A 72089-nucleotide genomic window follows, 5' to 3' on the forward strand; every position below is an offset into this window, starting at 1 on the left:
TCGAATATTCTGCCCCCAATCCCATGCATATAAATTCTAGAATAGAGCCGAATATTAAAATCGGAACGTAATTGATCGATCGTTCGTCTCTTTCTAATTTCAAATGACGCTACAATCTTTTACAGATGGAATGACCCAGCATGAGAGTGACATAATGTGTAACAAAAGAAAGGTTACCAGAATTTGTGCAATGGAAACAATTTAGTATAAGTAAATATTTAACTTTCAGGACGTTCGGTCGTGATCAAAATTCCAGGAAACGGGGAAATTCTGACAACGTGAAGCGATAACAACGGTGAAAAATTTCTACCAAGAAAGAAAACAGGTCCGCACCCCAGAAGGAAATTGGCACAACTGACGCCAAAGTCCCTAACAGGGAGAATCCTTCCGCACACAGCCGAAAGCATTCCGATTGGCTGGGCAGTACACGTGATTAAAAACTTTAAATATATTGGCCCTTGACAGCTCGTTACACGACAAATCTGGCGGGAAATTGTAGACCCAATCACACCTCTCATAAATGTCCATACCCGAGCGTAAATCGTTTTACAGTATTTCCAATATTTACATACATCACCACCAGGGGTCCTTCTCTACGTTCAACAGAACATTATTTTTTTTGCACACTCTCTTATATCAGCCCCGTTGAGTGCAAAATAGCAAAATGTGGTGACATGGTGGGAAGGTCTATATGAATTTTCAATTATCTGTTTAATTTAGAGCATTGGGTGGAACCCCAATATATGTGTCACAAATTATATAAGGTCACTAATGCTTGGAAATCCAGAAACAACACAACTAATGCGCGTGGCTTATTTTTATGCTTTTCTCTCTTTTTCAAAACTATTATTCCTGAGAAAGTTGGAACGGCAAGAAACCTGATAAAGTCAGAAAAACAATGATAATGTTTTAAAAAACAACACAAAACTAATTCATTTATAAGTGGAAGTAGCTATAGAAAACACAAGTGAGGTTACTCTTTAATCTCTCCACTGTGGAAAGCATTACTTGACATAATTATTTCCATTTGGTTAATTTCTCTGTCACAAACAAAGAAATTTTATGCTCTACTTCATCATAAATTTCAGGGACGAAATACTTAAATATTATTTTTATGTTTGTATTTCTTAGAAAATGCTGATCTGGTTGTTTTAACTGCAATATGTTGTACCAAAGCTGGAAATGTGAAAATCTTTGGAAGCTGCATGTAGTGATTGTAAAACCATTTCTTCCCATGTCTCTTCATTGACATATTTAACCCATCCAATTTTATTAGTATTATTATTGCAAGTATTTCCAAGTTTGCAATTATGACTGTGTAATAGCCTGCAAAATATATAAAGAATTATGAAATTTTTGGTCGTTAATGTGATCAAAAACAAGACTTTTTTCGATTACACTATAACAACATTCATACACGAATTTATGACAGATATGTGTTTCGTTCCTAGCGGTAAAACTAAGATAACCAGCATCGCCAAATGAACGGAGCGTTTTATTTAGCTCACAATTTCTGATGATACCTTCACGTGATGTCTCATAATGTTTAATGATAAAATGTGTTAAAAACAGTCTTGCTCCATTTATAAAGTAAAGATTATTTGTCTTAATTATTATTTTATTAATAGAATAAATGTGGGATGCTAGCCCGAGAATATAGCGAGCTAGTCTTCAGCGTTTTTATAGGAGATTCATTACCATCATTTTTTTTAATCATAACACACGGTTTCTATATTTTCAGCCTCTACAGTATACCCACAACTGCGTTTCCCCCCCCCCCCCCCAGATCTCTTGTTACATTTCAAACATTGTTTGTTATACATTAAAATGTAATTTAAATATATATTTGCATTAATTAGGACATGGCTGAATTTACTAAATTATCTCCAATTAAGCTTACTTAAGTTAGATTCGACCTTGATAAAATGACCCTTGACTTGTCGAGGCGAGATTCGGCAAATAAGACTCTATTCAATAGTATCCGTGAAGCCGATAAAAAGTTTCGCATCAATGGTGCAACTCATGTGTGGTGAACACTCAGAATTAGGCAAGATTATAAAACAACAGACAGGATCAGGATTGATGCTACAATGAATGACCAGCAAGCAGAGACAATTATTAATTATCTCGACGAACGAAAGATATGTTGTTTAAGAATAAAATTTATCGTGGCGACAGACATCACCGCCGCCGTAACCTGGATTATCCGTGAAAAATGTGACCCTGTTCGAAAATCACATCACGCTGGAGATGTTGTAAGGTTAAGTAAAAATTCCAAACCAGGAATGATGACTGGAATTAACAAACCATATCATGAACGAGCGTATCCTTTGACAGCAGTTGTTTATGCTATATATCCGCTGAATAACAAATCTAGCGTTGATGATCTCAAATCTATGTAACTTTCAACACTAAATAGTGTAGCTGAGCGAGTTACAGAACATTTTATTAACGCGATACATGGAAATGGTTAAACGGGTATGAGACGCAAAGAAAATTAGTGGGATGAGAGTGTCAAGGAACATGGAGCAATCATCAACGATGTTGCTGAGCTGGAAAAGAAATTAAAATTTCCGATAAGGGTGAAAACAATAACCGGCGAGACTTTTGTATCAATCAACATGTAAATCAAAAGGAGCTTCGATAGAGATCGTAGATCACAATGCGCGCGCGTGGACGATGAATGTAACACTATTTCCACGAGATATAACTATTACAATTTATAACGATGATATTTTTTATTTTATAAATAAAATTAGTAAAAGCGAATTTTGTATCTGTGTGAAAATTATGATCAGTTTGTACGACCTAATATAGATATTTATCGAACCGAGTCCCTCCACTCGGAAATGACAAATCTTGAATTGAAACATAACGATAATATTGAACAATTACTCTGTAATTATTTTACCATTCCATCCGTTGCTGCTCATTTTGCTGAGGAGAAACATTCATGGAAACCAACAAGATGGAAATTTCTTGTCGATGTGCAGCTAAGCTACTGAGAATATTGACACGGCGTATTGTGGAATGCTATATACGATTATAAGGATGTTATCTCCGTTGATAGGGTTGCATGTTATCCTGGATTTTTCTTGGAATTGGAGAGTGTTCTGAGTATTTTAAGAGATTTGAACATCCAACACACGATGTGACCAGAGCTGCGATGAATGGACATTTGACATATTTTGATATAACTGGATTTGCATGTATTAAATCGTTTCAGTTTACGGAAAATCTCCACATGATTGTTTATGTTTGGTTAATTCGTCATTTTAGGGAAAGCAGTTGGGTTCTAACAGTGCTGTTACTATATATGCTCGATGGTGGAATTTGAGCATCGTTAACTGTAAGTGAAGCAATAATATCGTATCGTCCACAGAAACTAGTTAGGCTGCCTGTCTCTGAGAGATCTGTTCTTCATGAAATCTTTGAGCGTAACACCGAAGAAATTGAATATGACAATAAACTTGCAAAGGATCTCGGCAGAAAATAATTAAGAAATTTACTCGGGGTGGTTCATGTGATCATAAACGACATTGCAAAAGACTAATTTTCACGATGCCGAACTCGATTTTATAATTACTGATACAACAGAGAAAGGCACATTTATAAGTCGGAATATTGCTTACTTACCAGATGGAAATAACATTATGAGCTACATTGATGGTGAATCACCACAGTTAACTCATATAAGGTCTTCGATGTTAGCTTATGTTCCATTAAATTTATTATCGATGATAAACATATTTCCTGATGCTGCTTTTAGAGTTGCCAGATTCACTCTATATGAATAAAAAACAAGCGGATTTGTTAAAGAAATTGTACCGATGCATTAAGGAGCGAATGGAGCATAAAAATAACGAATACTCAGTTAGTCTGAATCTTTGGATTATATTTCCGACGATATTTATTATAACAAATAGACTTATGTCAGCGTTGTCATCAACACCGTCGGTGTTATGATCCCGTATCTAGACATAAAACTGTTTATATTAACGGGTATGGTGTTTCTGGTAAAACAATGCGTGCGATTGAATTATTTAGGAATTTTTATATGGTTGTTTTGACGCCTACACATAGACTCGCCAACGAAATGAAAGGTGAGGAATTAAATCTTATACTTATGACAGCTTCTTTAGACTTAAAGGACATGCATGGACTCATGAACGAATGGGCAAAAATATATTCCTATGATTATTATTTGGGATGAAATATGAATGGTGTCGATTGGCTATTAACTCGAAACACTGCTGTAATAATGTGTGACGATCAAGGTCTACCACAACCTTTTGTTGGATCATCTCTGCATAAATGGCTAAAAATATTTATAATTCCAATTTTTATGAATTGGCTGCGTTTTATACGTTTTGACTGCATGTAAAAGGTCAGGTGATACTAATCTGGAATTGTTTACACGTCGATGAATTCTGCGGACTACTTTTGGTTCTCTGTTTCCAGATTATTTGATTTGAAGTTTTATCTATATCAACGCCTTACACCCTCAAAATAACAACAACAAGATCCCACCCATCAACTCCTGTGATTTCCGATAACAAATGACAAGCCACAGATGACTATCGACCATTAGAAGTTAAAACAATTGCACATACCTTCCTGCAATACAACACTCATCCCTGTTGCCGAAGAAGCCATTTGACAGGCTTTAGAAGCCAATAATCGGAAATTATTGCATTTCACCTCGACAACATGTTACATCAGCGGTTATTAAAGGACAGGGTCATATGTCAACCAATATCACTAAAAACAGACTCGATTTTGCTTGTGAAAGTTCGAAATGCGGAGAAAGTAACGACGACGTGGCTATAACAACACGTTTCATACGCAAGGGTAATTTTCGAAAGAAAAAGGATATCCCTGGTTTAACCGTAACATCCATTTTTATATATTAAAATAATGATCATAGCAATAGTTCACTGTCATGACCCGCTATAACATTCTACCCCGTATCACTGTATTAAGACTCGATGAATCTTGGATAGCGAAGATAGGGCTATGTATTGTATCGCAATTAAGAGACTAATGAAAGAAGACTTCCATATACATAAAATGGAATGTTTTTTTGATTAAATCTGCTGATCTGATGTTAAAAAGGAAGCGCTTGATAAAGAATTAAGAGAGTTTAAGAAGTCAACCAGACTACAAACAGACAAGATTCAATGTGAGATAATGCGTGAGGTAAGTCCTGAAACATCTATAAATAATTTTTGGAATTTATGGATTCCTGCTGAGTTGGTATTTGCAAGTCATTCGCGATTCACTTCAGCAGAAATTATTTTTTGTTACATAAAGAAAAATGTTCAGATCTACCTGTTCCATTATGTTATCGCGCGGCAAAATATTGATATTAAAATTCCAGGTGACGGTGGTAAACAAAATCTTGTATTAAATGATATTGTTTTAGTTCCTGTGAGTGCTGTTGAGAGCGCAATAACGATAGATAAATCTACATGGACACTAGGATATGCTATAACAATTCGCTCGTCGCAAGGATTAGCTAGTTCCGAGACAAATATTTGGATTGTTGATGATCGTATTGAATGATCAGATTTAGTATATCTGGCAGTATCTCGAGTCAGATGAATATGTCAGCTGCGGAGGGTTATCATAGACTTCACAGTAAATAATTAATCAAACTATTGTCAATGGCGATAATGTACTAAAGAAAACAATAGCTGGTTATAGGCGATATAACTAAATAAGACTTGAATCTCAATGCTGAATTGATCATGACACTGAAACAGTGAATCACTGTGCTTGCTGTAACATAGTAATGGTATGGCAGTATTCGAATTATAATTCACGACAGTTTACTGTGTATATAACTAATAGTGGTATCGGTCACATACGTAAAAATGTGATGTTGACCGGCCTCGAGTGTAGTCGACGTCTAGGAGCCAATTCACAAACGTGAAGGCGGTGGTATGTTTGTATCTTCACGAATTCTTTGTAATTCTTCATGTACAAATTCACGTTGAGGATCAGTTAAATATAGTTTGTCGATCGCAGTCCTACCCGTAGATCTTACCGCGCTGGAAATTGTATGTGTGGTCAGTCGCCAAATGGGATCAGGTGGTTTTTTCACCCCCTTCAGGTTCACCAGGTTGATATAAATATCTGACAGTCACATTATCTAGTACTGGCTGTTTTGAGAATGGGTCTTGTCGTTGTACTGGTATGTGCTTTTTGTGATTGCATTGATAGGTTTCATACAAATTCCACGAGTAATTGTATTATTTAATGCGGTAATCACATTTGGTAGTATTGCAAACCATTCATTAGATCTCTTTTCCGCCTGAACTTTGTTTATGGGTCTTTCCTGCGCATATTGATATCCAAACAATCGCTCAGCAAGTGTTCGATTAAATCGTTCAACGATTGCCTGACGGCGATGAATTACGGTGTGTCCTCGTCTGATTTTGACTTTATGTTGTTTCATCAGAGATGTTACTGCACTAAAACATTCTTTGTCAGGATCAACTTGTAGCAACTGTGGCCATTGCAAGGGTTCTTGATAAATTAGTTCAAACGCAGATGCAACGAACACAATATAAATTCTTATAACTATTATATATTCCTACAAAATGAATATCATCAATTTTTCAGTGACACGAAAGAAAGAGCCAATGAAGCAACATCCAGCACTACCAAATTATATTAGAGCAATTATCATAGATCCATCTGGGTCTGGTAAAACGCAGTTGCTGCTCAACCCTATAATGAGATGGCTCGAGTCGGATTCGTTATATTTAGTGGCACCATCAGAGGATGATTGGAGATGCTACGATGTTCTTTTAATGAAAATGCCAAAATAAATTTTAACGAGGAGAGTAAAGATAGTACTGACGTCAACGATGCTCCATATGTGGATGATCTCGATGGATGTATTAATAATCCCGTAGAATACGATGAGTTGATGCTAGACAAACAATCAAATCCAACTCAGATATTTTCCCAAGGCAGACACAAAAACACCGATATTATATATCTTACTCAGCGATATACACAAATACCTCAAGTGATCAGAGATAACGCTAATCTTCTGGTTGTCTTTAATGGTGTTGATACTCGCACACTATGTAACATCCATCAAACCTGGTGTTCAAGGACATGGATATGATTAAGTTTAAAAATTTCTTTTCACGCGCTCAGGCAATTCATCATGGATTTATCATGATAAATTTACATGCTCCTTGGTTACGATATCGCATAGGTCTCGATAACATTTTTGGTTAAGAGACCGTTACTTATTTTACCACACACATGATAAAGACGCAGGTAAATATATTTAACACACAAAATATAACCCGACTAGATGGCATCGTTAACGATTGTATTTTCTTACCCGTCGTAGGAAGGCTTTATCACTCAAAATAAAATTCGTTTACCCTCCCTACTTTAGTGTTATTGATGCTTGTGTATTTTTCATTGAGCATTCCGGTGTCCTAATGGTTAGAGCATCAGCCGCGGATGCTGAAGGCTGTGGGTTCGATTCCCGGTCATGTCATATCAAAGTCTTGCATAAATGGTACTAATAGCTGCTTCGCTTGGCGGTCAGCATTAAGAGGTTAGTGTTAGGACTGGTCGGCCTGGTGTCAGGATAATGTGACTGGTTGGGATATCATGCTACATGTCTGCGGCGTGATGCCCCAGTGCTGGACGTCACTAAAAACTGATACACTGCAGATGTTGTAGCGATATGACTGAAAAAATGGTAAAGTTACGTTAAAAATCTAAATGATACACACACACACACACACACACACACACACACACACACACACACACATACATACATACATACACACACACACACATTTTGTTACCCTCCATAGGAAGTTTTATTTCTTGTCTGTTCACCGTCCTTGCTGCTGGTGTCATACTTACTTTACACCTATGGGAGATAGATATGCTAATGTATCAGCAAAAATTACCTGGTTAAATGTTTTGTTCGTAAGTCTGTAACAACGGTCAGTTTCTTCTTCCACATTGCCAAACCTGTTGTGCTGGTTTCTTGGGTTTTTGTGATCTTTTGACGGCCCGTGTGATAGCCGGTTCATTTTTCTGTTTGGTGATATACGTTGAATGGTGTCTGAGTGGATATTATTCTTTCTGAGATTTGCGGTGTGAAGTGTTTGAGAATCAGATGAGCTGGTTTTGGTCTGTGCATCCTTAGTTTTCTTAAGCCTGGTCTTCACAATAGTTACGTAGGTTGGGCCAGGTAGGGAGGTTCAAGCTTGAACAATCTTTCTTGCCTCTAGATAGGGGATATTGGATATGTACTTTGTAATTCCAGCTTCCACATTCCTTGGCATTGTGATAATGCCCCTCTTCACGGTTGATGCAGTTTGGAGTGGCTTTGCACTTGGTTCTCCGGTGAGAACGGCTCCCGCATTGGCCACATAACATGCGTTTGGAACATCTGTCTTTCAGGCTTACCGTACTCCTGACACTTGTGTGTAAAAAGAGCTATTCCAAATGTGTGCCATATGTATGATTTAAACAGATATGCAACCAGGAGTTTATCTAAAGGAGGAGCTATACCGGTGTCGCCAAAGTAAAGATGGAACAGTAAAAAGGGGGAAGTGGAAATGGCCATAGATAAACATATACCTAATCCTTCAATATGTCTCCCTTTCTCGACCACTGTTCTATTGAAATGACATGTTTAAAAGATGTCATATCTAATCGAATAAGCATTGACATTTGTTTTCTGACCATACTCTATTATTTGTATGTGGATACATATTATTCTGTGTTTATGTCTGAAGGGTCATAGCTAGGTCAATCAGCTTGAACACGTTGAGGGACTGTTTTGTTTTATAGTTTTATGTGTAATTTTCCACAGCTCTGATGTGCTTTCGTTTGGATACAAATACTCCAAAATAAGAGCTTTATTGACTAATATGCCCGATTTTTATCTGTTCCATAATGCTTTCTTAGATATTTTAGTCCATCGGTAATGTTGTGATAAGATAAATAGCATAACATTGTCTCTGGTTGGGGACTGGTTACTTCCCACGTCAAGTTGTATTAATTCGTAAATGCGGAGAACATTCTCAGTAATCGTTCCTGTTCTCGCTAACATAAATGAGTGTCTGTACTTGTAACAGCAGTCACATATGTATTCCCAGTTTAAAGAATAACGATGTAAACAGGTAATATAACTGGCAGATAGTAATTATCGTTTGTATCGATGTGTATCGATACAGGAATATTTTCGCTATATTAGTGTGTCGCTTCGCCCCTATTGTCCAAATTTATACAATTCTGAGGTGTAACATTTGGACACAAAACTGATTAACAAAATTAACAGAACTGAGAAAAAGTGAAACACGTAAACTTATGAACAGTCGTCTAACGAATTTGTATGGCGCTAAATAGCCTAACAGTGCTGGTGCGCTGTAAAATGATCAATCAATCAATCAATCAAACGCGTTGGAAATATATTTGACTGGCTTCAGGGTATTTGAATTTCTGCACGTATCACCTTATTAGTCCAATAAGTGTGAAACATATTTTGGTAATTTATTATCGACTGTGTTCGGTGAATATCTGTATTATTTTGAACGTGTATAGTGACTTCAATGAACGTGTCCACTCTTTTAATGAAACTTTGGGCAATATCACAGCAATCAATCTGGAGAGTCTCGCTGTAACACATGTAAAATATGAGAATGACCTTGACATTTAGCCTAAAGAAGTTGGTCTAAATTTATTTTACTGATGATACAATTTAAACATCGTTTCTTGTCTTTTGTAAGCTAGAAAACAAGATTGATCGATCGTGGGTTTACGGCGCATGAGCAGTGTGAAATTTTGTAGCGCCGTAGAAAGGTTACATGTTGCAATATTTTTACAGCTGACAAAGGATTAATTATCGATCAATGATACTAAAATGAAACAGAAGCAACTTGTTATTTTTAAAAATATCTCATCAATTAGATTCGATACTGATAAATATTTAGTATTCCAATGTATGTGAAAAGTTGGCACTGACTCATCTAGCGCACAAAGTTGTATTTTCTCAAACGCTAACATTGATGTCGAGGGAAAATGAATAATAGGTATGGTCCCATTAAGTTCGAAGATTCATTCTGTATGGTCCCTTTAAGTTCGAAGATTCGTTCTGACACTTTCAGTGATGGTAATAATTAGCTCCTTTTAGGTCTTTCTATTTCCGCTCCATCTCTACCGATAAAAACACGTCGATTTAGAGAGTGAGAGGAACCGTCAAGTATATTTTATTCTCAGCGAGTTGAAAAAGAAAGGTAAAACATGTAAAAATACTGATTCTAGTAATTAACTTAAATGAAGAAATAGCTGAACTTGTGTAATCCTTTGCTTGATACAAGTAGCACAGGGACGATTTCTTGGTTGATGTTTTGTTGAATCATTAACTGTGTGGTTCGGAACAACTATGAAAAGTATTGCCTTACGAAACAATAAAATCACAATGTATCATGTCATTATGCTATCAAATTTGTACATAAATAGTAAGAAGGTTTATAAACTTCCTCGTGTTTCAGTAAGTGTGAATGATAATTAACATCGAAATGTGTGAGAATATACACAATATGTATGCAGGCATATGTATAACAAATTCATATTCGTCTTTTATTGGAGCTGTCGGTGGTGAAGCATTTTCCCCTCTTCATCCAACTTTAAGGTTCTGCAGCATATCCGATTCGATACATGATTGAGTGTGGCACGATGTGTCTTTGTCTGTAAAAGACAGGGACTGCTTAAATTCACTCATCTCAGTTTCTCGAATAAATTAATTAACGTTGACTTTATGCATTTTAAATTACCAAGAATTTACAATAGTTATAATCAGTGTTGTCGTCATCGTCATAACAAACTCATACGTATACTCGATAGACCCCAAGTTTTGTGTTTCACCAATAATATTAGCAGAATTAAATTTTAAACCTTTATTATATTTAATATATAAAATATATAAAATATATTTTAAAAAGTGTTTGAAGTTTATCAGAATGTCAATACAAAATGGTATATTGTTCAGAGGCAGTCGACGTGAATAGCTCCTCAAGGAATGCTCAGCGGTTGCCTATCCTGCTTAGTCTGAGCGGGATTCAGACCTGTATCCTTATGACCGTGAACATCTTTTCCGCTGTTGTTCCAACCGAAGAAATGTACTCACCTATTTCGAATGTGGATTAGGAACACACAATCCTTGATAGCACCACTGCAAAACACAAAAAGAGAATATATATATATATATATATATATATATATATATATATATATATATATATATATATATATATATATATATAAAGATGCAGCATGTACGTATGTAACAGTATAATATGACAGGATAGAGAGTTACATACTCGATTTCCTACAGACATTGTCTTCTCTGATTAATGCATAGGCAAATATTTATCAATATAGATGCATTCCATTGAAACACAAGTTTTTGCTTCTAATTGCTTATATTAATTAAATTACAGTGAACACAATTTTAGTTTTATATACAATATACTAGTCGTATGTCTGAGAGAGAGAGAGAGAGAGAGAGAGTACCATATTGTTTCCACATTCTGTTCCCTTTGCTGCGCTGTAATATGTCATCATACAACCACCCGTCTTCGGATCAGTGCACCTCATGAAGCGACAAACATTAGCAGGATCAGTCTTTAAAAAGAAAACGTAAAACGGCTATAGCGTGTGCTGATTGAAGTCACGCAATTAGTCACCCACGCTAAGATGAATATTGAAATCTGGTTATATTTAAAGTTCTATGTTTCCATCATTGCAATACTGACAAATCGGGCCATGTTCCCGATGACTCCAGTTACAGCTTGTATTCTGTTCCTAATAAAAATAATTTCATTACAACAAATACAACTTTAATAGTAATTCTATGACATGCTAAGTTAGAAGCAATATTCATTGCTTCATATATTTGATGGTAGTATAAATAGCTATGTTACAAAAATTCTTATCCCGTACTTAATAGTAATAAGGTGCTCCATGGTTAAGTCAGTTAAACCAGTAGGCTAATTATAGTTTAATTAAGCTTGGATGGTGGCCCAGTATTCCATTTTTTCTTATTAAGACACATTATGACCCAAATAAAAAGATAAATGTACAACTTTGTAACCACAGCCAGTGAATGTAGACAACTGGTATTCATATTTGCAATGAAACACAACGTCATTGAAAAGTAGTAAGTCTTGTTTCTACCAACAAATCCGTATTTAGTGGATACCAGAAGCTTGTTGCAATCATAAATTCGTTACAAGGGCAAATGAGCTGCAAGCAGGTTTTCACTCCTTGTGGTTGATTTTCCAAGCGAATGCCATAATCAGTTTCAGATATCACATATTTACAGCAGCACTGTAAAGCGGTTGTATGATACAAAACATAATGAAGAAAGTGTATTATCAAATAGCGATTAAGGTTCAACAACAGAGCGACGATATGGCGAAAAGTTTCCAATCAAGAGAGAACGTGAAGACTCTTTGAAAAGGGTAGGTAGTACCATAGTAAAATTTAGTTTTCTTTTACAGTACGAATGTACGTTAAATTAAGCACGAAATATGAGACAAAGTGACCTACTTTCAAAATGAGGGCGATCTACTTAACATCAAACATGGCGTCACCTATTCTAATGATTTCACTTAGAAGAGAGTAGTGTGCAAAAACCCATATCTGACGTAGAAACATAACTAGTATTATACCACTGAAAAATGCTATGAAAGCAAAATATAAACTGTTGTGATTCAAGTTTTCGACACCCTTACCTCTCTGTCCCAATCAGTCCCGACATGTTATTCACTAATGGCTACATGCAAAATATACTTTTGTAGCTAAAAGATACTGAACAATACAGAATACCATATAATACTGTATACGCTTTTAGTCTATTTGTCGGACTATTTCTGTTTTAAAAGTTGTGGATGTGATATATCATTTGTCTTATCTAGAACGCATATGTGGACTAGGTATATAGTATATTATATATCCCTTTCATTTTTGTTACAATCTTTATAACTATATTCCGGCCACTAGTTAAATGATCATACGTACAAAGAATATCTTGCTTATGTCAGGTACTAACTCGGGTATATATAATATAGAAAGTGACCATTGGTTGCACTTTCTATATAAATAATTGCATTTGATTATTAACTAATATTATCGTCAAAACTTCTGAACTGAGTAACTCGCACAATATAGTATGCTGTTGGTTACCTAGCTAAATTGGTATAAAAGGCAATGAAACAGCAGATCGCGCTGCTGAAATGGCCCTATCCCTCGAACCATTTGATTTTAAAATACCGTATACTGATTTTAGACCTATTATCAAAAAGTCTTTATGTCAGACGTGGCCGACATCCTTGAATGATGCAGTGATTAACAAACTTCACGCCATCAAGCCAACCTTAGGAGAATGGATTCCTTCGTAGAGAACCACCCGTAGGGAGGAAGTAGTTATTGCTAGAATTCGAATTTGTCATCCGTATATAACCCATTCCCATATACTAAAAGGCTAAGACCCAACATATTGCATTTCTTGCGATGAACCATTCACTGTTAAGCACTTTCTGATAGAGTGTTTCGACCTGCGACCTACGAGCGATCAGTATTACAATGTGCATGACATGAAGGAACGTTTTGATACAGTGGACATGACTTATATTATATAATTCCTGAAAGAAGTAAACATTTACTCTAAGCTATAACTTATATGCCATCGCCTTGAGCATTGTTATGTAAAATATACACCGTCTCTTATTTTCAACAACTTTTCATCTGTCTTTATTAACATATACCATTTACATTCCTCGTTGATCGGGAAGCTTTATGTGCTATTTTTACCATTGTATCGTTTTCCTTTCAACTGTTTGGTTTCGATATCGCCGGTCGATATAAAATCATGTATCAATTTTAAATGTTCATGGATAGAACATTTTGTATGGCGCTAAATAGCCTAACAGATCTGGTGCGCCGTAAAAATAACAATCAATCAATCAAGTAATCAAGGATTTGATGGACTGGTCTAGTGCGATACCATTTTGGTATGTTTCGGCTAGTATGTGCTTACTGTTTAACATTGTAAACTCCAAAAAATCTCCCAGATTTACACCGCTCTAGTTTACAAATATAATACTGATTCTGCAGAGCACTATGGCTGATCACAATAGCTGGTGTAGAATATCATTTTGTCATAGTGTACCCTGGGTATCCTGATATATGTTGTCACATGGCCGTATCAAAAGGTTTCAGAATAAACCATCCCTGTGTTGTTACCTCAAAAGCATAATAGTTATGATCAATCTGCAATTTCTATATAAACTTTTATTTCTTCTGAATATTACAACATATACTTATATTTCGTTGTGTCAGACAGTCAAAATCAAAGTTAGTAAAACTTCATATTCCTTTACATAACGAGAACAGCGTTTTGGCGTAATGCTCACATCCCAGATTATTAACGCATGCCCAGTTTTGCAATTTAAATTTGAGTAAATCATATATCTGACGAAAGATCAAGCATGGTTAGATCATTAGTGAAGTAGACATCGTATATATATATATATATATATATATATATATATATATATATATATATATATATATATATATATATATATATATATATATATATATATATGTGTGTGCGTGTGTGTGTGTGTGTGTGTGTGTGTGTGTGTAAACTTTCTTGGAGATGAGGAAGATCACTCAAATGCTCAATGCATTAAAACACACACATGGATCACAATTTACGTACCTCACAGCGGACAGATTTGCGCCCTGTAATGAGATGACACTGATCATCAACAGTATACACTTCTCCTGGCTGTTTTTTCAAAAAGTCCTTATATTCCTGATCGTCGTAAACTTTCCACGGCCCAGTCACGCACTGTCTGAAATGCGAACATTCCTTGTTTTCTTTGATAGATAATAACGGTAGTTGTAACTATATGACATGTGGACCGTATAAGGATAATGACATTTAACATTAGGACTCTATTTTCGAATTGGACTCGTTAAAGACAGAGATAATTCGACATAAAAACATATGAATCTGGTTATATGCCGTTATATGTGGACAATATTAAAATACCCCAATATACGAATCTATTGAATTGAAAATAAATTCATACCCATGTCATTTCCAGTCTTACACCGCCAATTGTCTTAAACTGTGTTCACTATCATCTTCGTTCTATAAACGTAAGGTTAAAGGCGCTATGTTTCTGGCAGCTAAATGAGTACAAGACGGACGTCTGCCAAAAATACACAGAAAATATGTGCAAGACCTTGTGAAACTAACTTAGCCAGATGAATTACTAACGATCTAGCTTAAAGTCTGATGCTGCGAGACAATTAGGAACAAAACATCTACCGCATTTTCTGCTACAATTATGCAAGAATAAATTGTTTGTGGAGATTACATTTCATTCTAAGCCATGGTAACAACACTGTGCTTTTCTATGTTGTAATACTGGATCAACTCCATTTGAAACTTCATTTTAATGACGTCCTGGTGAACATATCTAACTTGATCTGGTATGTATAGATTTATAATATTCATGAAATCAACAGTAGGATATAAGTAATGTTAGATTATTTAAAAATGGAACCCGAGGTGTAGAAGCAGGTAAAAACAGTAGTGTTGTCACGATTGCCAAAATAAGAACAACACAACAATCACAGTCCTGACCAGAGAACATATGTTCAGGATGTCAATTGATCATATTAGTTACCATCAACATGACTAACGTAACGTTTGATGAATCAATAAAACAATTTGTGATCGCACGTGTAAGAATCATGTTTAAGAAGCACGAACAATCAGCCCAGACGAGATAAAGATACAAAGATAACTGTGACCTTTTAACACCTATATCCACTCCTTTTGAGATGAGATGAATCGAAAACCAATTGTAGCAGTGTCTTTCATTTTTCTGACATACTGACATACTTGACGGTACTTTCCAAATGAAATTTCAAGTGTGAGATCTTTGCTTGTGAAAAATGAATGTTTAATCATTTTGACCATCTGACTCGTATATCTTATAAAGTTATCTGAAATCCAATAATGTGTGCTAAATATAAACGTCTTTGTCCAAACCCTAAAGGTGTTTCGAGCTTATGGAATCAATACTGACGAAATAATCAACAAGGATAAATTTCAGAAACTGGGTGAAAGAAGAAAATGTATAATGTTACCATTTATGATTTCATTTATTGCCGGGTTCCGTCCGCTATTTTGTATTGTATGCTCATCATTTAATGTAGATACATTGTTTGTCACAGTTATTTCATATTTATTCTTCTTTTTTCTTGGTATTGAGGATAGTTCTAGTTTCACCTAGCACATTGACAATGGGTATCCGAAACTTTCTTACTGTTAGCTCTCATTTTAATATTTCGTATTTACAGAGGAGAGTCAAAAGTCAGAAAACTTTTCTGACCAATCCAAAGGCCGCCTATAGGAGTGGAGAATACCTAAAATCTGTACATGTGATGTCAGGTAAAACGATGATTAGTGTTATGTGAACGCATTTACGGGCGGGGGATATTTTGGTAAATAACGACGTTTGCATAGATATGAAGAGACTAATAATAATGATGAGGCAGACTATCCAGACGATATAACTTTGTTTGCGCGCTTTGTTTTTAAAGAGTAAATTTTGAAAATCCAAATATTACCTATTTTGAAACAACAATGACAACAAACAAGAACATATCCTTATTGACGTACATATCATCGGTATTATCATGGTTTGACATCGGAGATTTGGTGATAGATTAACCTCAAATAATTATTTACATGTTCTTAATAGCAATACGACATAAAACTATTCCAAGTGTTTCCTACAAACACGAAAATCCAAACTGAACGATAAAATTGAGAGTGTGATCAATATTTTGGAAGAGGACAGAAATATTAATGAACTACAAGCATTATGAATGTCAAAAAAGTTTGCAAAAAATTAGGACAAAAGAAAACCGTCAAAGTCAGATTCAGGCCAGTATGAATTAAAGATAGAAAACGGCGTCAGAATACTTGTGTAATTCGCAAATTAGAAATTATACAAGTAAGATGTAAACTTTTTTCGACAGAAACACCGACACAAAAACGAGATAGACACATAAAGTAATAAATGTGTGACCCATTTCCATTAATAGCAACTAGAGAAAGCCTCAAATTTTGTCCCGATAATAAAGGTCAAACACCTGATAACTTATCATCAAGTTTTTCAAAGTCATTACGAGAGATATTCGTCCGTATCTTTTAGGAGAATTGAATATGTGCAATAATAATGGTAATTTCTCATGAACGCACAAGATCTCTCTCGAAAGAAGATAAAACATAGGTTTATTAATACCGTGGACTCGTATTCACACTGTCTATATAACTGTTTGTCATGCTTTTCATATGGGTTAATGATACATTTTAATCATCTGTGTATATGTGTGTGTCTTTAATCAGGAAGACAAATATATTAGCTATTTTGTTAATTAAGGTAACCTACTTTGCAGACTTAAGTACCAAGCTATGTAACTACTAACTTACACGCATGCACGTACTTGTACCTTTTCGCACAGAATGAAATATGGAGGAACATCTTAATATTGAATACTATGGGCGCATAATCTTGCATAAGTATATACTTTAAAATGCATCTTTATCGTGAGAACAAGTTGTCTTTATTATTTTGAAAATACTTCTTTTTTCCAGAATTTGAAATCTAGTGTCACTTTCATAGTGGAAGCGTTCAACATTGTTGTTGCTGAACGATCACTGGTCATCAACGTAAGTATAAAATAAATACAAATTACATATTGATATTGTACATACTTGGTAATTAATGTCTCCTTGATTGCTTCCACTGAGCAAGAAGAGAACATATAGTTGTGTATGTTGTATGGCGTGGTTGGGTTCACTGGTTCCTCATGATGAGACATAATAAATGCATCCATAGGATCACAACTTTGGGAGCCAAGTTCACCGTCGTTCCAGGATCCAAGACTGGCAATATCAACGAAGAAATGTATATGACTATACAGAAGATAAAGTACATGTTATATATACTGTTATTTAATATTGACATTTAGCAAACAAGAAAATAATTATACTTTTATCAGACAGTATTAGTATCACAATGCAAACAGAAACATTCATCTCAAAGAATATGCAAGTATCGATCAAGTGTAATAGGTAATTAGCTAATAGAACTGAATTTAGACAGCTTTAAGCAACCACTAGGTTGTAGTATTTAAAGGTAATTCTCAGGAGTAACACTCCTCATTTATTACTCAGAGATTATTCTTTTACTAGCATTTTGAATATCTGCATGATGTTATTGGAGGTTTTGACTTACAGTATTTTCAGTTATGTTTCAACTGTGCATGCACTAAAATCGATACTACTGCTTTATGATATACAGCACTTCTTAATATAAACGAAATGACTTGAATGGCCAGCTGACCAGTCGTTTAATCATGCTGGATGAGAGAATTCGTATAATCGCATCGTTGATTGTATTCGTATGGGATCGTTACACGTTCTCTCTTGGGCCTGGTAGGTCACATCTTTAGGTTATACTAAACACCATGCACAATTTTACGTATTTATACCTTACGTATCTCTCAAACAGTGTACGGTCAGCTCAACAGTTTAATAGTTTATTTCAGATAATTAAAATTTACCTTTCTTACGGAGAAATAAAAAGAAACTGATGGTATGAAATAAGTACGAGAATAAATTATGATCAGCATAATCCTCGAAAGCTAGAGGTCAGTTGATGGTCTGGCTCTATGTAGCTTATGTTGGTCTAATATGAATAGCTCAGATGATTCTTTAATCAGTTACTTCAGATGTAGAAAAACGGAATCCCGGAAGAACCCACCGACCTTAGACTGACATCCACTGACAAATGTTCATGAAGTAAACAGCAACGCACCAGAGGAGTTAAGCGAGTGCACGTAAATGCGACAGACAAATCTGGTGCAAGCAGGAGACTGACCTGTGTCCAAGTTCGTGTGCTGCCGTCCTTATCATTTGATAAAAATCACCTGCCTCGACAACCGATGTTCTGCTACCAGTCTGACATACCCCACCTGTGTAGGTTATACCTGAAAGAAAAAAATAGACAAGATATCATACTTGCGTTCCTAAAGAATACCATTCGACATTTATCAGATACTCCTATCTGGACTGACAAAATATTCATATCATTAAAAATATGGCTTATTTCGTAATAATTTATTTAGTTGATAGCGAGTAAAAAAAAAAGATCATTACTTGAAGATGTTAATACTGTCTTGAAGGAAATGTCAATTTGGATCATACCCATATGGCTCGTGTCGAAAAGATATTCTCGGTTACTTAACAGAACCGGAATAATATCAAAATTCAACTTCTGGTGTAGGAAATAGTATTGTAATCATTATAAATATTGGCACTATCTTCTCGGAGGGAGACTTGTTGTAAACAAGCTTAACTTCGAAAACGTAACTGATACAATACTTAGAAGACGGCTTCGGAAGCAGCACCATTACCGTTTCAACACTGAACGGCTTTAATGATAATGCATACTGTTGAATTCATACGAGCGAGAAAGAGAGAGAGAAAGTATGTGTTCTTACCGCGAATATCATTAACAGTAGGGTCGCTTTCATACAGGTCGTACCTGCGAAACAAATATCAGTTATGTGTACTTGGTGCAATACTTGCTGCAATATTTAATCTCATTTGTCAAACAAAACCAGTGTCTTCCTATATATAAACAATTCACACTAGTGTATACCTTGTAATAGAATTAAATGAATCATGCATGACGATCCAAAAATATGCATTTTCCCCTCCATATAAATGAACAGAAAGTTTGAAAAAACGTCATAGCGTATACATGAGAAACGTCTAAGTAGGTACAAATCGCTTCTTTTCTCCCAAACCCAACTTGCTCTATTCCAATCTAATGTAGTATTTTTAGCCAACAAAAACAACAACAATACTACTACTCATAATAATAACAATGTATTATTATTATTCCTGACTCTGCGTCTCCCACTGCAAACACACAACTACTCCACTCAGCTCGTGTATGATTCGTTACGTACCTTCGCCTCTTTTAATAATCGTGATTGACTAAGAAATAATTAACTACGCAGAGTTTTAGACAGACGGACAGTTTTCACGACACAATGTATAAAAAGATAGAATTATTTCATCTTTAATTCCCAATTCCGACTATTTTTCTGTTAATATCAGTCTGCAGATACTTACGTTGTTTTTAGATTTAATTTGAAAAGAGCCATCTATTAAAATTATTATATTCTAATTGCAAAGTGAAGATATTACAGTCGGCACTAAAACATCATTTTGTGATTATTGTGAATTCATTCAAGGAAGTTCAGGATAATAATAATAATAATAATAACAACAACAACAATACTACTACTACTACTAATGATAATAATAATTATGAGTTTTTTATAGCGCCTAATCTTTAGAAGCTATAAGCGCTTTACATCATTAGACAACACCTATAACATATTTTTTTATAATGATATGATTGCAAAAGCAAGCAGCATGAAATTGGAAAACAAAAACGTGCTGAAACTATTTAAGGTAGGAAACATCATTAGGTCTTTGAGGTTGTTATTGCAGTCAAAATAGGTACGATTTACGAGCACTCGTTAATGGGATCACTGTCTCTTTGTGTATAAGTTCAGTGGGCATTTAATTTGACGTTGATGGGCCTGGTTTGCAAAATAACGTTGTCCATATGACTTCGTTTTCATAGTGGGAATAATGAGTGTATGATTGTCAGAAGAGTAGCCTAAGTTTCGTGCTGGTGTATACACATTGGTGAGGTCAGATAGGTATGTTGGACTGAAGTTCGTCAGCGAAACGTAGCACAGAGAACAAATTTTAGTTTTTGGTTCTGGATCCAGTGGATAGCCAATGTAGGGTACAGACCATTGGGAGGTGTGCTCTGATCGTGGTACTCTAAGGATGATGCGAGTATGTTGAACGTTTTAAAGTGTTTCGAGTAGCAATTGAGACGAACCAGATATAACTGAGTTAATTAGTTCAGTCTTGAACGTATTAAAGAACATACAAGTGTTTTAGTGGCAGGAACTGAAAGAAAGTTACTAATGGCGCTGATGCGTCTCAGCTCAAGATATGCAGCTTTGCATTAGCTCATGACATGTTGGGGCAATGTGAGAGTACTGTCCGGAGTAACACCTAGGTCTCGTACTCACTGTGTGAATTTAATGTTGTTGTTGCTGATATTTATTGTTTAAGGTAAATGACGTGAACGAGAAAGTCTTTGTATTGTGATCAGAATAGCCTCAGATTTATCATTATTCATCTTCAGCTTGTTACATCAATGACTTCACATAATAAATGCACCTCTCTACGCCTTGGATGTTAGCTTCAACTTCAGTTGGGTGGCTATGTTTGTATATTTGGGTGTCGTCAGCGCACAGTTGGTGAGAAACTGGATGCTGAGCTATGACACTTGAAAGCGGTTGAGTGTACAGAATGAAGAAAATAGGTCCAAGAACGCACCCATGTAGAACAACACAACATAGATCAACTGGGCTGGAGTGTATTACATTTGCCGATACAATATGGGTCATGTTGACTAAGTAGGATTTGAACCAAGGTAAGGCTGCATCATGAATGCCGAATACATGCTGGAGGCGTGTGAAGCCATATATAATGTTCTATTGTGTCAAATGCTGCAGAAAAATCAAGGAGGGTGAGGACTGTAATCGTTCCTCTACCCTAAGAAAAGAGAATGTCAATATCATTGGTATCTGAAGCTGAAGCTTTCGTGACTCATTTTATTTGATAATTTTAACTTCATATATGTTAACATGTAAGGGTCGATTAGAGAATTACTATTCAAACCCGAAAACTTTTTTAATAAAAGGTATTCACCAAATAGTACATCAAAATATTCTTAATTTCCTGTTTTACAACTGATACGTTAAAATGCAAAACACATCAATATTAAGCTTTAATGAGAAATGATGGAAACTATATATATTTGTATCGTTTGTCCATCCATTTTTAATTTATTCATCGTGTGTTTCTTTTACATGATGTATGCTTATTTTGAGATTGGTAATTGTATCCTCGACGTTAGGGTTATACGCACTCTTACCTAGTAAACAGCATTGCGTGGTCGAAGTCTTGTCGTTGTTTGCCACTAATCTCATAATCCCAGTCTAAGAGATCATGAAGATATTGCCTTGACTCAATATATTGCTTTCCGTTTAAAATCTTCACCTCGGAAAGCTGGTGTGGAAAGTCGCTTTCGTGCTATAAAGAAAAAAGGAAACAATATTCAACTTTATAGTTACTGTGGAAAACCAATTTCGTAACCAAAGTAGTAATTTTGTGTTATACATTTCCTAATTTAGTATTAGAATGCTTACAACACTGGTGACATACTAGACATGTATCTGCAGATCATGGAATATCCTATCTGCTACATTGTAGATAATGGTACGAACATTAGAGTAAATATAAATGCAACAAAATTATGTAGGAAGTCAACCAGATAGAAGAAAGAGGACAGAGCAGGCGGGGACTTTTAGACGTTGTACATTATGCTTGCACCATAGTAGCTAGGAAGAAAGGAATATTTTAGTATACTAATTAAATTTTGAACAAAACAAATATCATATATGCATATGATTTATACACTGATCTCATGATCAGGCAAAATATACATATAACAATATCAGAACAAATTCCATTGATTGCATGAAAACATATTCGTAACAGATACGTAAAAAAGAAAGTAATATTGGGTGAAATTGGCCATTCGGGACGCATGGGATAACGGAGTAGCTCCGTAAGTATGAACAATCGGTTTAAAAGCATTTCCAGTGACTGACGCCAACCAATTAGAGTTAGGTGTGGCTGAGAACACTAGTATTAAGATGCTACTGTACAGATATGACTGGTGTGCAAAGTGACTTTCTGTTGGCTTCTTGATTTTCATTTTACTCAAAGTGGCATGCCTGCATCGTTCATGTTTGTTCTAAAAATGACGTTTATGGTACACGTCGTTTCTATAAATCATTTTTATATGGTTAATAATATTGTATCTAACCTAGATTATGGTTGTTATTAATAATATGGTATCGAAAATAGATTATGTTTGTTCCGACATGGGCTCGATAAATCTTACCTTGAAAAATATAAATGCACATGGGCTGACATTGACTGATATACTGGTATCACGTATTCCTTTGTACAAGAGGTTGACCTGTGACAATATACAAATAAATTAGTTCATAGTATTTAGAATTTACGATATCATCATGAAGTGTTTACAAAATATTTCTTTTTAATTAATTTGTTCAAAACCAATACAATGATAATTTTCATACTTACGTACGTGTGGCGTATTTACTGACTAAAGGTCTGTAAACTGGAGCATTCGTAATGCAAGCATCTTTTTGCGACGCTATTATACAGCGCAACATATTTAAAGAGGTAGCAGGCTGACGTAGAAAGTTTAATTGTACTTCATGTAATACAAATATGCTGAGGCCAAATGACGTATATTTTCTTGAAATGAATTTAATCACATGAGATGCATCTTGGTATTTCGAATATCTTCCTTGTTCAGGCAGTCAAACGCGTCTGTGCATGTTCTGTTGGACCATGCCTTGTTTCAATACAAAATCATTATTTGTTATACAAAATATGTATATTATGTAACTTAAAGGAATGTTGATATATTAACTAGATAGAATCTATCACTTACACCGTTCATAACATGCGAATAAGCTCGTTTTATCCTTGCTTGCACTTGTTGACTTTTTGTTATCGGATTTATGAATGTTTTTGTCGATTCATATCTGTAAGTAGAGATCATATATATTTTTCATCTACGTGTGCGTGCGTTGTGCACGGGAAATGTGTAAGACACAAAGGACATACAAGATGCAAGAAAATTTGATAAATGATATGTGGTCTCAGGATAAAGTAACAACAATAAATGTACTCGCACAACATAAACGTTTAGGATGCATATTGTTTGGATCTTTGTTTTTGCATCTTGCATCACTACTGATCCACGTGAATAAAATCTCATGAAATAAAATTGGATATAAAGTGTCACATTGGCTTTGTGATTAATTCTACCCTCACATCATACTGCAGTTTCTCAAATAAAATAGCATTTGACATTCGCCTACATTCGATAGGCTAGAAATAGTGTGTGCGTATATACATGTACATACCAAAATGAGTATGCGACTCTCGTAATGTATATATTTATTTAAGCAAGGAACATTATGATCTCTCTCACTCTTTGTCTCTATCTATAGGTGTGCAGATATATCACTTACAATTTCCATATTCCAGGGTCTATCAGAATGGCGACGTTTACGTTATACACTCCCTTTAGCGTACGAGACATATCTGTGGATATAATTTGTTCTGAGGAATCATTATCATGTTAAATAACACCAGAGTTTAATATTAAAGAGCAATTTGTATCAATTGTGTATATTTACGATAGAATACAGTACACTATTGTGGATAATTTTTCGATGTAAAATATATTCTTCTATAAAAAGGTATATTTTTCTGTTCCAAAGGAATGCAATGTTTATGAACTTTAGCAGAATTTACTGAGTAGAACTAAATGTATCGTTCTCATCCAGATTTATTTTGTTATATTAACGTATGATATTATCGAACCATACGTATACGTGATGATATTGCATCATTCCATTATCACCTTCACTGAAATCGTCTCACCTTTTGTTGCTCTATTTTGCAACGATGATAGATTTCGTGATGATAACGTAGCGTGTAAGGGAGGAAATTGGTTTCGTTTGTGTTGTCCTTCAAAAGGTCGGAGAAGAGCCAAAAGGTCGTGCTCAGCTTGTTTCTCATTGATGTTTGCTGAATCTACAAAACGACATATTGTTTATCAAACATAATTAAGTTTAATTTATTCTCTCGTTTTTACGCCACACCCGACTTTGAAAAAAACACATAATCGAATAAGAATTTAAAAGAATGTATTTCTATAGAGAATTAAGGGATTTCATTATAGTGATCTTTCTAGAATTTCTACCTATCTTACTTTCTTTTTAAATTAAAAGAAATGATTTCGTCTACCGCAAATGATAAAACAATACAAATGATGACTGGTCAGCAAAATGATGGAATATTTTAAACAATCAGCAATATTTACAAAATATCAATTGATCAAAATATATTTCGTACGGGAAAACACTCACTGCGTCGTAATCAAAGTTAGACCTTCAACACAGATTCAAATAAACATATTGTGTACTTTTTGAATCACTGTGTAGGCATTACTGCCACAACCTTAAATCATTGACAAAATATAAGCACAGATTATATGTATACATAGCAACATATATGTAATTATTGCTGCGACCACCGTACCACTATAATAGCATTAAGGAAATAAATTATGCCTTAATGGGTTTGCAGTAAACATTTTTATATCAAAGAACTTTGGTGGACAAAAGTATATATTTCAAACCTTTATTTTTCACCGAAGTCTCCTTTTCGATATGTTCCTGGTCCTGTAGAACATATCGTCTGCCAAGAAAACCTGGAGCGTCCATAAATTGTGCTGATGTGAGGTCCGTTTCTGCTGGATGAAGATCGTAAGTTCTGCCGGCTATTTGTATGTTTCCGTTCTAGAATATACACTTATTTGTACATAATCAAATATATCAGCCGTATCGGGCCACTCTTGTCTCTATGGTTCCTTTTAATCGTTTAGACTTTAATGGTAAATGTAAGTGGGCGTGATATGCCTAGTAGAGGCAACGTGTTTACCAATTACATAAATCAGGTGATATCTGCATTGGCTAGCAGTAATTACTGGGGTACAGGAAAAGTAATAAATTAACTTTAACACGACATACACTAAAGGTAACTATGTGTCAGTTTATATCTTTTCATTTCTACAAATAACATCTGTCATCTACTCCATACGGAAAGTTTATAAAACAATTCACAATTAGTACTAGCTCTATACGTCTCTCTATACCTACCGTTGTATAGAGGAATATCAAGGTCTAAAGAGCAGTTACAAATATAATGCAGGATAAAAAAAATAAATACCCTGATGGTTAAACTGCGTAAAACAGTTAGTGCCAAAGCACTTGTAAAGGTGGCAGAAATACTGACTGACTGAAACGGTAGATACCATATTACCTTTAAAAGCTGCTAATTTATTTAAAAAAGATATCGGAAGAGTCACTGTCTTAACTGGTATCCACACCTGAACCAAGAATGCCTAATGCTTTACTTGTAACTGGATAAGTACCTAAAATTGTATGTATAAATCCACCCACAAATCAACCAATAATTAATGTTGAATCAATGCTAGAGATGGGTACCATGAACACGTACCACGGTATACCAAACTGATATTCATGACCAACACATTATTGTTCTGGGGCAGAGGCTTGGCAATGTTTATTTTATTTCCGTCTGTCAATGACTGTGAAACCATTATCTTGCTCTAATAGAATGCAGACTAACACCATATCATATCCATGATATTTATGAAAAAAAATATTATTTATCATGAGATCAAAGAAAATAAAATAATTCAGCTCAAAAGAACATTACACAACACCCCAAAGCTTTAATTTCAAGTACCTTTTAGTACATGAAATGGCACGTTTTTTGGTAATTGTCGTATAATTCGTACGTTAAACGATACAAACTTATGTAGGATGTTTACATTTACCCTATTGCTGATATGTTCAATAAATCGCGATGACATTTGAGAGCATATATACAGAAATATGCAGTTTTTACACGGTCCCCCAGAAATACTATTGATATAATTGGCGGACAACATTGAGTTGGATGCCAGCTCCCTGGCAAGATATTTACACATAAAGCCAATAAACACGAACACACTTACTCAACAAGCGTGTGTCAATTAATTGAATAAAAGATCTTAAACATTACTCTATTTTGTAATATTCACCAATAATTTGTGGCATGTTCATATGTTTTGCATTGAAAAAGAAAACTGTGAAGTATTCCGAATTTTGTCTTGAAAATGAAAACACTGTTAATATCCTTGAAGATGTAACAAGATTCCTAAACATATTACGTACACTCCTTACTGACGGAAGCTGCCGACATACCGGTACAGAGAAAAAGTACTGTGGCACACAATACTGGAAAACATACCGTGGTAAAGCGGTGTACTGCTAATACAGCGCACTTATGATCAATACCTGTAAGAAACGTTGGGCCTAATGCGTCTTCTACATTATTAAATTACAGAGAGGAATCGGATTAGACAGAACGCTGAGGTTAGTTTCTAAATGTCTTTACTTCGGTGGGTTTAGGACTGACATTCTTGCTAAGAAGCAATGCATGGCATTGAGAAAATATTTTCCTTATATTATATATTAATTTTAGTTACCATATATATATATATATATATATATATATATACGGAAAGGACAAGCCATTAGTTTTGCTCCATACGTGAAGTTTGCAATAATATCTACCAAAGTAATTACATAATAATAATAATAATAATAATAATAATAATGATTATTATTATCATTATTATTATTATTGTTGTTGTTGTTGTTGTTTTTGTTATTATTGTTATCATTATTATTATTATTATTATTACTAGTAGTAGTAGTAATACTACTACTATTACTAATAATATTATTATTGTCAATTATCCCGACACATAGCTTTTAAAAATCCTTTTAAAACCTCTTTGCACAACCTGGATATATTATTATTGTCGTCGATCTCTAGCCACACTATGTCATGTCCATTATTCACAACTTATAATTGGGTCATAACATACCGTCTTGTTCGTTCATCTGACAGAGAAATGATCCTGCTTGTCTCTTCATTAATGCACAGCTTTGTATTGTTATATATGTTGTTGATAATTCCCCTTAGTGATTTTAACATATAGAAGTCCAGATTTTTTAAATGTTTTGTTCTTAATGAAGAGCAAGCTTAGCCCGAATCTTTGGGAACTCGTTTTGAATTTTCGCCGTATATATATATATATATATATATATATATATATATATATATATATATATATATATATATATATAAAGTTGAATTTACCTCTTGATTTATGGTATTGTAAATAAACGTACTCATACATACAGATCAATTATTTACAGGACGTAGCAGGATAAATACGTGCAGGTGCTCAGGTTTAAAAATAGTTTCATTACAAATGTACTTATGCAATGGTCATTAGTGTATTAATTGCAAGTGCACTAGTTTCCCATTCAATAGTCAACTCTGAATTGTTGGGATAAACTTATTTTGGGACATTTTAAAGCTATATATTTGAACTTCGGGAACTATATATCTGTAATATTTTAATATATAATTGGAACGATTCAGGAATGTATTTTTATCAGGGTTGTTTCAAACTATATGTTTGGAATTGTTCAAAAGAATTTTTATTGTACATTTCGAACGTTTTCATAACAGTTATTTTAAACGTATATCTTTGCAGTTTTATCTGAAGTTTTGAGGTAAACTTCTAATGGTAATGTTTTGTGTTTAGATTTGGATTTAGTTCTCTTACGGTTTTTTAAGGGAAAATTCTTTCAGAAGTATATTTTGTACATGCTAAAATTATATATTTGGAGTTATATTTACAGATATGGAACAGGTACATATAATATTGTACACATACAAATTCACAAGTGTCATTTATGGATGCCATGTTTACATAAACAGAGTTTTAACTACCTACTCACTTAAAATGCAGTCTTTGCTCCTGCAGGTACATACTATTATACCGTTTTTCCTGAGATATGTTTCTGCGCGAACGGGGGAAAAATAGGTTTAATAAGCTTGGTTTAGAGCTGATGTTGAAAGCGCTTATATGATATTTGTATTATAGCTGATGGCGCTCATATGATGTTGAGCGCTTTCAAATATGGTAATCCATCCCCACGTGTTCATAGTACAATTCTTGTACACTTCGTTTTTCAGCAATTTGTGCCTTGTTAATTTGTCAGTAGTCATAAGCAAGTCCATTGTACATATTAAACTAATATTGTTCTACAGTTTTGCCGTCTTAGTAACTCTTTCCTACAGGTTTTTGATTTTGTTTTATGTATTCAATATAAAGGATTAAAATCAGGGTAATAATTTTCATTGTATAATGTAATGTTATTTTTCAAGTCATCATACATATGTATTACTTATAAATTAAAATATTAGATTCTTACGTTCAGTATGCAAAATATCAAATTTAATTTCATGTCCTACTTTTACTTTAATATTAATATAAATCTTACATAATCAGTTTTGATGGATCATATATTTTTGGCAAAAAAAAAATTGTTTTTTTGAGTAATAATTTTGATTTAATGGTAAAGTTTGTTACGAGTTCCTCCTCGAATATGGTTCTTGTTACACATTTCGGATCTGGTACCGTTAACCTGATTTTATGATATGGATTAGAGCTAGTATTCTTTAGATTAGTATTTTATTGAATGTATGGAGCCATCCATTTTACTTGAATATACTGAAATATACATGGCACACGTCTGCCAGGATACCGAAATCTGAATACAGGTTTAGATTACTGTAGTACACGGAATAATTTTCTTTTCTTTTGAATTAGGCAAGAATTGATCACAATGAAATGTAGACCGTCTGATAAATTGATATTATAGCTGCTTAGCCATTCTTTTCTAATAATTAATGTTCCTAGTGCTAGGAAACAATTGAAAACTTGGAGATTTTCAGGTTGATCCGAACAATTTCTAATATATAACAATTATCTGCGTCATGGGATATAATTTGGTAATTTGTCCACTGAATTTTTTTTTTAACTCCGTAAATAAGAAAAAGTTCTATAATAGTCCAGCCATAGAAGTTACGACAATAACATAGCTAATCTAGGAAGTAGGTTTCATGGGGTTTTGTAACTTCTTTTTCATGACAATTGATTAACAAATTATTAATTTTAACATTAATGTCTTCTGATAAAATGTTGATATTACTTCTGAATTCGTTTCTTTAGACAGATGGATATCAGTGTATGTTTATTCGAATTCAGTCTTTAAACTCTTTATGTGTGTGTGTGTGTGTGTGAGTGTGTGTATGTGTGTGCGATTTGGAGTGTTAACGTGGCTTTAACAATTTTTATCATGTCTCTACGATATATGCACTGTGACACGCCATAGTGATTTCCAGCATTGGGGCATCAACCCCGCATATATGTGGCATCAAGTCCTACCCAGTTACATCATCTTGGCACCAGGTCAATCAGTCCTAAAACTAACCTCTTAATGCTGAGCGCCAGCCGAAGCAGCTGCTAGTTCTTATATGTCTTTGGCATGGCACGGCCGGGGTTTGAACCCGCGACCCCAGTATCAAAGGCGGACGCTCTAAACACTAAGACCACTGGAGCGGCCTTTTGTTTAGTAATGCATAAAATGATATAAAAGGGCCAATACAATAATTGGCTCGATCGACACCATATGTCTATCGTCATATTACCAAAATTTGCAAGATTAAAAACAGTAACAAGATATCTTTTGAAATATACATCGCGATATTACCCTAAGTTGTTTCTTCACATGTTTTCTACACTGTTTTGCATGCACTGATGTTTCATAATTTTTTGATAATTAGCAATATAAGCATTAACTTTTAAAAACTATCAATATTATTGTACGAGATAAACTCTTTTTAGTTGACACGTGAATTTTATCTTAATCATTAGATTCACTGGTTATCATGAACCCTTCTTTAGATTATATAATTGTGTATCCATGGCTGTTTATATATATATATATATATATATATATATATATATATATATATATATATATATATATATATATATATATATATATATATATATATATAGATAGATAGATAGATATATAAATATATAGTCTCCTTGCTGTCTTAAGATTGTATTAGTTACATAATATCCATAAATATATGCTTACAAATATACTGACAATTATTATTAATAATATTAGTAACAACATTTAATTGAGCCTATGGCTTAATTTCTCCGTGGATGTTGGGTGTGAAAGTTTCTAGAATAATTTTTTAATTTCCCATTGGTTGGGCTAGGTCACATGAATATACCAAAGAGACGCAAAATGAGTAGCATTTATGTCATTTTGGGTCTATTATGAAATACAGTTGCAATACAGTGTGTATCTTAGGAGAGAACTGAATAATATTAGTTTCCATTTTTGGAATCATGTTCACTTCCTCTTTTCCTATTGTAAGGCCGCACGCGTGTTTAATGTTGTACTTAGATATGATTAGAGAGGAAAAACATATGTTTGGACTGTTCAGTAGAAATAGAAAATGCTCGTTATTTTTACCATAATATTATTTTGGAACTTTTATAAATTATACGAAGCAATTCTCGACAGCGCCATCTTGACAACGTTACGGTTCTTAAAGGACGAGTACATTTCCGGTTTGGGGCCCCGAGTGGCCGAGTGGTCTAAAGCGCTCTTCGTTACGGATCACTGCCATCTCACCTCTGTCTGCGGCGGTTCGAGTCTAAGATTCAGCCAATGTGGGCATGTGAGAAAGCTTGCCAGTAGCTTCTCGTGGGTCGGTGGTTCTTTCCGGGGTTTTCCGGGTTCTGCCTCCACCATTAATACTGGCCGCCATGTATAGCCTATCGTGCTGAAAAATGGCGTTAAACCCCACAACAACAACAACAACAACAACAACATTTCCGGTTCTGAAATATATATGGAAATTTTAATTCATTTAGGATTTTCGTTGACCTTTATAAGGATTGGTCTCGATTCACTCTATAATACTGAAAGTTCCTCACACTTTTCATTTATATCTTAACTAAGTTGTTTGGTAAGTTTTATATAGCGTTTTGGCTATATTTTTTTCTGTTTATTAGTTTATGACCATATATTTGTAACAGAAAATTAGGGGGTTCGTCCTGCATATGAATTTCAGAGAAATTGAATTGTTTTGAAATTTAAATTTATCTTAATTCGGACATTTTTTCTAACCCTGTTCTTTCGATTTGACATAGTGAATCCAACAAGTTTCACAATGTGAACTAAAGTACAAAAGCCGTGCCAAGAACGGTTAGAGTACTTAGAGAAAGGACGAATTATTCAAATTTGCCAGACAATGTGTTCTTTCAGAGGTACATCTATTTGAATGAAGAAATAAAAAAGTTTGGCTCCATATTTGGAAGAAAGTTATATTTCGGACAAAAGTGCTTTTGGTTTGATTAGTTATTCTTAATCTGGCTTCAAATTGCATGTTACGGAATTTAAATCAAAATACAAGAATGAAAACTTGAGCTTCAAATGCAGAAAGAAGATATATATAGAGAGAGACAAATTTAAAAAAGAAAGAAAAAGAAAATGTAAATACAAAACAGAGAGATGCAAATACAGTGAAAATAAAGAGGGCGATATATACAAAAAGATGAAAAAGATGCAAATGACATCGTAAGTTAAACAAAATAAAAAAATGAGATGGAAATGCAATTAATATTAAACGAATTAAAACTGGCAAGTAAAAAGCATCCTACTTGAAAAGTCAGCTTTTGATGTTACAAAAATATTAGATTAATACCCCTTTATAAGAAAAAGATGTAGCATCGTAGGCTTTATATACTCAATAATGTGTCATTGTATTGTTAATGCCAATAAAACCACCATCTAGATGTGAAATAATGACTCCAGAACGAACACCACTTAAAAAGCAAACAATCCATGCGAGCTTCACCACAACATTTGTAGGTGTGAGAAATAATTTTTGAACATGAACATTTCCTAATGAAACTAGGAATATATAATGACGATAAGAATGCAAAATAACCCAGACAACCGTATTGGCATAATACTTTGATAGTATATAAACGTACCAAACACTTGAAATTGACTGAATGATATACTCTTTCTCAGAAACATTACTTTTATGTCTTAAATTTGTTGGAAATTTTGGAATGGTAAGCCTTATATTTAAGATTATGACTTCAATGAAAAACTGGCTTGTTTTGTTGTTACGGTAAATCACTGGATATCTCTATACAATAGTTATTCGCTTGCGAGCGTTATCTTTAATGGTCCTCAACATACGTTCTTCTGCTTGCCAATATGCATGTCTGCAAAAGACAACTTATTTTGTTCTCTTTGGATTTTTGAATGATTTCAACCTTCAGCCATGCTGCATTTGTTGTTGTGATGGTGTCGATCCCCATGTCTTCTTGATGTAGAGATAGCTAGAATAGTCCAGCTCCATAACATCTTTGATCACTTAGCGAACGTCGCAGCAAGATAAGAGGTTGGCATTATTTTGGGTCGTGACATTTCTATAGAGCTTAAGTAGCGTATGCGTGTATATATGAGATTAAAGGCTTGCGACGTTTAACTCTTGCAATGGAGCAATTATTAAAAACGAAAATAATATATTACGAACCAATTTGGAATACTAATTCATGAGTTGTATTTCTGTACTACATTTTCTGCAAATGATAACTTGACCACACCTTTGCATGCGTTATAAACTGCAACTCATCTAAATCATCGGGTAAGTGAATCATATTGTACCGAGAAAGAGATGACAGGGATTGATGGAACTGGTGTGTACAAGCTGTTATAATATACTTACGATGACTCTGTCACACCGTTCATTTAATCTTTTGATGCATCTGACGGTGATGAACGCTCCATGGTTCATATCCTGGTAGTAAGCCACATCCTATGCAAACAAATGAGTGTAAATTTAGATTGGAACATACGAAGGCGGGTAAGTAGGTATTTCAAATGTATATATGTAGGTACGTATGGAGGTAGATACGTAAGTTGATAGCTTTTATGCTTAAATAAGTATATAAGTAGGTAACAGGATATGTAAGAACGTGTTGCGGCGATTATGTATGTGGACGATAAATCGATTAGATAATTGTTTTGGTAGGATAAGTTGATCAATTAAGGGGTCATCCATTAATTATGTCAACAAAATGGGATGGTGAAGAAGTTTGACAACTGTTGACATGGGGGAAGGAGGATTTGAAGATAAATTGACCTCAACTATTTTTTTTTAACAATACATTTAATAATTCAAAAAATAGGAAATTAGTCGGTGCGTTGGTATGGCACACACTCGCTCGCCCGTCAACAGCCCACCAGTTTAATCCTAAACCGGTTGAGCTCTTGCCAAGGAAGTCATAGTCTTGCATCATCATATTTTGTTTTTATTCGAAGTGTTATAGTCAATTTGAGATCTGTTAAACAAGTAAAAAAATGTATTAAAAATATTTGTAGACCTTTTAATTTCCATAATTCTATTTTTAGCATAAAATCCACCCGTATAAAATATTGTTAGTTTGTGGGGGGTGGGTGAAATTTTATTGGGGGGGGGGGGGCCACTGAAAGTTTGACAGTTTTTGACCGGGGGGGTAGAAATTGCCTAAAAATTGTTGACATAATTAATGGACGTCCCTAATAGGTAGATATGATAACAATTTGATGTTTTAAGTACCCAGGTAGGCGTTATGAAAGTTTTATTTAAGATCATGTGTTTTTGATCTGAAGTTTGAATGTATATATATATATATATATATATATATATATATATATATATATATATATATATATATATATATATATATATATACATGCTACCGATTGTTTCCTTAAAAGCATTCATTTGCAAAGAACTTTACTTAGTCGAGACAACAACATGAAAAGACAAAATAGTGAATTTATATGCATAAACAACATGCTGTTTGATCGAACATGTTTTCAAAAGATGAAAGAATGAAAAAATAACAGAGCAATAAATAAGTACAATACTACTAGTTACAATGAATCTTGAAGGGCCCTCGGAAGTCGGAAAGTGGCTATAATAATGGAATTTAATGGCGGAAACATGTAGTCTGACACTAAAACGTTTCATGTGCTATAAGGTTGACAGCAACTGTTAAGTTACTTTTCTGTATTCATGAACATATGTACATGCCAGAGGCAGGCATACATTGTTGAGATGTAAGCCGTAAAATACAAAGTGGAAACACATACATAATTAAAGAGACAGATATCTACTCAATTTGCTCGTCTCATAAACGGTAAAAACTAAAGCAAAGGAACTTACAGGCGATATTATCAAAGGAAGAATGTCTTAAAGATAAAAGTTGAGGAAATACAATTATTGCACAGCAAAAAGGGCAAACATTTGATAGGAAACCCGAACATAGAACTAGTTTCAACAAATTATTAAAACAGCAAGGGCTTGGCTGTGAAAACGTTTTAAGAAAACTCTGAGTAGATGGGTGGTCGGTCTGTCAACATTAATTTATCGATACAATAATACGCATATAAAGCTTACAATATCAGGCGAGGCATTGTTATTTTTTTTAAAGGAGGGGATAATACGAGAATATTTATATTGCAATTATACCACAAGCAAAATGACACATAGAGGATAGAACATATTTTAGAACTTAAAGAATAACATGTTTAATGTCTGTACTTTTGAAATGAAGAGGATATGCTGAATCATTAGCAACTGGGAAGCAGCAGATACCATTATGTCAATGAAATGATGTTTCAAAGGCACACATCTCTGCGCAATACCTTGGAGAAAGCACAAACAATAAAGCATGATTAAAGAGCATGGAAAGTTAGAAACTGATTATATGCACGGCTGGAAAACGGATGCAACAAAAATGTAAACGACCGCAAGCTAGTCTGTTATATTGTGAATAAAATAAATGGTAATGAAAAAACATAATAGTTGAATCTTTCACTTGGACAGTTTAAATTCTTATCGTTTTCATTCAAAATATTCATGTAAGAAAAGCATTCATGACCTTTATGAATTTATATGGTAGTCAATTATAAATCACACCTAATTTAAAAAGACCTTCATTTTAAAAGAATGAACATAAAATTTATAACCATAAATTGTTCATCTGGGAATACTTTCTTGATCATGTCAAGCATTAAAGACAAGAAACCTTTAGCAATGTACATATATATGACTATCATAGGACGTTCATTAGAGGGATATGATATTATACCACTGAAGAAAATAGTAGATACATATTCTCAGGAGGTGTGTCGTAAAACAGTAAGGTTAGCAAAAAAGTGTACAAAATGAAAATAATAAGCTTATAAACGTATCGATCATCCTCCTAATAAGTCAATGATGATTCGTAACATGACAACAACAGCAATAACAATACCATTAATAATAATAATAATAATAATAATAATAATAATAATTGATTGAGAAAATAAAAGAAGCAAAATGCAAAATTACGAATGAGAATAATTAATACAATAGAAGAAATTAAGCAAATAAAGCGAACATTAAAATTAAATTAAATGATCATGTGACCATACTGAATCTTCGATCAATATTTTTATTCAATTCTTTATACAAAGATCATGTCAACATTGTTTAGCACATTAATGTTTTTCTTCAGCAAAGTTAAATCTTTAGCTAGATAAATAAATTCACTGTTGTAAAAGATACCACTTAAAAATGAAAGCTTTTAATGCCATTAGGACTTGATGTTAGTTTGTTCAGTTGTATCTCATAAATGTCCTATTTATATTTCTTAAAAAGCAATACATAATGAAACCTATGTTTATATCACTTAAATTTGACATTAGGTTTGACACGTTTGTTTGCGTTCCTTTCAAGCCCTTTGCCATTTTATCAATCAAAAAATAAATAAAGCCTTGCAGCAAAGCTTTCTGACTATTTATTTCATTCTCTAAAAATCAGCAACGTGTTTTTCAGCTTGAGGCATTAAATATATTGTGTCCATGGGATAGTCACTAATGTAGAATTTGATGTAATTCACCATAACTCTGTAAAAATGTCTCCTTCGTTTGATACATGGAGAACATGCGTTTGTAAGTGTCATATTTTTTTGTTGAAATTTGGTTAAAATATAGCCGTTAAATTTACATATCAACGATATAAATAGTTCAGTTAGTTTAGATCCATTATGTATAAGCCTCCGTGAATTTGAGCCTATTGTGTTTTTTAATAACTAGCTCTGAGGCATCGGTAATACTTGTTTTTCTAATATATTATCCATCTATTTGTCAATTTTTAATTGTCATTTCATTAGTATGTATCTTATTAATTTTCGGGTTTCTGTCTTGCTTGATCTGTTTGCTGAATACAGCATTATTCATTAATATGAAGAGTGTTATCTAATCCATTTGTTGCTTTGTGTCAAACTTCATACTAATTTTAATGCATTATTTTAGTTTGAGTTTGTTACCTTGGCAAGAACACTGTGCAGTTTCATTAGGATCATTTGTTTCAGCGTTGTCAGCAACCTAGGAATAGTTGGTGCTGTGTCATCATTTATTAACTTTGATTTCAACGGAGATGAAATATTTTTATCAGATATTTATACTTTGTTTCTTCTGGTTCAAGTAGTTAGTCTTTTAAATATTCGTCTTTAAAGCAATGAGTTTGCCAATCTGATTTTTTTTACATAAATGGTAGCACATTCGCTCGTAGACGGTATTAATGTGTACATATGTACATAATGATTTAGTCATTATTGTGATCATCAATGCTATCATTTCTATCCACATTCATATCCATAGACGATAATAATGCGTGGATACATGTGAATGATTTAGACTTTGTCTTACTAAATTCATGATCATCAAGGCTACCATTCATATCCCCATACAATTCGTGATTTGTTTTGAATATGTACGTGATGTGAGGCTAATACATGTGTTAGTAGCACTTTTATTCATCACGTGCATGCTCTTATTTGTTATTAGAAATAGATACACAATAGCTACCTTTAAACAAACATCATGTGCAGAATAGGACAATGTGTCTGTTGCGTGGGTTTTCATACATTTTTGAATTATCTGATCACGTAGCATCAAAGTTTGAGTTTGTTTAGATTGATTAGTGATGAGCAAGATTTTCGTTTTGGGTTCTAAACTGTTTAGCTAAACTGCTAGACGCTATTCACGTATTCATACCTATCTTTTTATAAAGTCTGTATCAATTTACATTTCGTTTCATTTAATACTTTTCATTCTGTTTTCTGCTAACATGATGGCTTTTCTTCTTGCCATACTTCTTTAGCCCTTATTTGATTAGAGCCTTAATTTCTTCTAACATGCTTTGAAATTATTAGGTCGTGAAAATGAAGTCATCATTGTTCATGTATTATAAAAACCCTTTTTAAAAATATATTTGACTAGTTTATATTATATTTGCTAATTTTAATTATAACTTCTAGTTTATTTATTATTTTAACAATATTCCGTTCTTTCAATGTTTTCTTCTTTTTAGGTTTTAAACATTTTAACTTTTGAAACTTTCATAATAATTATAGTTTCGATTTTTATATTTTAAGATTATATTTATATTGTTTATTTTATATTTAGTTTTAATATAATATATATTTTAAACTAGTTAGTGTTCATTCCCTATCCTTATGGTTGACATTTACAAAATATGATCTTTGTCACTAACTTGAATTGTTAGTCTAAAAACCCAAGAATCAACTTAATTTTACACCTGTATTTATATTTACAGAAACTCTCAGATATGATCAATCTATTTTCATTTATTGCAAAACGTATATTTTATATTTGGTTCACTTCAGATAATGAACTGGATTCAAATATTAAAGCGCTCTCATTTCCTTTATCTTTCTTTGTCCTAAAAGTTAACTTTTGTTTCAACTATCTTCAAAAGTGTACAAGCTCTATCTGCGATGCTTGCAAACAATGCTGACACACATAATGTGGTGCTTAAAATGTTTTTTGTTTTGTAATTTTCTTAGCTGTATTCCTGCCCTTTCACATTATGTAGAGAATATTTATTTGCATTAAAAAACGAAGTTACTAATGCAACAAAATTATTTACGTTTAACCGTGCTTTGAAACACAAACTATTCATAGACTTGGAGCATGTACCAGGAGCTAATTTACAAGTGTCGCAGAAAATAAAACCAGCTGTGTTTTAAAAAAAAAATGTGTAAGTGTTAAAGAAATTCCATACACGTTTGGTAACCGACTTCTTTAACAGATTTCAATATGATATTTTAAAAATTGAACTGTATAAATCTCAGTACAACCCTCTGTATATACTTTATATTAATTCAATCGTCTTTAATAGATTAGCCAGAAATACAAACAATATATTTTTTGTTATAATCCTCTAAAAGTTACCTCCTTTTCCAAATCTCGTATTTTCTCCAGAACGGATCGACCGTCTTTCAATTTTCGCGCAAAGTAGACGTCAACATTTGGATCAATGTCATGGTTCCTCTTCAAGTTTAACGTTAGATCATCTGAAGTGCGTCTGAGATGAAAGGTCAACTCACTAGGTAGGTCAAGGTCACCTTGTGTCCGTTTTGTTCCTTGGGAATATGTTGTCACATCTTTCAGCCAAACCTCTTCCAAGTTTGTAGGTGCTAATGAAACACAGACAACACAATTATTGAGGAAACAAGCGAACGAACGCGCATATGGAGAAGATTGGTAGAGTAATCGGTGGTCAGTTACCTCATGCTGGTCAATATTAGAATACAAAATTAATACAAAATGTGATTTTGTCATGATCCTAAGAAGTCAATGAAGTTTCCTAACATCACAATATTAATAATAATACATTTCCAAAATCAAGTGCATTGTAGCGTATTTAAAATGATTATATGAAGATAGGAATTACAGCTAGAACTTAGACGTCATACAAATTTCATGACTTTCCGATGAAAGGAAACTACTTTTTAAACTTGCTTTTCTCTGACACGGTATTGCTTTTACTGCGTTGAGGAAGTATTAAACGCTGATTCTTGTATAAAGTACAGATAATTACACTCTGACTTACATTACAACGGACAGATTTCCTTATTGAAAGTTAACACATATCATGAAGTGATGCTAACATTCAATATTTAATTTGCAAGATATCAGTTTTTCTCTGTGTGTGTGTCATTAGGATTTGTAACGTAGCTTTAACAATTGATCAGTCATATAGCTACGATGTCCGCAGTGCGACAGTTTATAGTGATGTCTGGCACTGAGGCATCATGTCGCAGACATGCAGCATGATGTCCCACCCAGTCAAATTACCATAACAGCAGGCCGACAAGTCCTAACACTAACCTCTTAATGCTGAGCGCCAGCAAGGCCTCTGTTAGTACCATTTTTGTAAGTCTTTGGTAGGACTAGGCCGGGGATAAAACCCACAACCTCCCGCATCCGAGGCGAACTCTTTAACCACAATGAAAACGGAGCGGTCATCAGTGTTTGAGAAACAAATGCTGAAAATCGTTTAGTTTTGCGAAAACAGTTTTCCGTTTCTCTCTGTAAGCAACTTTGACCGTTGAACATTTGATTCCAAAGTTGTAAGAGTCAGTCTTATCCCAAATGCAAATAATCCATAACCTTGTTCCTTGTAAACGTGGGCCATGTGGTTATTGTGCGGAAGGCACTTTGTGTCATATGTAGGCCAGGACATTCATACACGATAGTAACATAATAAACTGGTTTTTAAATGAAAAAAAAAACGAAATTAATGGCATCATAAAAATACGGCAATATTTTTAAACAAAAATGTTACTAAAAACCTGTCGAATGCATTAAAACAAGTACTAAAAATGTCGGTCGGAATAATTTTGTCATTTTAACATGGGACCAGTGTGTGGAACGATCGTGATGAACTAAATCCCTTTTGTTTCTGTTTAGTAATGTCTTTCAACATCTATACGCGACCAAAACAGTATTTTGCAATATTATCTTTTAATGGAGACCTCAACATAACTTGCCACTTTTTTGCAAGTTAAAATTTGCTTGTATTAAAAACGATTTAAACCTGTAATATTATGACGCATATTACACGTGTATTTTTAAACGGGGTTAATAATATACAAGCGCAATAAGTGCCCGTCGTTATAAAGATTTATATCTGATGGTGATTAGTACTACAGTCGCTGCTGCTATTACTACGACAACTGCTAATGTTATTATGCATGCAGTATTGTATCTTAAGGTGTTAAAGATTAAATTCATTCAAGCAAACAGCAAACATATTCAAGGACGATGGTGCTAATTTGCGAAATTTATGTAGAGAGATATCGATTGAGAGATAACGAAATAATCTTTATTAGTCCTTCCTTGCCACCACAATGTATAGAACAAATGGCAAATAAATCGAGGCTGATCATATTATACGATAAAATTATCTCCAGAGCCAAACATAACATTATTTGTCAATTGTTTTTCAAACACAAAACCTGCTTGTTCTGAATATTTAGCTCTGAATATTTGGCAAGATGTAAGATGTTAATAATTGTTATAGGATATTACCTGCAAGGTGCTCTAAGGAGATTATATCAGTCCTTTTGAGAATTCCCTTTTGTAGCTCCAAATTTGTTTCAATGTGGGCCCATATTCGTTTCGGCTGACATTTCCGATTCACTCATTTTTAATTTAAACTTTGTAGGTAAACAACCGTCCTTATTAGAAGTTAAATCCATGCTTGATGGTAGGGCCAACCACGCTGCTTTATAAACATGGGTACATATTTGATCAGGATAGCTTTGTTTTTTCTTAACACCAATAGCATGTTCAATTTATCATAGTATGAAAACGGACAAATTTCGAACTACCTTACGGAGTAGTCATAATACGTCTTTGAAAATGCGTCATGGTTAAATCTTTACATTACTTTAATCTGCTGGTTTGCTTGGGGAATTAAAGCTGTATTTTCACATATGAATATAGAACTCTTCGCGCTGCCGTGAAATGTATAAAATATAGTTATGATCGTAAGCGTTATCTGTCAGCATCGATAAATCAATGTCCAAATTGCCTAGACAAATTATTGTTTTATTCCTTTTTTTATTCTTCATTCTGTTAATGAAATATTTGTGTATTTTTCTGAATCTCAACTTCATTAAAACATAAAAAGCCAAATTATTAAAAGTGGGATCGTAATGTCCTCCATTCTGTTTAAGGAAAAGATGACAACATAATGTATTTACTAAATGTAACAGACACAAGTAACGAAAAATGAAAAAATCCAAAGACATGAACGGCAGTAAACGTAGTTATGTAAATAAATATTTCCAGTTCAAAAGCAAACAATAAAAATGAAATGAAAGTACGTGTATGTTTCGTTCCTGCTTCCTGTTCACAGTAACAAAATTGTGGCCCTTCAAGGAGGAATTGCTAGACATTTCAGAATAAACAACTTGCATTGTATGGTGGTGAATAGCTGACCTTTCCCCAAATCAGTTCCAAGTCTATATATATATATATATATATATATATATATATATATATATATATATATATATATATATATATATATATATATATATAGAAAGAGAGAGAGAGAGAGAGAGAGAGAGAAGACAGTCAGTGATACGTAGAACCCGATATACTTAATTTACCTACCTGCCAGAATATATACGGAGGTACTAACGACAAAAATAAGTGCACTTTGTATCATTGTCTCGACTTCCTCACGTCTTTGGAATTACTACTGATCGTCAGAGTGTTTAGCATCTAGTTAATATGTACCTTTCGTGTGTGGTAATCTGGAAATCGAGACTACTTTGTTCGTGCCACGTTTCGGCTTTCTATTGGTCTAAACACAGCAACATAGCTATATACGAACACTGGAGAGAAAAAAAACTACACAGATAACAAAGCACGCTTCGTGTATTTGATGTTTGTACTGAAATCTTTGGAAACCTTCTTGGGGAAAACAGTTAAACAATGGTTCACTAGTATGGTAGCAATATGTGTTATTCTTACTATTTAATAAATGAACATATGTACCAATAATATATATTTGTATTAGACTTTTCTAACCGAAAACATCGTTAGAAAAATGAATATAACTATTGAAAGAAGCATGCAAAAATATTAAAAGTGGGCAGACAAACAACAAATAATATCCTTGTACATCAACATGTATGTATGTATGTATGTATGTATGTATGTATGTATGTATGTATGTATGTATATATGTATGTATGCTAAATTGTTAGTACCGTTACCGCAAAATAGATCAATGAATTATAAAATGTTTACGATGGCGGACTACTTGTACTATTACTAATGCAGCACATGCTGCTACTACTACTACTAATACTACTACTACTACTACTACTACTACTACTACTACTACTACTACTAATAATAATAATAATAATAATAACAATACGAGAATGATAATACCGTGTGCCCTGCGGTGAGGACAGAGAGGAGTAATCTAAATTTATAAAAATTATATGAAACAATACAATTGTTAATGTATTCAAAATCAAAGCAGAAGCCTTAACAGTACAACAGCGATCTGCTTACGACACCTGCCTTGAGAGAAAGGCATCTAGGACGTGGCATCGTAATCCACAGTTATTGACTACACATTTCTAGTCGTCTGATGTGTCCTTTATTTAGTAATGTTTATTACAATATGCATCTAAACATCTTCCAATTTTATGCTTCTTACAGACATCTTATTTGTAAAGTTTGGTTTATTGAACTCACAAATCAGCGTTATTTCACCTCAAGTTAAGCCACACTCAGATGATATATAAGAAAAGCAGATGAATATATTGAATATGAATCGCTTTTAGAGGACAAACCGAAAACATGTATATGCTGTTGTTAGGTAAAAAAGAGGATCATATTCTTCGTGATTCACGTCAATTAAATCATCGGAACATACATCATTATAAAAAAATGCAACTAATGTGATCTGAAGAACAATGCGGCATATCTTCTCTTTAACATAATACATATATGTGTGTGAAGAAATGACGGTACCATTAGGAATTAATCGGTGGTATCTTTCATATATGATATGAAGTCTTTATACCGTTGGAAATTCGAAATGTGTTCTGTAAAATAGAAAATAAAATAAAATGATGTGGTCTAATGGGGAATCGAAACCACGATTTTCACATTACATGGATACTAAACAACTGAGCCATGCAGTCATCCGACACAAGTAGTATTATATAATTTGTAAAGGCCTATAAGCCGAAGATCTTTTCTCTGGTTGTACATAATGTATATGGGATTGAATGTTCTTTATTTTTGTACCTTAATGAATGTAATTCAAAACATAATTAAGTAATTTAATAATTTCAATCTATGAGTTTATTTAACAATTTATTCTGTTGAATTTTATTATATGGATTCACTGTTTATTTTCTTTTAAATTCAACAAAGCATGATAGAATGGTTATTTCATCAATCTGAGGTATCCGAACTGTATGATCGTCATGTTTTTATAAGGTCTGTACTATAAACTCTCGTATGTGTACATGATGTTATCCTGATGCAAGATGAAGCCACACTTTGGTAAGTCTCGTTATTTTTTGCAATTAGCTTGAAGTATATTACAATTGTACATTTTAGCATAATACTCTCCGTTTCCTATGGATTTGTCTGGTATAATATAGTTCATACGTATTCCTTGTTTGTTTCAAGGAAATAATTCAGATAACATTTCCACAGATTTGGAACCGCTTGCTTTCATAAGCGATGGTGAACCTGTGTGCTTCATACACTGCCTTGTCGATTGAGAAGGGTGCCGAAACGTGACAATAAATGGGATGATCTTACTTCAGAAATTCTAGCCTTTTTCTTCGTACCTCTATAATAATTCCCTGCCTGAATCTTAAACTCATTTGTTCTTTATCAAGCAGCGTGGGCACCCAAGGAACACAAGCTCCGTGGGATCATAATTGTTTAGTTCCGAACTTTGTTTGAACTTTTTATTGAAATATGAACAGGTATAACGTATTGCATATTTCAGGTGTACTTCCACATATTGGGCTATTTCTTCTGAATGAAAAGTGCTTGGACTACCTTTTCTTATGACATCACTAAACATGTGTTGTCATCAACTTAAAAATGACGTCGCGTTATTTATTTTATTTGATATTGTACTAATGGTCTGTATAGAATCTGTGTGATTTGTTCTAGAACGTTTCCTTCAACCTTGTTTACATGAGTAATGCACCTATACGAAAGTGTTGGTTAATAGCTTATTATTAACAAAATGTAGCACAATGGTTAATGTTGCATATAAACCGTGTGTTACTTATATTATTTAAATTCAGTGTTAAGTACGGAATGTCATCTTGCACTTGGTTAAGCGCCTTGCTAAAATATTACATCATTGGGATTAGTCTGTAAAATGGAAGTTACCGCTAGAGGTAAGGTAAATCTCAAGGAGCAATATTGCGAGGATAAATAATTGTAAACAAAACGGATACTTGTGGATAAATGCTTACTAATCTTACCCACATACAAATTCTCGCTACTTCTAAGATGTCTGTGATTTACAATACACCTTTAATGGAGCGAAGTAATCTACATCAGCGATTATGCATTATTACATTTACAATGGGTTGACCTACCTTGGTTTAGGCTTATGAAGTTATCAACGGTTATACTCTCATGCAAATTACACCTTTAGCTATTTTATACTTTATATATCCTTCTTTAATGAGAAGAGATGTGCAATTTTAAGATTTTAATCGACTACCAAAGATGCCGACGTGTACCGATATTTATATAAGGTATTCGAATTTTTACCAAACAGCCAGACAAGTTATAATAAGTTCCATAGTAGTAGATTTCATTTATTTCTTCACGATGTTGCTGATCATAATCAGGCTCTTATTATAGATTTGAAGTAATGCATTTTATTTTATTTACGCATTTTGTGTTGATTTTACGTTCTGAACTTTCAGCTTAGGTCAATATGCGGTTGTGTCTCCCCACATGCACCGTTTTATATTATTTGGGCGCAGCTGCATACTAGCATCGTTAGGCAATGGAAATCAGACAGATATTTGTTGCTTCGGGTCCGAGTTTGGACTGATTAAAGTACCATGTTATGGGAATGTTTGATGCGACACTATATTACAAAGGTTGTTCACATCAATTTAACTTGACTAGCCTCAAAAGATCACATAATTGTATTTAGTCAAGGATCTGCAGCGTGGAATCGTGTGCTCAACTGGATCATCTAACAGTGACATACCGGCGAAATGGATGTCACGGTTAATTTACCATAATACGTCGGTTGTTTGCCTCAGAAACTGAAAAACGAGAGTTGTCCGATGGGCTTGAACAAAACAAAAAAAAAATCCTAAAGACCAGGGGGAAAATGTAACGATTATAACATTTAGATTTTGAGAGTGATTTGTCTTCTCATATTGCTAACGAAAGAGCAAAGCTTTTTACCAATTATTCTTATAATGGCTTAAAACATTTCCAATTTTGTTCTCTTGGCGAGTATTCTGGCTTCTACGCAAATTAAGAAACTTTAATATGAAATTATGTTTCAAGTAGTCCAATCAGTATGTTTAAGTAATCACATATTTGCTCCATTGCATTAGTATAGATTAGCTGATAATACTATTTTAAAAGGAAGTAGTAAAGGGCATAATACCGTAAGAAGATGATAGTTCAACAGTCCTAAAGGATAGCAAGTATGATTTACCAAGGTTTAGCAATATTTTTCATGTACAGAAGCTCCTACATATCATGCAGATGGTAATAATAGAACATCATTTTATGCTCGGTTTTTATAAAATAATATTTGTAACGATGAAAAATAGACCAGTAAGCAAAATATTTGTTATGGTGCTAAATGACATTCGTTACATACATTGTGTTAAAAACAAACAAAACCAGTACGCAAAAGATTATGTATTATACTAAATGGATGCCATCAATCGTTTTTGTTTGATAAACTATAGAATGTGTTACATATATTATATGGGACAAACTCGTCGAAAATATCCAAATGCATACAAAAGTAGATTTGACATAAAGAGTTGTATCTATTGATCATTTGAGTAAATTGCAATAATTTATTCTCAGTTAAAACGTCCATTAAAGGAAATATATTACATGGACTGATTCGACAATGGCTGTCTAAAACGTACACATTCGCAGACGGTATAAAACCTTCATGAATTGATGAATTCACATTTCTTAAATCAAATATACGTATTTGAATGAGAAACAAGGCTTATCTCTCGTTATTTATACTTAATCAAACTTATATATTCAAGTGTTGCCCAGTCTTAGGTTCATGAGTATCCCTGCAGAAAACACAATACAAACAAGGCAAAAGTATTATACAATTTATAATGTTTATCTTTATTTCTGGTCGTAAATATTTGTATTATCTATTTAAAACTATAATACAAAATATGTCCACATTTGCTGCTGTAATGTTTGACATTATTACGTCGACCAGTCTGAAAGATTTTATAATAATTGGGCCAAAACACCATCCAGAGCAAAATGAATTTTTTATTGTGCGGCGTCATGAAACAGGGGATGGATTGCATTGCATTTTTCGCTAGTGCTGTTAATTCACATGGGCAATCTTGGATATTGGCTTAGAAGACTCTGTACGTGCCTCTTTTTCCATCCATTGTACAGCACATTCTTTGGTAGTTTCTATAAGCTAGAAAATAATTAGCTTATGCGAGCTAGCATTATAAATTTTGAAACGAAACGTTCGTTAAGAGTGCGTATTGGATTTACCGTTTGGGTACAGTATCTCAGAATCGATTGAGTTATTCGTTATACATAGATTCAACAATTGGTAAATTCACAATACTTAATCATTTCTAAATATTTTAATGAAAACGAAATTGTCTTTATTTATTCATCACTGTTCCACAATTAGGAACACCACATATAATCACATCATAAGGTTATGTCACAAGGATAACATTCTCAAGTCTTGCATAAGCGGTGTAATACCTTCTGTTCTGCTACACAATCGGTGTTTACCGCATTTCATAATAAATTCAAGCGTATAACACTATTGCCCAGTAGGTATTTAAATAAACTAACAAAGTATTCCCGTGTACACATATTAGCACATTGATAAACAACAGCTATACAAGTCTCAAACAAAATAAGAATTACAGCGATCGTGTCTTTTGACACTATGAGTCATTTGCTGTATAAGATCGAGAAGCTTACACTTACTTTGTGACGACAGTAAAATAGTATTGTATGACAATGATATTATTCCATTTTTATTCTATATCAGTTGCTGAAAAACAAAACAGTACGGTAATATCTAGCTTTGTTTAACACAAGCTCAATCTCTTAAAGAACGTAGAATGGCCGACTATTTTCGAGCATGTATACAATCATACACTCTGATTCCAGCACATTAAATAATAAATAAGTATCGTATGTTATGTACCACCGATAATTACCCACAGCCCGTTTGTGTATTATATTTGTCAATAACTATCACCATATTGACATATTTTAAAAAAGCTATTTTAGAACAAATTGTATAATAGAAAAGGATGGATTTGTTGTGCTCATATTTATAGTAATTCATCCGCCGTTAAAAAATATATTTCTCCGATGGCACGCTGTGCAAAATTTAGAGCTGGTAGGGTGGATTATTATTGTATAAATACGGTAATATCTGCCCCTACTTAACTCAAACTCAGTCTCTTAAAGAACGTATGACGGGCCGACTATTTTCGAACATGTAGAGAATAATGTACTCTTATTCCAACCCTAAATAATAAATAACTAGCGTTTTGCGATAGCCTGCCGTGAAGCATCGGAGAGTACAAGAAAGATCAAGATCGAAGAAACCATGGCTAATATTTGCATCTAGCTGAACATCTTGCTTTGTCTATTAAATCTGTACTGAATATGATATTAAATGACAAGAAATATAATAAACTGGTCTCTATACTGTTTCACATTTTAAACATTCGTCTATATATTTTCGTAAATATGTTATCCAGAAGACTATTCTGAACATTTCTCCATGCAATGAAAAGCTAACAAGGATAGAAAGAAACGGGATAAATTGTTCTTCTTATGGTATTGAATTTATACATTCTTAAATTGTTCAATATACAATTAGTCTAGGGTGCCTGATAACTCTGTATATTACAAATATCTTCACTCTTTCAGAGAACATCTAGCTTCTGTAAAAGCTATATGATTTAGTTCACTCTATTGCTAATACTACTGACCGTACTAAATGAGAAACTGGTGATATTTATAAGTTATACCGAAAAGCAAGAATGATTCCAGATTCCAAGCCTAGAAAAGTAGAAAAACTATCCTTCCAACCCCTTCCAAAAATCATCACCAAATAATATTTGCAAACTATAGCACAAATGACAAATGTCACTTCTGGCATCTTTAACTCAGATATCACAGAGGCACATTTGAATATATGACAAGCCGAGAAGTATTTATTAGCGACGATCTTTAGTGAAAATGAACATACAATATCCATTATCTCTACTTGCACAATCAAATGACATAACACAGTATTGTTGCATAATGGTACGCAATGTAACTTGTGGTTTAAAGGCCAGTGTGTATATGGTTATCAGTTTTATTTGAAAATATGCCCATTTTAAAGTTAAGAATGATGTCACTCCTTCCAAAAGCTAGTATTAGGGTACGGTATAATTGAGTAAAGCACTGTCTAGCCACCATTTCCAGCATTAGAAGTGACAATATAGACATATGCCTTAATCAGATGTGATTTCATTTGACTTGGTTTGATTCGGCTTATTGTGGGTTTTACGCCGCACCAGCACTTTTAGGCTATAAAGCGACAACAAAGGCCATATGATATAAAAGCATAATCAAACAAGGTCCATTATCAAAGGGCGATATATGTGTAGAAACGAACGATGATATTGCGAAAAATGTGAGATCTCTCGATCAACGGGAAACGTAAATGTTCCTTGAATAGGTTACAAATAAAACTTAAAATATGATGATAATCAGCAGGTATGTTCGTTGAAATAATCGGGAACAAATATGATTTTATATAAGTTCAATGTCTGCATACATGTTAACTTCCTTCGAGAAATGTAAAATATAAAAACATGTACCGTACAAAAAAGCTTCCTGATGTGTCGAACATTGTATTGCGATCGCGTATAGGTTGAAGACCTAAATACTCATAATCATAAAGTGCTTCAACGCGAAGGGTTCATTGGAGTACATTATTTAAGTACGATCAATTATATTTTTTGCAGTGACTACTTCGTCATTAGGCATGGTTCTATAGGAAGCAGACAAGTCGCGTAGGGTTTTCTTATTGACATGGAGTTTTTTATTCACAACATTATTCTATGATGCCTGCCAATTACTAAATGATTTTTTTCAAATACTAAAAAAATACTAAATTTAAAATCAGTGCATGTAATTTTAATAGTAGATGCTTGTATAGATATGCCATTTTAGCAGCGAAGTATTTATAAAACCGACATGACTGGGTAACCAGCTTTATACTATATTTTGAGAGGTGCACAGATTGGTATGGTTGATCCGAATATTGGTCAGTAACGTGTCTTGAAGGGAGTACTGATAGTGAATCGATGAATATGGAAGTGGTTGAAAAATGTTTTATTAGATATATTTCAAACCAAGGCCTAGTGCCTGAATTCTGCTGAAAATATATATGCACCGTTTGACAAGCGAACGTTTCTAGTGTGTTTTCCTCTAACGAAGGTTGCAATACCCATTTCCTTATTTTTAACACATCAGTGTAAATTCCTGTCAACCTATTCAGTTCTTTGTGGCGTTCCTGATAATAGGTATGAAATAAGAATGATGTACCGTCATTACCATAAAATGCGTTTTGTTATTTAAGAAGCCTAAAGTGTTTCAGAAATGGACGTCTTTCGGATGTTTGCAAGTTCATTTTTATTATTGTCATGGCTGTAAAAATGTTCGAATATAGGCGCATATCTACGTATGACGTTATGGCTGAACCTTGAACAAAACAACCAGTCAATTTTAGATCAATTTCAATTTTTAGCTTTACAAATCTTTATATGTGGAATAAAGATGAAAAAATAGGTAAATCGTCGTTTCCTCAAAAGCCGGTACTGGTGTTCCGTCCTGCGTGAATTGAGGTTCATTGTGATGTCTTCGTAACTGACAGAAATGAATGAATACGGTTGTTGATCTTGAAAGTGTTAAACCGATGGCACTGTCCTAATTTTTAATCTTGTTTATATATTTTTGGTTGACTTTCAATTGTGTGCATGTGATTCGATATGTGTCATATTATGGAGTCATCAACTCATGTTGACTAATCCATACCAGGAGCCATACTCTGATGCTATTAATTGTAATGTTAAAATGCATTATAGATAAAATACTTCGCTGAGGCACACCCATGTCTTGTTCGTACATATCAGACACCATTTAGAACGTTACAAGTAACAACATAGCAATTTGTCTTGATCAGAAATAACTGTTCATTTTAAGACTGCATTACATTCTTCTTCAATTGAAAAATAAATATTCAAATTATCAAACATGTTAGTTGTCTGAGGTATTCATGTTGACATGCCCATAGATTTAGATGAATGCGTGCCAATTATCTGACTGGAAGAAGTTCAGACGGTTTTTCTACAACCATACATGTTATTAGTTAGATTTAAGACTGATTATAGCTCCAATCTTTATTTACAAATTGTCAAATCTTATCTCCAGATGTTTCACCGGCACGCAAACAGAAACATTAAAACTTCCCCCAGAGAGCTTTCACGCAGAGAAAATTTACCATTTATTACCCCTTAGACGAATGAAACTATTCGATATAGTTCAAGGCATATAATGTCCTCTAAGGAGAAACATACCAGACCTTACATGATCAGAAAATCATTTTCATTCCACCTTTCTGAATTCAGCCTTGACCTTGCTTAGAAGCTTCATAAATCTACACTGAAAAGCTCACCATTTCTAAACCACAACCACCGTTACGAACACAGGCCAAAGGAAAAGAAGCAAATACAACAACCCACTACTCGTTCTTTGCCAGCAGAAAACGTCGGATAAAACTTTTCTATTCCGCATGAAATTCGATTACTTCGAGTATCCGTCCTTGGCCATCATTCAGTCTATACAGTGGATTCGAAAGACGTAGACATTATTAGAGCTACCGTTGATAAACAATGCTCCGCACCATTTCTAATCAACAATGGATAAAGTCTCCATTTTGTTTCTGCCATAATTAGAACCATAATAAGATCTTTCGACTACATAAATACTTTCAAGAACGTAATTGCATCATATTTTTGGATGTGTTTCCGCACATGCAGCCTTATAAAACATTGGACAGGCCGTTTATGTTCCAAGTGTTAGAGAAAATGTTAAATCAAACGGTCTAGAGAAAACGACTTGATGTACTGTAGCTTACGTAGTTGCAATCATGTTATGGCGATAGACAAAACATCTAAAGCCACAACTAACACGCAGTTACTAGTTTATGATGGAAGTTTCAATATGGAAACTTTAAATGTTCTAAATAAACATGCTTCATGTTTTTCTGATAATATCCGAAATGAAAACCGCACATAAATGTCTGTGAATATTGCCGAAATGGCGTGGTAATATGCCGTTTGCTGATATTACTAACACGACTGGTTAACTGGATTTTAGACTTTGCCAGTATCCACTGTCAAACTATATATCCAAAATGGTGCCGATGTACAGTTAAACGCAGAAACGTCTGCTTTACACAATAATAGATCACGTAAATTAGCAGCATGCAACTTGGTTTGCATGTGACTTTTATTCCACTGCACTTAGATATATACCTGATGCCAAATTCGCAATGGTTTTTTTTTTCACTGAGGATTTTTTTTTCTTTTGCCGTGCCTAGCGTTCCCGCTAAATATCCCTCTCTTCTTTTCCGTTACACGTCCTCGTGTTTCCAGTATCTGTACCACGCAGACCTAGCTTGAGAGGTTGTAAGTGAAACGCATGACGAGTATGATAAACATTTACGTGCGAGACGACACCACTGCCAAAAGAATGTCATGAAAAAATGTTGCGACCATACAAATTCTTGAACCGGCAACTCGAACTAATAAAAACCAATTTTAATACCTATATGGTATTCAAACATTTGGGGTTTGCATAGATAATATAAGACAAATTTTCAAGTTTTAAGAGGGTCGACGCCATTTTTTATTTCTATAAAGAGTGCATCGTAACAGCCTAGGATTCAATTTGAACAGAAATGATGGAGACCCGCATCACAGAAGACGAAAATGTTGTGTGAAAAAAAACGTTTGTGCGAGCTAAATTAGTTGCATCAGGAAGACGGCTAAAGTAGAATTAATATAAAGCATAACATATACACTGAAGCTAGATGCTCACAATATATGGAAAATTTCTTGACGTAAGGTAGTATGAGAAAATGAAGGGAGCTTCAAGACAATTAACTACAAACGCTTGATTAATATTGTTCATGTTGATAGTTGAATATACAATTGAAGATCGCAGCCCATTTAAATCACAGTAATAATTTTGCATATATGGAATTATGGATATGTATTCAATGTAATGGATACAGCTATCTCTACTGGAACTTATTGTGGCACATAAAACTTGTATATATATTCCGCGTATGCATGTACACGATATCCGTTTTGTCAATGATGGTTAAAATGAAATTTTGGGTACCTGGTACGAATTGATGAGTAAGACGGTTTACGCCAATACCAGGCTAAAGGTTGATTTATCTAAAGCAACTGCAAAATGGAACATTATTTCAATTGTTCAGAAAGCTCAGGCTTTCTTCTGTCACCAAGTACATGCGGTAACGTACTGAGTCATCTACCACAAAACGTATTTTCTCAATAATTAGCATGGTTGTTTACGGAAAACGAAGTAGAGTTTCTGTCCCTTTATAGGCACAGATTCGTCTTTTTATATATCAGCGATACTAATATCTATCTCCTCTTTTTTTTAAATGCCGCACCATCCTCACCGATATCAGTACACGACGATTTAGGCAGTACGTGGAACTGAACTTTTCAATTTATTCCCAGAGCATTAAGAAAGAAAAGATAAACATGTTAAAGGTGCTATTTGAATACAATAAATAATTTAAACGGGAAGTATCTGAGCTTTTGGTATCGCTAGAAAGATACGAATAACACGGGGTGACTTGTCGACTGCATATTGTTCACTGTACAGTGAACATTCAAATGTGTGGTTAGGGGCAACTTAATAATATAAATAAATTGCTAACCAAAGAAAGTATCAGCAGGGAGGGTGAACAGACCAATTTTGCAGCAAGTCTTCCTTAAAAATAAAGCTTCATAAGAAAAAAAATGAAAACTACGAGGTCAATAACACAAAACGTAAGTCTCTAACCAACCGAGATTTTCTCTGATTGGGTTAGCTAATTTTGTTACTTTATCTTTGTCTCTTATGTTTACAAATTTATGTATGTGTTTTTTTTTACCCGTCTGGCACTCATTTTTGGTCGCACCCTCTCTGTTGATCTTTATTAACCAAAATTTTATCAAGACTTTCACGATATCGCGACCGAGGATCATGTAAATGTATCGTGATCAATTCATGTGGGGTAGCTTGCGCACATGAAAAGTAGTTTTTTAATTTAATCATATACATAACCCTTCAACACCAAGCTGAATGAATATTTCGCAGATTATATGAATCAACTCCATTAAAAGCAACTAAAATAAACAGTTATCTCTGATCAATTTAGGTATTTGTATATATCGCTTAGTAACATACTTGACGTCTGTGTTTTTTGCCTACCTCGAGAAAATATCCGAGCTGGATCTTATTGTTTTTCTAGCAACATATCATTATATACTTCGACATTATTAATAAATCCATCGAGGTCATCCACAGATGGGACTTCATCAGTATCAGTGATAAAATTAATAATGTCATTGCCGTCCTCGTCCAACAATTTTGCGTTTCTATTAAAATTTTTAAGTACATCTTAGCATCTCTTATTATCTACCGATTATGTCACTAAATATAACTTATCCCACTGGAGCCATCTCATTATCAAATAAAGCATCAACTGCGTCTTATCAAACCCATATGGACCTATGATAATTGCTCTGATAGAATTTGGTAGCTCTGGATGATGTTTAACTAGCTCTTGCTTTCTAGTCGCTGAAAACTCATTGACATCCATGTTGTAGAAACATAATCAATAATATGAATTTATATTGTGTTCGACGCAGAGCATCCACCCACACCAGTGGATTAACAACAATAATAACCAAAAATTAAAAACCGCGCACTTACAGGCAAATGTGTGAAATGTGGTACAAAAAATAAAGATTTCTCTCCCTTGACAAATCAAGGAAAACAGGTGATGTTGCTGTTAACTGGGAAAATTACCAGGGTCTCCATGGGCTTCGTATCCAGGAGAAAAAACATCTTCCTGGACATAATTATTGTGGTCCTGGAACCCGACATAATTTTCAAAATGACTTGACGAACGAGATCAATCAACACCTAGAGAGTATCCAATAAATGATATTGATCACGCATGTCACGTTCATGATGTAGGGCATGAAAATAAGGATTTACAACAACGACATAGTGCAGATGTCAATTCGATTCACATGTTAAATTCCATTCAAAAAAATCTCTCAGAGAACAACTTACTATCTTCCTAGTACAATTTGCGATGAAAGGTAAACTATTGATAGGGACTGGTAATTAGTCGGCAGATTATTATCATAATAATGGAATCGATTTATTATAGCCCAAGAGGATATTGTAGGGGTAGAGCAGCGACTAGTAAATTTGCTGATGCATCAAATATCACAAGCTCTGTTGCTGCAAATTGGTTAGCACGAAAGGTAATATGGCAAATTTATCTACCACCACCTAAACAAATTCAGTACTCACATTTTGATGTCAGTAATCCAAATGAATTTCATCAAGCGGATATTTTGTTTTTACCACACGATACTGTTAAAACTGGTAGAAGTCAATGACGCACATATAAATACGCGTTGACTGTCGTCGACGCTGCAAGTATGTATAAAGAAGCAGAGCTCTTATTAACTAAAGCAGTAACTTAATTTGTATCTCCTTTTGAACGAATGATCAACGAGGACCCTTGCGATGGCCACATTTACTACAGATTGATCCTGGCAAGCACAATTTTGGTGCAGTATCATCTCTGAAGAAAAAAAATACAACGTTAAAATCAAACAATACCGCAATGCATCGTGATCAGGCAATTGTTGAACATTTTAATAGCATACATGCTGAGCGATTATTTGGATACCAATATGGGTAGGAAATAATTCAGAAAGATATAAGGTCTCCTGAATGGGTTGCAAGACTACCAAGTATAATAACTGCGTTAAATAATTAAATTACTAATGCAATTTCTATGACACCTACCTATACAATCACAAAAAGAATATACACCATTACAACGACATGACGCTTCAAAAGAACCAGTACTAGGTTATGTGACTGTAAGATATTCATATGATCCTGGTGAACTTGAAGGTGGTAAAAAAGAGAAAATGTTCCTTTTTGGAATGTGACGACAGATACATTTCCAAAGTGGTAAGATCCACGTGTAGACCTACAATCTACCCACTAGATTCAACTGCACTTCAACGTGGATTTGTACGCGAACAATTACAATTAATTCCTGCAGATGCACAATTACCACCGCGTTCACTTTTGTGAACTAAGGCCTAGACGTCGGCTACATTCAAGACAGGTCAACATCACATTTTCGAGTGTGCAACCAAGATTACTATTAATTATATCTACGGTAAACTGTCATGGATTATTATTTGAATATTGTGTGTCTGTGTGTGTGTGATTTTGGATTTTTAACGTAGATTTAGCATCTTTTTAGTCATATCACTAAGATGTCTGCAGTGTAACAGTTTATAGTGATGTCTAGCATTGGGGCATCATGCTGCAGACATGTAGCATGATGTCCTACCCAGTCACATTATCTTGACCCCAGGCCGAACAGTCCTAACACTAACCTCTTAATGCTGATCACCAAGCCAGGCAGCTGTTAGCACAATTTTTGAAAGTCTTTGGTATGACTCAGCCGGGATCGAACCCACGACATCCCGCAACCGGTTCGGACGTTCTAACCAAAAGGCTACCAGAGCGGATTTGAATATTGGCACAACATTAATCTGTTACAGCTTTCACAATGTTTATTCTGTTGTTGTTAGCCTCGAGCTCAATGTCTCGTTTATTTTTTCTTCTCGTTATTGCTAGCAGTTTGATTATTATTTTCTTTGAAGTCGATGATAACCCTCCGCAGCTGAGATATTCTTCTGACTGAAGACATTGCAAGATGAATTAAATTTGGCCACTGAATACGATCATCTACAATCAAAATATTAGTATCCGAAATAGTTAATCATTGTGACGAATCAATCAGTATAGCATATAATAGCGTCGATGGAGGTTTGTTTATCGTTAACGCGCCCTCAACAACACTGACAGAAACTAAAACAATATCATTTAACACAAGATTTTGTTTACTACCACAACCTGGAATTTCAACGTCGATACTTTGCCGTCGAGTATCTGCTGGGTGATAGCACAATGGTACGGGTAGATTTGGAAACAGAAATAACTGTTTTTGAAGTGTATCACGAACTATCTTTCTACTTGCAAGTATCATCTGGTCTCTACATCTTCCAAAACTCATTCATATAAGTTTCTGAAAATATATCATGCATTTTTGCACACTGACATGTATTTGGTTGTATTCTGATTAATGTATTCTTAAACTCTCTTAATTCTGGATTCGATGATCATCATCTATTTCTTCATAATAATCAATAAAAGTCCTCAGCCATTCACGTGGAGAGAATCCAACAAAAGGTGGCGGTTGACCATGATCACCACACATTACTACAGCAGTATTTTTTAACAACCATATCAAGAAATAGTTTTAATGTCTCCAGCTACACTGTGCATATGTCATCCAGGATAATAATCTCTGGAATATAATTTTCATCCATTCGATCAGGAGTCCATATATCTCCCTTCCATTAGAAGAAGCTGTGATAAGTATGAGAATTTATTCCTCGTTCGTTCATTTCTCTGGCAAGTCTGTGTGGGGTTAACACAGTTATATCAAGTACACGAAACAATTCGAACATACATGGTGTTTTACCAGAACCCCCCGCTCCATTGAGATAAACCGTTTTATGTCTGGCTACAGGATTATATAAAGATGGTGCAGATGACAATTCTGACATTTGATCATCTTTGTAATAAATATATTTGATTTCAACGTCGGCATATTCAGAATTATTAAGTATATTGTCTTGTTGTATTCTCAATTCGCCCCATGATGCATAAGCGCCGATATGTAGTTGTTCTAGCAATCCTACATAGTTTTACTGATATAGAATGAAGCTGAGTTACAATAAATAACTCCATTAGGTCGAACCGCGGCAATATGAAATCCTTTTATCATCGACAATAAATTCACTACAACATACGGTAACATCGAAGATCTTAACTGAGTAAACTGCGGTGACTCACCATGAATACAAATAACAATTGTACCTATTTTAGTTCCATTCAGCTAGTAAGCAGTACTTTGATTTGTAAATGTATTTCTCTTCGTTGTATCAGTAATTATGAAATCTAACTATAATAAATCTTGTACAATGTCGTTCATGAACATACGATCCTGCTTGCGTAAATTTACCAACTATTTTTCTGCCAATTTTTTTTGTGTGCTTATTCTCAATAGCAGTCAGATCAGGTTCTTCATCAACAGACTATTTCTTTTTGTCTGGCAACCAGACTTGTTTCTGCGAATTATATGATATAATTGCTTCGTCTAAAGTTGCTGATTCCAACAGCTTTAATCAGGCATAAACCGTATTAATACTGCTGCTGCCCACATGTGTTGTGAAAAGTGTATGCCAAACCAGACACAACAAATTGGATGAAGATTTTCAGCAATATTAAATGATTTAATTGCTGCAAATCCAGTTAGGTCAAAATCTGGTAAGGGTCCGTTTATCGTATTTCTGGTCATCTCGCATGTTGGATGTCGAAATCTATTAAAATATACAGAACATTCTCCCATTCCAAGAAAACATCCAAGATAACATGTAACCATATGAACCGAGATAACATCCTCATAATATCATATGGTATTCCGAAATCCACCATATCCGTATTCAACACATCTGCGTTGTACTTCTTCAAGAAATTCCAAAGGTGTTGGTTTCCATGAATTTGCCTTCTGAGCAAATGAGCAGCAACTGACGGATCGGTAAACAATTACTCAGTAACGTTTCAGCATCGTCATGGGTATATTTCAACGCAAGATTTTTCATTTCTTCTTTGAGAGATTCTGTACAATAAATAACTCCATTATGTCGCACAAATTGGTCATAGTTTACATTATCGGAACTTTGAATTAGCCACACGGATACAGGATCGCTTTTACTAATATTTCTAATAAAATCAAACATATTACCGGTATAGAACTTAACAGTTCGATTTCGTTGAAATATTGTCATAGCTGAAGTCCAGGCATGCGCATTATGATCAATAATATTTATCGGCGCCTCATTATGATTTATATTTTGATTCGTCCAAGATCTCTCCGGTTATTGTTTATATCATTACTGAAATTTTATTTTGTTTTCCAGTTCAGCGACATTTTTTATAGACGCTCCGGTATCTTCAACTACTTCTGTCCAGTCCTTTATTTATTTATGTCTTAGATCTGTTAAACAGTTTCCACGTATAGCATTTGTAAAATGTTCCATTACCAATTCGGCTACTCATTTGAGCGTCGATAATTTCATAGGTTTGAGATCATGAATGCTAGGTTTATCACCTATCGGATATATTGCATAAATAACTTCATTCACAAAATACGACCGTTCGTAATAAGGTGTATCATAACCAGTCATCATTTCTGGTTTCGAATTCTTATTTAACGTAACAATATCTCCAGTGTGAAGACGGACAGGGTCACGTTTGTCACTGATAATCCAATTATCGTCTTCCGCGGTGTCAACCCCTACAATAAAGTTTATTCTAAAAATATCTTTGAGTGTCGAGATAATTAATAATCGTTATTCATTCATTGTAGCATCGACAACATCTTCGATGTCGCGTATAATTCTGATTGTTGACTACACATGAGCTGCACCATAGTCGCGAAATTATTTCTTGGTGCCATAAATATGTTTAACCAGAGATTCCGTCGGATCAACCAGAGCTCGCCTCCACAAATCATCCGTTCTTCTGTCAAAATCGAATCTAGATTTAGAAGGTTCGATTGTAGACAATCTCTCAAAATCATCCATATTAAAATTAAGCCTAATATATAAATTTATATATATATATATATATATATATATATATATATATATATATATATATATATATATATATATATATATATATATATATATATATATATATATATATAATGGTTCAAACAAAGAATAAGTGTAAATAGCTAATGATAGCTTCAACAACTCCCTGTAACATATTATAGGGACTTACTCTACAAAGCATGCGAAAAGGGAGTCTAGGACCAAAACCGTGTTTGATGTGTGGTGTTGATGTTCGAGGAGAACTGCAGTTGTGTATGCAATGTGGTGGTAAACAAAACAGAGAGCAGAAACGATATTATGATAAAAAATATAACGCCGGCAATAATGACAGTCATAAAAAACGCTGAAGGCTATCTCACCAGATTTTCAAAATAATTACTTAGATCACTAATATTATTATACAAATGGAACAACATTAATTCGTGAAACATCCCATTATCAAAACTTATAAGGCACTAATGTTTTCGTGGATTGATCAAAAAAATTCAGGTGATTGAACATATCAATCACAGGAAACTTGATAATTCCTTGTATAATTTACAAGCTGTTTCACAAAATAAGAATTGTAAATTTGGAGATACTGGGAGCTGCAAAATATTTACAAGGAGTGCGATTAAATATGTTAATGTAGAAACTGGTGAAGAAATAATATTTCAATCAATGAATGAAGGTCGGTAGATATTTTCATATTTCAAAGAGGTCTGAATTATTATATCGGAGATAATATTATCAGATCGGCGTTTTCGAAAATATATCAACAATGAATAATAGGTCAGTATTTCCCATTGTGTTAGGTGAAAATACTCCTGGTGAAGAGAGATAACTCTATCAGGTAAAATATAGAGAGATTAAATTTTATCTCACCTGATGTTTACAATAGTATTCGATTATAAATAAATTATTATGTTTTGGTTAATAATAAGTTGCAAATAATATAACCAAATCCTTATTTTCAAAGAAAGACAAACAAAGGCATCATACTTGAGAGTATAACTCTACTGTAAGACAGAGAAATTTAACATTGGATAAAGTCAAGGGATATAACTCTCTCAGGTAAAAGTAGAGTCTGTAACCTATAAATGATTTATTCACCGATTAATTATGGGTTTTTGTTTATAAGAAAAGCATTATCCTTTATCCTGGCTCTGTCAGATTTTTTGCTTCCACTAGATTTTGGCTGAGATAACAATAAAAAAAAAGTAAAATACAAACCGTGAATAAGCCACGCTCATTGCGTGAGCTACTTTTGGATTTTTATGTATTAGTTAGTATAAAGCATTGGACCCGTGTTATTACTGGAGTTGTTGGGGTTCGCTCCAAGCTCGAACTTCAACATAAATACGTACACCGTCCTACCATATTACCACGTGGTGGGTGCTCTTTTGTACTTGCTCTCTGGGTTGAGTAGGGCGTGTGTGTACAGAAATCAGTTGGACGTAGAGAAGGCCCCGTTTGTACGTTGTGCCGTCCATAGAGTTAAGTTATAGAATATGCTTCTGTTGTGCCGTCCTTAGAATTAAGCTGGATAAGAGTATTAGTTGTGCCGTCCTAATAACTACGATTGTATATACTGTAAATATGCTACTATATGAACTGTTTCGTCCTTAGAACTAAGATTGCATATACTGTAAATATGCTACTATATGAACTGTTTCGTCCTTAGAACAAAGATTGTATATACTGTAAATATACTACTATATGAACTGTTTCGTCCTTAGAACTAAGATTGTATATACTGTAAATATGCTACTATGTGAACTGTGTCGTCCTTAGAACTAAGATTGTATATACTGCAAATGTACTACTCTATGTACTGTACCGTCCTTAGAACTAAAATTGTATATACTGCAAAATGCTACTATATATACTGTGCCGTACTAAGAACTAAGATTGTATATACTGTAAATATGTTACTATATGAACTGTGTCGTCTTTCGAACTAAGATTGTATATACTGCAAATATGCCACTATATGTAAGGTGCCCATCTTAGAACTAAGATTGTAAATATTTCGTACCGACCTCTGAAGTTGCTAGAATTTCGTTTGTCAATCTAGGAGTTCACATGGGTGGTTTGCCATCATTATATATATATATATATATATATATATATATATATATATATATATATATATATATATATATATATATATATATATATATATATCCTCAATACTTGCAATACTTGCAATAATACTTGCAATAATGTTATTTGGCAATCTAGGAAATTACATAGGTGTTTGGCCTCTCTTAGAGCTGAGATTGTAAATATTTCGTATCGTCCTCTGGATTCGTTAGAATGACGTTTGGCAATCTAGGAGTTAACGTCAGGGCTGTGTTGTGTAAATATTTGGTATCGCCCTTTGAATTTGTTAGAATGTCGTTTGGCAATGTATGATTTCACATGGGGTTTATGCTGTCTATATCATTAAGTTAGTGCTGCGTAAATAGTTTTTATAGCCCTCTGAATTTGTATAGCCCTCTGAATTGACAATCTAGGCGTTGATATGCGATTGTGCTGTCTATATAAGTAAGTTAGTGGTGTGTAAATATTTCGTATCACACACAAAATTTGCTAGAATGTCGTTTGGCAACCGTGGAGATCACATGGGCATATACTGTATATAGAAACAAATTAGTGTTGTGTAAATATTTTCTTTTATGTTAAATATTTATTATGTAATGAATTATGCAAATAGCATTGCTATTATTTCAGCAATTAAAAAACTACAACATGACGATGTCAAAATATCGTATGAAATGAATCCTCAAAAATTATTTGTGATTTTGAATCATTACAAAAATGAACAATTGAAGATAGATACACACCACCAGCAGAATACAGATTCATTAAGCTGATTCGACAATCTATGTTACAATCCTTGGCGACATAAAAAAAACAGAAGTTGAAAAATTAATTTCTCTCTCACGCGCATTTGAAAAAGATTAGACCAGAATTATCTCACGAATAGAAAACAAAAGAACATTATTAATACGCGTGTAAGGCAGTTCAGAAAGATAATGTCTGCAAGTAGCTCTGTTAGTGGTGAAAGTGAAAATGAAAGCACAGTCACCAGTGAACGTAATGATTGTGAAACACTGTCAGTAACAGCCAAATAAAGTGAAAGTAGTAAATGATTGTGAAAATCAAAGTAATTATAACAGATATACAAAAATGAAAATCCTTACCAGAGTGATTGTCTGAGCTCTTGACTTTGTCTATGACGACGTCATTAGGAGAATAATAAATGTCTGACTATAGTAAAAAGAAATGAATAGGTTTATTCCTTGACTTTATCAAGGAAATCAAATTATAATATTTTTAAATTGATCAAATCAAATACAGGAATTTGCATCATCCAGAATCTGACCTCTATCACACACAATTGTATAAATATTTTTTTGCTGCAGTTCATTTAACTCTTCCTGCGTTAAAAAATTCTTCATCTACGTATTCATCAATAATTATAATAATACTAAATTGTTCTGTGTGTAGAAGTATCAGTACTGTTCTGATGGTACTTTCATGTGTCTATATTGTATACAAAACTCTCGCGTGTTGATACATAATATAATACCCATTGATTAAATCAAGGATAAAGTGTTTGTATTGTTTGTAAAACGACATCTTTGACTTTACAAAATTCTCTACATACGTATTCATATTAAAATCTTTATATTTCAAATCAACGAAGTGTCCGGGTTGGTTAGCAAGTTTGAAATGTATCCTTGATAATAGCGGTTTATTACGTCGCAGATAAACCGGATTAAAGGGTCCTAACATGATAACAATACAGGGGATGCTTGAGTTGTGAATGTATATAAAATATGTCTCTGCTGGGCCTGGCTGGATTTTATAAGATATACTTGATAACTTCCATCAATTGTATGACAGACATGACTGACTGGAATTTTTGATGTGATATTGACAACACGGGGTAAAATGTTACGACGTCCACGGTATGGATCATTGTTGTGTCTGAGAATATTTGATGGCGGGGTTATGTTTTCCATAACGCAACGACTTTATGCATGTTTTTATTGATACGATTGTTGACAAATTTTGTTAACTCATCAATGACAAATGTTGGTATTACAAACATTGGTAATTTATTTTCTGTTATTTTATAGGTGTCAGGAAACATCTGCATATAGTTTATGACCGTCCCATCAAAATTGCTAAGTATAAAATGACTGTTACTAATCACCGTGTGACTAAAATTTTTATTAATATTTTCAAGGTCTGACAAAAGCTGCTTTAGGTGTTGTATCTTTTCTATACTTTGTTGTTTTATATCATTGTCATAATAATGTATGATACTAGAAAATAAATTTAGTAGCTTACTGTTTAGTTGCTTATGTTCAGACGTAATAACCTCGGAATACGATTTAATTTTTTCAACGGCAATATGTTTGTTTTTTTCATCATTAGGATCATGAGTAAGTAAAGATATTTAGTATCTTCATCAGTATTTTAGTATCTTCATCAGTAATTAAAAACATCTTGGGGAGTTTCTGGTTGAAGCTTTCATGGTTTATTTTTTTCAATATTAGGGACGTTCTAAACATATCCATTTGCCCGTTGAGAAATTTACACGTTATGGTTCTTGTGGTCCTTGAAAACAGGTGCTGTATCTGGCCATCCTAACACATTTCTTGTTGACGATTGATATATATCTACGGAATAATCTCGCGAATGTATTTCTACCGCGGCTGATAAAGTTGTTTCGTGAACACTGATAGCAATTTTGGATAATTTTTTTTGATAGATTCGCTTCTACGTTGGAATTCTTCGTTGATTTGTTCGATCTGAGAATTACCTCTCGGTATACTTACAACATTCCATTCTAGGCATCCATCTGGTTTATTTTTATACGAAAATACCAGTGATTTTTTGGGATTGTAACAAACTTAATGAATTTGATCTATGATGTTCTCCAACTAGCATATACTTGTAATTGTTCTTGTGCTATTTCTTTCACTGGAATTGCATTTGGAAAGTTAACGCTACACTCAGGATTGGTTGAGGTTCCTGATGCCATCGTAGTTATCATGCGATGACGACATTATTATTAAAGCCCTGATTTTAAATCAGGATTTTAAATCCCGAATTTCTGAAATGGACGTAGATTCTTACACGTTCATTGCCTCGTTATAAATCTTAATCATTTCTGTGAACTCAGTATATGATATTATTAAATCGCTAAGTCCTGATGATATCAACGAAGATAATTTGGACAATGCAAGCGTTGCTGTGTGCAACTTTATTGTATGCACATGCAATTTTGTATTTGTACATGTAGATATATTTTGCGATGATATTAAGAACACAAGTATTTGTTGTTGCAGCTGAAATTGTTAGAAATGCTGGTGATGTCATTGTTATTTTTGATAGCAATGCATCGATTCCAGCAATAACAGCGGATGCCGAATACACATTTATGTTAACTACAACTAGACGTCTGCGAAATTTTTATTTACTTTTACAGTTTACTCGTCTATGATATTTTTCAGTTTCGTTTGCAACTGATATACTTGATTGTATCTGTAATGTTAAACGTCGATTATATTTTAAGTACGTGGTAGTTTAGAGACTAATTCCAGGCATCAATAATACAACAAATCTAATTTTGTATCTTCGGGTTCCATAACAAATGTTTCCTCGTCTTTTTCCTCCAAGATCATTAATATAGATCCAGAGGATCCAGTTAGTAGATAACGTCGTGAAATTGTGGTAGATATCGTAAATGTCGTAGTACCGAGTACTGAGAACGTGTATATACAGGTAACCTCAGCGCGATGTTTGATGGATTTATTGAGTGGTGTCCATAATGTTGATCCAGACGCTACTGTATATATTACACTGTCGGTGATCGTTTTGATCTCGGATAGTCTAATAGCGATAAATGTTGACTTTGCAAAAAATAAATCATCATCAATTCCGTGTAATTGTTTGCGTAATCATGTCATAATCGGAATGTTGCTGCTATCCACGTAAATCTTCGTTGCAGCTTCATCTCATATTAATAGTTCTCTCATATAAGCAATGGCCATTTTTGGGTCAGAGGGTGTAGAGTTGGCCCGACGTGCCTCACTACGTGTTGTTAATACGGGCCTAAGTAGAAGCAGCCTGTTTGTCATGGGAGGAAAGGATCCTGGTAGTTGAGCATAGGCTTTCCGATGCAATACACTACTTTGGCCTCTGCTTATTTCAGGATGGGCCCTGTCTCGACAAATCGCTGGTCACGCCGATCCCTAGGAAGTCTTTATGTACTAGCTCACCTTCTTTATTTTTCTCCTTGTATCTATCTTGAGTCAGTCGATCCCTTTAGCTGTTTCTTTCCCAATTCTTAGAAGACTTCCTAGAAGATGTTGGCTTCACGGGTCAATCATAATTAATGTATCCACTGAGTATAGTATATGTTTATCCTTGCTCTTGAATGGAGTCCCCTTGTTGGGCTCCATAGTTGCCTGGGATCACAGGTGCAGTATTTTAAATAATCCAACTTTAGTTTGCGGCATCTACAGTGACACCTTTAGAATGGCGACACATCCGTTTTCTTTCCGCAGTGATCTTCCCAAGCGTTGCGGTCAAAACGCTATCTGGAGAGTGTCATTCTTCTTCTGGCAAGAATAGCTGCACTGCCTTATGTTAGGCCATTTCTTTCTCGGCTACGATCTCTTACAACGCCTATCTCGATTGTGTCAATGGTGCTATCAATGGTTGGGGGTAGATACTACTTTGTTTGAATGTTAGGTTTCTTTAGGATAGAAGATATGTGTACAAACGAAGCATGCATTTTGGTTGGTCAGGAGCTCACTATGTTTGAATGTTCATCCCATGTTGGTTATTGACGTCCTGAAGAGATTATGTACTATGTCGGAATTTCGAACTTGCGTTTGTCGAGGTGGATGGCTCCCATATCTCACTTGGAGGAACTCGTCTAGCCATTCGTCCATATCGTCTTTCAAATGATATATACAACGTCTCACTTTGATAGGTACCTAAATCCTTAGAGGTCCTCGACAAAGTCATGAAAGTGCTCTCTTGTTTATCTATACCTCCATCCTTTTACAGGTCAGAATTCCATTTCTTAAAAGGTTATACAAACTCTTTCTTGCCTTGCCATGGCTCTCATACTGCCCTGATACTTCTAGAGCACTGTATTTTGCTACAACAACATTGCTGCAATTGATTGTCATGGGGTCAGATATTCAGAAACGTATAAGCTCCAAACAATCTGATGAGCAGGGGGATATTGAGGCACCATTGTGGTGTCATTGCTATCAAAATGTCTCAAAACACATAAAGGTTATATAAAATTCCATGCAAGTATTTTAGGGGTTAGAATTGAGTGTTTTACTTTTGTCTTATTTAGTTTATGAATACGTTGTAGAAAAATAATAAGGCGGTGTCATAATGATGTCATAACATCATTTTAATGACGGAAGTACCTCCAAATGATCTGAGTGATGACACGAAAAAAGTTCCTCAGCAAGGTTTATAGTAACAAAATTATTTCTTCCAAGATAACCTAAAGATAACAATGCGGTCATGGTATTTACTTGCGTCAAAGCATGACAGCCAAATATTTCTGACAGCTGCAACTGCAAAGTTCAGTGCACGTCAGTGCGGCTTTCGGGCACGTTCAGCTTCGACAACCTTAAGACTTGCAATCACATTCTATCAGCTTACAGAAAGCTTCAGACGCTTCAGTAAGTGTTATCCAGATAGGATGCCAATGGTCATCTTCCATTGTCCACCCATATCCTTTTGTCGTGTCCGGTGAGTGTCGCATTATTGCCCATGTTCTTCTTTAAGCTACCTGAATTCAGAAATATACGACTCTCGCTACCGGTAAATTTGACTATACTCATGTTCGAGTCAATGTTCCCCTTCAAAAATTGAAATTAAACCTGGCTGTTGTCACAGTAGCCGATAATTGTATGATAATGAGAAAGATATATTTCTTCATTTGTAATATCTACTATGTTTGATTGGTGTAGTGTTTTATCATGCAAGTCTAAGCCACATTCCTGAATACCTGAGGAGGCATGGCTAAAGCAGTAAAATCAGTGGTTAAACGAACATTTTGTATCTATTTAATCATACCATATTATGTCGTGCTGGTAGTCTAATAAATCACAATGTTACATATGTAAACACAATATTGTACTTAGCCCCTTTAGCACAGCTTGTACTGTTTGATTTCGTAGTACTATTACTTATTTAGGTGATTTGGGGGTCTGTCCTAATGAGTTAAATACGATGTATTAGAAATATAAAGTTAATACATAACTAGGAATAAATTAAGTTTACTATAAATTCTTGAATATAATCATATATTCCAATTAACTTTAGGAAGCAAATGATAGCCAAAATTTAGCACCTGTAAGTTAAGCTACACCGCCGCCATGAACAAGATATGTTAAGGAAACTGTTTAAGCAGACTGAAATCCAGTGAGATGATTTAAATACGCACATACATTAACACTTTAAATTTCATCTATGCTTTTCAGACCAGTTTTTATCACCAAATGTAAGTCTAGACAAAGAAAAATGGAACAAATGCAGTATTCATTTAGAATTTATGAAGATCAGACAAGTCATTTATTGTTACTTAAATATTTAGCCTATTTACCGTTATTTCTTTAGGTGGAATTAGTTTTGTATAATCGTGTTAACAAGCTTAGAACAGACGGAAAGGCGGACCTAACAAAATAAATATGACACATCTGTATAACAAACAGAAGGGAGGGTATTTCTTTGTGCCATCATTAACAACGAAGCACCGTTCTTGACAGGCATATTCCTTCCAAGCTAAATATCGTTCTTGGATGACCTCAGCATTAACATATGTCTGATAGTTCTGTCAAGATACATGGCTTCACCGTCTTCGTGATACGCTGAACTGATGGGACTGATACGAGACTAGGGTTTGTTTCATTTTTTTACTTGCACCTTTATCACTTGTTCGATATTCTTAAATCCACTCATAAATCTTATGGACCTTTCATGCAACAGAATGTATCTTGCTCTCCATGATTGTCATAATAAGAAATGTATCTCATCGTGCGTTGGACACCATGCAATAGCCCGCCTATAACACGCACACACACACACGCACACTGTCATTTAAGATCAGTATATGAATTTTACACATTCAAAAGTAATCGTGTTTAATTACCAATTATACAATCTTTGGTGTGATTTTTGAAAATCGCACATTTCATATTAAAATCTCTCATTCAAGATTATGAAGAGTTTTAACCAGTAGAATACTTACAACGCTTCAATAGCGATTTAGCGACCTTCAGCAAAATATATGGAAACATGTCAGCTTCAATCAATTTTGTGTCCAGCTGGCTCTCTAACAGTCACTGTACACCATACTGGTCTAAAGATTGTATAATACTTATTCATAATCAAAACCCAAATAGTGAGCGATGAAAAGTTTAATTTGCATTACTTGGAATGGCTTCGATACTGTATCGTCTGAATAACATTCCAAAAATACACATGACCTATGGGACTACATTAAATTTTTCTTGCTTAAATAAACTCAAAGAAATTACAAAAATGTGTTATTTAAATGCCCAATACATTTGTACACTTTCCTAAAACCTTTCAGGAAAATAAGGAATCCAAACATACATTTGTATACAGCGATCTAGCAAATGCTACAGTTACCAATAACCAATACAGTGTGGACTATGTTTTTCAATGTTGAATTCTTTTTTTTAATTCCTTACAACGCTATGAAAAAAAAAACGCCTGTACCGGCCACTATAGTATAAATTTAACGATAATAATTACAACTGCTTCTTTGGGGCTTCATTTGTGACCAGTTTGTATTAGTACTGTGTTAGAAAAGTATTGCAACAAACCACATTACAGAAAACAGTCACTTTATGAATTAGTCCACATCTATTTGTAAAAGTTACCGTATAATTGAATTCAATATAATTCAGAAGGATGTATTCATGTAAGCACATCATGATTGTGGTGTTTATACATTTATATAAATTGTGATTATTATACATCAAGGCATACATTTACAAATTAATACTACAAATGAAACAACACATTAATACATATGGATTATAATCGTGATATAACAAAGGATGGGTCATACTTTGAGATGTAACAACTACACCAACACAGTTAGAGTCTATGATAACCATCTTATTTCCATAGATATACTTATCCCAAATGCAAATTATTTCCTAATATGAATCTTAAACAGATAACACATTTAAACATATCCCGACCATTCTGGAAACACCACAATCAATTTAATTTAGTTGTAAAATAAAGGCTGTAAATTGTAAAATAGTTCTTTTTTTAGCATGTGATTTAAATAAAAAAAGTATCTTTCTAAAATTTTCTAACTACCATACTGTCATTATATAATCACATACATACTTGCTATACCCTGGCTGTATACATGATGCATACATCAATATTAGTTTTTCGTTATGCCTGTATTTAACTTAGATGTAGTTGTTTGCACTAAATTCAGGCTTGGTATTTTTCAAAATGTTCGTAATTAGATCTTTTTATATTTTTCCAGCCGATGTATGTATGTACTTACACACGTTTAAAACGGATCGAGGAATGCCATGTAGGTATATGTGAAGTATAATCGTAAAGAGTGAAGTTAAAATTCGACAGAGAGACATATATACAGAACGACAATAAAGCATATTGTTCAATCACATACAAATTTGTGTATGTGATTGAACATTTAAAATGTTATCAACTATTAATAATATTACACAGTTCAGTTTTCACCAAAGTAGACAAGAAATCAGATATACACAAAGAGCCACAGATAGCATAATAGTATCGAAAACATAAATTGTCCTTTAGAACTGGACGTTTCGATTGCATGTTTCGTAAAGTAAAGCAAAACACGCGTTCATATTTATTTTTAATGGAATGTCATCTCCACTTCACGTGTGCCTGGTTTATGTCTGCATTTTACAGTCTTAATCGTTCTCACATTTCCTCTTGCTTTAGCAAATTTCTCCTTCCTTTCTTAAGCCCATTTGTCTGTACGGCTGTCCATGGACAAAGCTGAAGCACACACAGCATTCTAATGTTCTTTCTATTAATCAAACACCTTATGTTGCTTCAGTCCAAGGAAAGAAATCAAGATCACACTGACCTTACAATTAGTATAATTATTGCATTTTATCAACAGCAAATCGACGATCAAATGCCAATTTAATACAAAAACATTCGTCTCATTTATTATTTACTATCCAAGGTTCCGATGACTTAACATATTCGAACCTTAAACCCTGGCTTGAGACAATGCAGTGCATACAAATCTATGTAAATTGATCCAATTATAGATTTAGATAAATTCGATAATCAATAAATTGTTACCACGTTCTGCAAGTTATTGCCCATTTTTGTCTTAAATAGGCATTTACATGGCCTGTTAGAGCAATTGGGCATTCTATTGTTATTTAAACCAAATATACGTTCAAATTTTTCATCTTCAAAAGATTGTGGATTCAATCATTTTGATATTTTGATCTTTTTCGAGAGTTTGTTCCCCCAATTTCTTCTAGCCTAATTACTTTCAAACGCAGGATGCTTGAACCTTTTCTGTTTTGCATTTTGTCAAATTATCTATCAAGCTGCTGCTTAAATGGTTCAAAAATTACTTCGAGTTTAGCGTGCTGTTTTAAGCAATGACGCGTGATCGAAGTATAACTGGCCTATTTACTAAATACCCAGGCATCACTAGTTTTTGATCGTAATGCAATGCATTTATAGGATGTCCGATCAGCGCAGATATTCGCTAGTTTTTATCAT

At 34.0% G+C, this 72089-nt stretch overlaps 1 protein-coding gene across 1 annotated transcript; it reads right to left on the reverse strand.

Annotated features, from left to right (window-relative positions):
* Window positions 1-10132: 10132 nt before the first annotated feature.
* On the reverse strand, window positions 10133-40552 carry LOC149790160 (A disintegrin and metalloproteinase with thrombospondin motifs 19-like). The gene is made up of 16 exons (XM_089973173.1): window positions 40480-40552; window positions 39259-39503; window positions 33695-33784; window positions 25569-25728; window positions 24809-24961; window positions 24394-24466; window positions 23808-23901; window positions 23226-23303; window positions 22191-22348; window positions 19657-19700; window positions 19035-19143; window positions 17867-18037; window positions 14786-14921; window positions 11572-11682; window positions 11186-11230; window positions 10133-10746 (listed from the first exon to the last, which is right to left on the reverse strand). Exons 1-15 carry the CDS (start codon window positions 40550-40552, stop codon window positions 11186-11188), a joined length of 1740 nt encoding a protein of 579 aa, XP_089829299.1. The 3' UTR covers window positions 10133-10746.
* Window positions 40553-72089: the final 31537 nt, after the last annotated feature.

Source organism: Sinohyriopsis cumingii, chromosome 10 (assembly GCF_028554795.1).
Source record: "Sinohyriopsis cumingii isolate HCF-2022 chromosome 10, ASM2855479v2, whole genome shotgun sequence".
In the NCBI taxonomy this organism is placed as follows: Eukaryota; Metazoa; Mollusca; class Bivalvia; order Unionida; family Unionidae; genus Sinohyriopsis; species Sinohyriopsis cumingii.

Excerpts from the sequence above, each read along its gene's own strand:
- LOC149790160 (XM_089973173.1), bottom strand. The coding sequence starts at position 40,552 with ATGTCCTGGCCTACATATGACACAAAGTGCCTTCCGCACAATAACCAC. Across the intron at positions 33,785-39,258 it reads TACGAGATTTGGAAAAGGAG|GATGTGGCTTACTACCAGGA; the intron begins GTAACTTTTAGA and ends TTGTTTGCATAG. Across the intron at positions 19,701-22,190 it reads CACGCAATGCTGTTTACTAG|GTACGACCTGTATGAAAGCG; the intron begins GTAAGAGTGCGT and ends TTTGTTTCGCAG.